Consider the following 72,089-nt stretch of genomic DNA (forward strand, 5'->3'; position numbering starts at 1 on the left):
TTTCCTTTTTCCATATGGGTATCCAATTAGCTCAGAATTAATTGTGAAAAAAAAGTACATCTTTTCCTCATTAAATTGCTGCAATACCTTAATCATAAATTAAATAACAATATATCTTCAGGTCTATTTCCTGGCTTCTGTTATTTTTGACTTGTAAAAGTTGTATATTTGGCAGTTGTTGGAAGCAGTAGTGTCCTACAAATATTGTTTTGGACAACGTTGATAGTATTGATCAGGTTATTTATATCTTTACAGTTTGTTTAAATTATATGTTTTTTTAATTGCTCAGAAAACAGAGTTAAACTATCTGTGAAGATTAGAATTATTCTATTTTTCCATTTATTTTTTGAAAATTTCTGCTTTCTATATTTTGATGTTATTTATTTTTCAAGTGTAAAAAATAATAAGTAAATTATCTGGGATTTTCTTCACAGGCAGGTATTGATTTGAGATTTTATTTTTAAAAATGAATACAGGACTATTTTTTCTTTTTATTTTGCAGTTTATTCTTGGGTGATTTTTTGTAACTTGTATACATTAAGATGACTGTTCATTTTATCTAAGTTGTCAAATTAATTGAAATTATTTCTTTTTATTATCATATTATGATTTTATCATCTTTAAGTTGATAATTAAGTTGTTTATAAATGCATTGCATAATTTTGCAAATTTGGGGATTTTCTAGGTTGTTTCAATGTGGTCAGAAACTATAATTTAAATTATTTCAAATCATTGCAATTGTTAAGGCTTATTTTATAAACCAGCATATTGTCAGTCTTGATGACTTTCTTATGTGCATTTGAATAAAATGTATTTTCTGTAATTGTTGGATGCAGTGTTCCATACATTCCAATTAGAACAAGTTCATTGATTTCAGTGCCCTCGTTTCACTTTTCTATTCTTACGTATTTTTTTTCTTTTGTTCACTTTCATCTATCAGCTACTGAAGGAGATATGTTAAAGTGTCAAACTATGAATGTTGACTATCTACCCCATTTGCTTCCACAAAATTTTGCTTTACATATTTTGAAGCTCTGTTATGGGGTACATGCAGGTTTTGAATCAAAACATGTTCCTCATGGGTTGATATCTTCATCTTCCTGAAATATTCATTTTTAGGTCTAGTGGTGTTGTTTGCATATAAGTTTGAGGTAACCAATAACACTCATAAGTATACACAGTTAGGGAGAGAATTAATGAATTGGAAATTAATATTGAGATATCATGCAGAGTGTTGCACAGAAGCACTGATACTAAATATAAAAGGCAATTAAGGCATATGGAGGTTGAGAGAATATTTTCTAACATAATTATCTTTTGTATGTTTTCCCCAATTCTCTATTTTTTTTTTTGTATATTTCTTTTCATTCATGGATTTATCAGCTACCATATTTTCCATGTATGTAATACCCATGCATAAAAAGTCACGTTTTTGTTTTTCTATAAGAGTCATATGTCACCCAAATTCATGTTATGTATGAAACACAAACATCTCTGAAATAACGACAAATGTGGCCCAAATTGTTAAAACCCGGGCAAGGCCTATCTCATGCTTTTAACCCCACCATTTCAGACTTCCTCTTTTTACACTGTCAATTTCTCTTGATTCTTATGGGTTTTGGTACGGTTTGTAAGTTCCTAGATTCCATCAACATGAAACTACAACAAAACCATTATTTTCTTAGCAAAACTGTGGACACTTCCAAGTATATACCATGCCCCCTCCCCGCCAGGAATCTACTCTATAACCTCAGCAACCTGACTTGTGTTAGATGATGACCAGTTTGGCAGCAAAAGCTATTTTAAAAAGGAGTTAGTGAAGAACAGTTGGTTGAAGTTTTACCTTTACCTGATTATTAGAAATCACACTTTGATTAGCTCATATGTAGTTACCTTTTTAAATGCAAGATGTACAACTCTTGTTTATATGTTATATAAACAGGGTATTTTTTTCCTTATCTGTCATACTTTTTGAAACTATGTCTTTATTCTTATACACACAAATAAAATTGAGTACAATAGTTGCCCTTTATCTGCAGTTTTACTTTCTAGTTTCAGTTGCCCACAGTTAACTGCAATTCAAAAACACCAAATGGAAAATTCCAGAAATAAACAATATATAAGTTTTAAATTGAAAGCTTTTCTGAGACGCATAAGGAAATCTCACATCAGTCCACACCACTTTGTCCCACCTGGAATGTAAGTCATCCCTTTGTTCAGCATATCCAGTTGTCACTTGTAGTAGCCTCAGTTATCAGATCAACTGTAATAGTGTCACAGTCCTTGTCTTCAAGTAACCCTTACTTTGCTTAATAACAGGCCCAAAACGTAGAATAAGTGATGTTAGCATAATGTTATGATTTTCGTATTTTATTACTATTGTTCTTAGTTTTGTACTATGCTTAATATATAAATTAAACTTTATCAAATGTATGTAAGTATAGGAAAAATATAGTATATGTAAGATTAAGTACTTTCCATGGTTTTAAGCATCTGTTGGGGTTGTTGGAATGTATTCTCCATGGATAAAGGGGGACTACCGTGTTTATCTAGCTCTGCTTCTTTCAAAGTGTTAACAAGTACAGAATTGTGTTATACATTTCAAACTTAGTTTTTTAATCACCTAGTAGCAATATGGGTTTCAGTTTAAAGAAATATCACCAAGATAAGAGACTTAGTGAAATTTTACTACTTATTGAAAGAGTGAAGAAGGCAATTTCAGGCAAAGCCAGATATCTGATAGTAAATCTCATTAGCCCCATATCAGCTCTTCTTTGCAAATCCAAGCACCATGCTGTTAGCAATAAACTGAGATTCTAATGCCTTTCCAGGACTCCCAATTACAATGTTAAATACAAGTGTAAATAATTAAATGTACATATATTTAACCTGAATTGCCCAATGGACATGCTGTTATCACTTTCTGCCTCCCACCAAACTTTGTCAGTTGTTGGTAAAATACTGACACGGTAATAAAGAAAAGGGGGAAACAAAGGTAGTCAGAACATGATAGCCCCCATAGTGCTTAATCCATAAAGCAGGAAACACAAATTGGTGAATTGGAGCGATGACATGGTTACACTGAACTACAGAAAAAGGCCCCTTAGGGGACTAGCAGGAAGTAAATTGGGTTCTATTTTGAGATGATGTTTCATCTACATTGTTGTAATTATTTAAATAATTAATTTCATAATGAGAGAAGCTTATAAAAGCCAAAGCCATGCTGAGTTGCAAATCTAAAATTCTCTGATGCTAAATCAGAGGCGTTTGTCTGCCATAATACATACTTTATTATTTTAAAAATGGCATAGTCTTTCAGTATTGCAGAGGCTGACTTGCTAGGCTTTCCTTCTAACCCAGACCAAGCAGAAAGAAGTTTTTTCCTTGCCAAGAAAACATGAAATGTTCATTCACATCCAGCTTAGGCAGCCAAAAGCCCTATAAAAAATATAAGGAGGATATGCAAGGTCAGGACCAAGGAGTCTGAAGGGGCAGAAAGTTGCTAGAATGCAGTGAATCTGGTCTGTAAGGCAACTGTCAGTCTACAATAAACAGGTCAAGACTAGGTGTGAGTCAGAGCATATTAAATAAAGGCAGTGAGTTAAACACCACAAGGTCAGGTTAGATGGATAACCCTAGAGTCTCAGGAGGTTTTGAAAAACAGAAGGTCAGCAAAGACTGAGAATGTGGGAGAGAAACACTACGAAATCAAACACATAGAAGGAAAATCAACTTGACTTTATGGCAGATTTATTTTTTGCTTGCCCTGTCAGAAGAAAAAAAACAAAACAAAACAAAAAACGAGTGTAATTCTAGGCGTGAGCACTTAAGTGAGACATATAAGGAGAAAGTTTGAAAATTCAATAAATAAGTAAAATTATTTTTCTAATCTCTTTTGTAGTCTCTCCTCATAGGGATATCCTTCCCTCCAATTCTTCACTGACATTAACACTGATATTATACTCTCTCTCCAAGTGACTCAGCATTTGCCCTGCTCTCAATTGTGTGCATGTAACAATAATAGCTTCATTGTTCTAGTTTTATCTCTACGCCGTTGACCTTCACTTTTATTCCACTTTAGCCATTTGCTTCCAATACTGCACCCTCAATTTTCTCATTTCCTGAACTGCTCTATCCCTGAAGTCTTAAACACATGCTATTCCACTTTCAAGCAACAACTGCCTATCCTTCACCTAATTTCAAACCTCGCCACTGTTCCTCAACCTTATCAAGATTTAGAGATACTTTATTCCTGCTTTTTCTAAATATTTGTAGTTTCTCTTCTTCCTTGCTTCCTTCTTTGGTTATTTCTGGGAAGCAGGACAACATAGGGGTTAACAGGATAACACAGTGATAAAGAATGCCTGAGTTTGAAATCCAGCTTCTTCACTCTTTAGAGTCAATCTAAATAACAAACAGAGGTTTTCTAAAACAGTATCTATTTGAAAGTAAGACATTGCAATGAGAGCATGCATACCATAGTAAACAATGTGTGTATTCATGGAAGGAAAAGAAGACAAAGGTTTTTGAAGGAAAAACATGAGGATTATATAATTATTTTGAGATAATTATTCTTGGCTATAAGGATCAGTAACAAGGGTGGCACCATTCTGGGGCTGGACAGGCAGTTGCTGGGAAAATGTCTTCCCAGAAGTGTTTTATTGTGTAAGGTTGTAATGACCTTTGTGAGAAGTTGTGGTTTTTGCAAAATATTTTCTGGTAGTTTTTGTTATCAAGCATTTATGCTTAAGAACCCTCTCTTGATGGCCTTTCCTGGCTCTATTTGTCAGGGTTTACGTTTTTGTTGTTGTTTAACATAAATAATTCCATTTTTATTCTCACAGAATTCACATTTCTCCCTTTTGACAAAGATCTTTCTCTAAAAGCCTCAATGATTAAGCATCCTGTAGTCAGATTTGGATTGTTCATCAGTGTCAGGATGGACCTGCCCCAAGTTTCTGGTCTGGTCCCACATGGGAAGAAGTAATTGGCAATGTCAAAACCCTTTCAGCAAGTAGGGAGGTTTGAAGGGAGTGACTTTCAGGTTAAGTTCACCTGGAGCCCATTATGAAGTTCAATTTTGTCTGTTCCATGGTCTTTTGCTATCATCTCAAAGTGCTGGGTTAGCACTATTCTTTTAGGAGTTGTACTTCTGCAAAAATGTAATAAGTAACAGACATAAAGCTTTAAAAGGGAAAATACAAAGTAAAACTAATAGTTATTGACAATCCCAGTTTGCCTAATGATTTTGAGCTGTGAACTTAGGTTTAAAGGCTAACAATTGAATAAATCAAGTGACCATTATCCTGTCAAGTGAAAAGATAGGCATTAAGAGAGGTAGTCCCATTATGACATGGAGCCTTATTCTGATGTTTTGGTAAAAGCTGTCTACAGTGTGAAAACATCAACTTCTTATTCTGGTTTGCAGTTTAAATGTTTCTGGCTAGGACAGGTGGCAATTTGGTGAACCTTTGTATGGCCCATACATTAAGCATGAAAGTTGTGTTTTAAAATTATAAAATGATTATCATCTACAAAATACTGATAGATGACAGTTCAAAATTAATTGTTTCCTAGGTTTTCATGAGAAAATGTTACTAAAAGTTAAAATTCTAACTAATATAATGTAATTATGTATATAAATTGTATCTAAAAAGTAAGATGTGTTTTAAAGAGAAAAACCATATGAAAGGCATAAATATGTGCTCTTTATTGAGGAAAAATCTTAATTTTGTCTAATTTAGATATTCTTTAAAGGTTATTACAAAAAATAAATTTAGGAAGGGAATAGAAACAAGATAGGACCCAGTAAGTAGGAAAGAGAAATGTGAAGAAAGTTATGAATATGAAAAAGCATTTTTGTTAAAAGTCAAAAATAAAAATAAATAATTTGTATAAAAAAGAAAATTGTGTGGTAAATTTTTGTCCTAAATTACAATGACTGTTTATCTAAGAAAGAGGAATTATAGGACAAAGCAAAAGTCCATGCATGTCACCAAAGATTCATGCAGGTTGCCAAAGGTTTGTGAAGGATGAATTTATAATATAAATTTTGTGTATGCCCTAGTTGGCTATAATTTGAAGGGACGTATTCATAATTATTTGTAAAGACTGATCTTTGATATTAAAAATACTTTGATGCAAAACTAAATATTTAGCATTTGTTTAACTTTTAAGTTCAGAGGTACATGTACAGTATGTATAGATTTGTTACTTAGGTAAATGTGTGTTATGGGAGTTTATTGTACATCACCCATAGTCATTTATTTAGAAACAATAAGACTTTTCTGAAATATTGATCTACTCTCAGAATATTTGCCAAAGTTTTTGATCTTGAATTTCTGTAGCTTTTTTCTGCTTTATGGACTTCATTTAATTTCCCTAGTTTCAGGTTTGTAATGCTTCTTTTTTATTTAGAATGATAATTTTATATCTGCAAATAGAATTTTTCTCTTGAAGCTTCTCAGATTCGTATCTCAGAAGTTCACGTGATTTGCAGTTCATGCATCATTGCCTTTTGCTCTTCCTCTTTCTCCCCTTGAGAAGGTCCGAGACAATAACTTTCTTCATCTTTTTCATTGCCTCTTGTAACATTTGCCCCCAGTTCTAACTCTGCTCTTATGGCCTGATGCTGAAATATTAATCTTAATACCTAAAAAAGCAATCTTTTCCTCTAGTAAAATTTGATTCTGTACTCTTAGCTTTTTTGACATGTCTAAATTGTTTCATCTAACGAGGAAATTTTACATGTTTTTACTTTTTCTAATATCTATGTATTCCCCTGCTCGAGGTACTAATTTCGTCATTTACATTCCTTAATAATGTGATTTACATTCATAACCTTGGACACACATTCTTCTGGTTAAATTCAAATATCTTTTCGTCAGGTTCAACTTCCAGGAGTCACTTACAGGGAAAAAAAAAAAAAAAAAAAAAAAATGTACACAAACAACAAAAAGCAACAAGAACAACAGCAATAAAAAATGACAAATAGAGCTAGGAAAGGTAATAAAGAGAAGATTATCATGCAAAAATGTCTGATAATAAAAAGTATCACAAAAGACCACAATCTTGCACAAACGCCATCACAACCTTACACTAAAAACAAAACAACTACTGGCCGGGCGCGGTGGCTCACGCCTGTAATCCCAGGACTTTGGGAGGCCGAGGTGGGTGTATCACGAGCTCAGGATATCGAGACCATCCTGGCTAACACGGTGAAACCCCGTCTCTACTAAAAATGCAAAAAAATTAGCCGCTGGTGGCAGCCGCCTGTAGTCTTAGTTACTCAAAAGGCTGAGGCAGGAGAATGACGTCAATCGGGAGGCGGAGCTTGCAGTAAGCCGAGATAGCGCCACTGCACTCCAGCCCGGGCTACGGAGCAAGACTCCATCTCAAAACTAAAACAAAACAAAACAAAAAAAAACACAACTACTTCTGCAATGACATCTGCCTAGCAACAGCCTGTTCAACCCCAGAATAGAACCACGCTTGTTCTTGTAGCCAAGGTAATAATTATCTCAAGGTAATTATGTAATCATCCTCACTTTTTTCTTAAATCTTTGTTGTCCTTTACCTTCCTAAATATGCACACATTTACCATGGCGTGCGTATTTCAATTTCCAAATAAATATCATTGTATTTTAGAGAGCAACTACCCCTTTGTTATTTAAGCTGACATAAATGGTGTCCAGAAGAAGAACTCAAGAAAGATCACTTCTGGTAGAAATCAGCCATTTCTAGAACTAGTGTGTAGTACCCATTTGAGCCCCTAGCGCTCTCTGCTTCTGCAGCTCACCTTTCCTTGCATGGGTGAGTCTTCTTTCAGGTTGAGCCATACTCTTTTTGCTTGAAGATTTTGACTTTATTCAGGATCTGATTTGGAGAAGGGAGTCTTACTAGACGACCTTACATCCCTCCTGGGATGGTGAAAGACTACCTTTTCTGGAAACTTTGTATCTGGTATAAATACAAATGTCTTTCTGGTGTGAGTGCTCTTATTTTTACAGAATTTATGTTCTGTCTGTAAAGCCTGTATTCTCTGACAAATTTATTTTGAGTTTTTTCTGAGACCAAAAATAAACATTTTAAATAATCGGTACAGAATGGCTAGTTAAAAGCCAGCAGGGCAGCAGCTGTCGCCATCTAAAACACTGGTCCAAAATCCTCTAACATCCCTTGATAAAACTTATGGGATTTCCTTTGCTCTCAAATGATTAATATAAAATGGAAAGGGATTCATAAACATTAACACATGCCAGGTTTTCTGGGACTCCAGGAGTCTACTTATTATGACTCATTCTCGTGTACATTTTTATACTGATGGGCAAATTAAATAAAAGAAAATTCAGAACCCAAATGATCATCATTAAAACCCTCTATGAAAATCTCCAACTACAGAATTAATATATGGAGCCTTTTAAGTTCTCTCTCTACTTTTTTTTTTTTTTTTTCTGCCTACTTTGAATCTGCTGACTCTTCCGCAGGTGTTGTGAGAAAACTCATTCTTATGGCATTTTAGCCAAGATAAAAAAGATTTTTTTTTTAAGTTTTAAAAGGCAGTCGAATTAATGATTTTAAAAAATTACAACAGTTCGATGGCAACCAACAACCTAGACACTTTTTGGAAATGGAAATTTAAGTTTGCCTGACTAACAATTGCTTAGAGTGATAGAACAGTTAATGATGAATTGATGGTCTAAAAGAAAAGAAGCAGATAAATATTTATAAAAGGAGCTCAGATCATGCAGGTTAAAATCTTGAGCTCGGTGAAAAAACATAAAGTATGCCTGTCAAGTATAAAAATTGCTTTGTCTACCAACTTTTGGCTAATAAATTTGACAATCTAATTGTCATTTGGATGAAACAGAAATAGTTCTAGAAAAATATGACTTATCAATACTGAACAGAAATAAAATAAATTTTGTTTGCCATATTTCTGGGGAAAGCATGGCTTTTTCTGCCACTCAGGGACCAGAAAAAGTGCTAAAGAAAATAAAATAAAAGTGCTAAAATGCTTTCTCTCTTGCATTGACTAATCCAGCAATCCAGACTGGCAAACAAAAGATAGGTTTGGTACTAAAAATTTCACACTAGTTAAAGATTTTATTTTTCTTGTGCAATTCAACTCATCATTGCTGAAATTGAAAATTTAACCCTAAACTCAATTGAAACTAAAAATAGGGGTGAATAAGAATAAAATATATTTTTTGAAAACAAACTGCTTTACCCAAAATTTTGGTACACAGCCCTCATTAGATTATCATTTCTCTTAGTCTTCAAATTCTCTTATCTTTTTACTTCTGCTTTGCTGCTTTTGGAGAGCCTCTCCCTATTTTTTATTTAGTTAACATAACTGTGACAGCTGCAAATGAAGTTTAGCCATGTGAACAGGTCCAATTTTGTCAGAAATATAACTTGAATCCAATAGTCTTTTATAAGTTGTTGAGTTTGTATTACTATCTCATGTTTAAAATTTTAAAATAAAAGCCACGAGATTTTTATCTCTATGTGTTTATGTGTTTGTGTATGTTTATGCATATGTACATATATTATGTCATGTGTTGTGCCTACATGGTAAAGATTTTGTATAGTCAACCAGAAATCCCTTAAGGAATTCCACTCAGATTGAGTGTGCGGTGGCTCACGCCTGTAATCCCAGCACTTTGGTAGGCCAAGGCAGGTGGATCGCGAGGTCAGGAGTTCGAGACCAGCCTGGCCAACATGGTGAAACCCCACCTATACTAAGAATACAAAAATTAGCCAGGTGTGTTGGTATGCGTCTATAATCCCAGCTAGTTGGGAGGCTGAGGCAGGAGAATCGTTGGAACCTAAGAGGTGGAGTTTGCAGTGAGCCGAGATCACTCCACTGCACTCCAGTCTAGGCAACAGAACAAGACTCTGTCTCAAAAAAAAAAAAATTTAATAAAATAAAATAAATTATTTCTGGGGTTCGCTATAGTCTTCAAGAAAAAACAAAACAAAACCCTTAGCATATATATGCACCCTTTTTTGCCTGTTTAGCAGTGTGGAGTTAAACTGCTAGGACTCTCTCAAATCCATGGTCATATGCACTTCTTAGCTCTGTGCCTCCTATAAATTACTTTACCTATATAATACATAATAATCTAATAATTTAACTCCTAACTACTTCTTGATGTGCCTTTATTTATCTTTCCTTGGGCTTAAAATTCTTTAATTCTGTTTCTCATCTATTTACTTTGGTAACACATGATAAATGATGAATGGGATGACTAATAACTTGTGTTAATTACTTTACAATTATCATTCATTAGATTCTCTCCATCAGTCTTTGTGGTAGGTGTTGTAATCTCGACTTGAACATGAGAGATACCATGAATTACAGAGGTGAAGGTATTTCTCAAAGTCAAATGTCTAATTAGTAAGGTAATTATGATTCAAGTCTAGATCTTTCATTCTCCAAATTCTCTGCCCTTTGTACTTCTGTTTTGCAGTCTCTTAGAGGAAAAACAGCTGACACAGTTATGGGTACCTCCATTTCTATTTCTAACTAAAACCCTAAACTTTAATGTGGGATTAAAAATAGTACAGCTGAATTTAGTTTTCAAGTGGGTGAGCACATGAGAATTTCATGCCACTTGATCAGTGTTCCTCAAAAGTTTCACTTATGGGCAATTTTTATTAGCCTCTGTAAGGGTAATTTAAAATACAAATCTTTAGGCCGGGCGCGGTGGCTCAAGCCTGTAATCCCAGCACTTTGGGAGGCCGAGACGGGCGGATCACGAGGTCAGGAGATCGAGACCATCCTGGCCTACACGGTGAAACCCTGTCTCTACTAAAAATACAAAAAACTAGCCGGACGAGGTGGTGGGCGCCTGTAGTCCCAGCTACTTGGGAGGCTGAGGCAGGAGAATGGCATAAACCCGGGAGGCAGAGCTTGCAGTGAGCTGAGATCCGGTCACTGCACTCCAACCTGGGAGACACAGAAAGACTCCATCTCAAAAAAAAAAATAAAAAAAAATACAAATCTTCAAACCTAGATCTTCCAAGAGGATTCTAATGGACATGAAGTGAACCACTGGCCAAAAATGAGAAATTAATATACAAGATGTAATCACAAATTGCCCAGTTCCTAAATGTGATGCTCATAGATAATATGCTTATTTCCACATGCTTTTATCAAGCTTATGACTGGAAAAGAATATCAAGAAAATGACTACAACAGTCATTGCATGGAGTCTCCCTAAACTGGAAAAAAAAGGAAGAAGAAGGAATTAAATTTCATTTTTTTATTGCTGAGCCTATGTGGTATATATTGCTAAAATTCATTGATATCCCTTTCCTTTCTATGTCCAAATAGGAGAATTGTCCCTTCCCACATATGAAGTAAGGCATGGATATATGACTTGCTCTGAGCACTTAAATATGAGCAGAATTGATGTTAGGCATTTCTCGATACATAGAGTCATTTAATTGGTTTTGCTTATCTTTCTAAGTATCTCTTCTCTGACTCCATGATCACAAGATCATATCTACATGTGGATGTACACAATAAGCCATCACATAAATAGCCACTGTTCTGAAGAGATGCTGAGGCTCACACTGAACATCCAAGAAGAACTAAACCTGTAAGATTTATTTTATATTTTTTGTCTCATTTTTTTGTCATTATAACAAAAACTGTATCAGTATCCTGACTGATATAGGATGTGTTCATATTACATTTAGTAAGTAAATTTTATTAAAACAAAACCACACACACACACACACACACACACATACACACACACCCTCAATTCACTGAAAATAGTCTTCCAATTAATTATTTAACTAAAGCAGACATCATTGGTCAGCTAATTCACTTTGAAGAGTAGATCCAGTTACACCTAGGAAATAAAAAATTTCTAACCTTATTTCAGAGAGTACAGTCTCCAAAGAAGTAAAGTGAAAACAATTAAGTGAAATAATCTTCAGTGCTGGAATTATCAAGTAATTAGATTAGCTTTAGGATGCGTGCCACTACACTAGGTGTTATGGGGTTTTCAAAGCTTAAAATTTATCTCCTCTGAACTCTTTGACTCAAAACAACCTTAATTACAATAGTATTTCCCAAGACTAAACCTTATAATGCTATTCAGGACCGAGTTGGTTATTAAAAGATTTCAAAGATTTTTATGGATATGCGTATTTTTTTTTTTTTTTTGAGACAGAATCTTATTGTGTCGCCCAGGCTGGAGTGCAGTGGCGCGATCTCAGCTCACTGCAACCTCCATCTCCTGGGTTCAAGAGTTCTCTTGCCTCAGCCTCCCAAGTAGTTGGGACTTCAGGTGCCAGCCACCACACCTGACTAATTTTTTTTTTTTGTATTTTTAGTAGAGATGGGGTTTCACTATGTTGACCAGGCTAGTCTTGAACTCCTGACCTCGTGATCCACCCACCTCTGCCACCCAAAGTGCTGGGATTACAGGCATGAACCGCCATGCCCGGCCAGTATTATCTTTTAAAAAGCTATTATATTAAAAAGCAAATGCAAACAATGTAACATAATACACATCGTTAGAAGGCATTCAATTTATTCTTACTTTTTATGTGTTGAAGTTCTTATTTTATGTTTGGAATATCTTTCACATGCAATCCATGAGGAATGGGTTTAAATGGGTTCTACTTAAAATTTGAAGGATCCAGAAATATGTTGTAGAGCAGCTCCCTTGAAATAACTTCCTGCATCATTTTAGTCTTGAAATAAATCATCTGGATTAACCTAAGTATTGACTATAAAAGTCAATGGAAAAGTTGATCTTTCAATACTTGTTCTAGGAATTGATAATATTAAGTCTATGTGTATTTGGTGGGGAGTGACATCTTGTTTTTCTTTCTCAGGAAGCATTTAATGTCAGTCTGTTCTGGAAGAATATGGATAACAAAGCCCAAACAGCAAAGACGACCTTTCTTCCACCTTGCTTCATGGTTGTATTAGCTTAATGAGGCAAGTTGTCTTGTTATTCCTTCCATAATTATTTACATTGAGTTTTTTTAATGTGCCAGGAAGTGTTGAGACACTAGGGAGTGTGTGGTACATCAAACAAGATAGAGTGTCTGACTCTGAAGATGTCTTCATGGTAGTGTCACAGATGAACGTTCATCAATCACACAAAGTCATTTAAATGTAAAACTGTTAAATGATTAACAAAGGCAAGATACAGAATATTATAAAAGCATATAGTAGAAAATTGTCTTAATCATGGATATCAGAAAAATCATTCTTATGTTACACACAGACTAATTAGGAATTAATTAAGCACAAGTTCACACACATTCATGTGTACACTTAGCGTTCCAGAAAGAGGAGATTGTAAGTGTAAAGGCCTTGTTTTGAGAGGGAGTTTGGCAATTATGACGCATTAAAGCATAACAGGTATGGCTGGCTGAAGTGGAGTAGTGTAGGGAAATGTAGCTTAAAAAGAGACCAGAGGGTTAAGTTGAGGCTGGGTACTACAGCATTTATTAAGATGTTAAGATATTTTATTCCTCTTTAATTTTTTCCAACCCAGATCTCCATGTTCATTCTCAGTTTTGCAAATAAAAATATCCATATAGCACTACCTGGTTCAGATATTGTTCTAATTTTTATTATCTGTAATACTTTACATAAGCATGAAGAATTGCAGAAAAATGGAGTGGGGAGAAAGAAGGGGGAAAAGCTACTCATACTTATGAGAATTGACTTTAAATATTCTAAGACTATACAGTCACTAATTATTTATTAGTAATGGGTAATTAAAATGCATTGTACATTTACTCTGTGACTTAGCTTTACGTACCCTGTCATTTGGCCAGGCAAATAATTCTATCAGTAACAATTTATTGGTGGGCAACTGAGGCACAATATACCTTAAGTTGTTTACCTAAGGTCACAGAGTTAATTAGTATAAGAGCCAAGATTTCGACTCTGCTCTCTTCAAGTTCAAAGTCCATACAGTTCCCCAATGTACATATTTAGCCCATTTGATAAAAAAATGTCATTACTGGGAGAAAGAGAAAAGAGCGAACTGCCTATGAAGAAAAATCAAGCATTTTTCAACATGTCTTGCCAATCTCTAAATTTATAATATATTCACATGTGTTTACCAAGAAGCTTCAGGGGCAAATACATCCCAGTTTACAAATAACGTTCTACTTTGTTGAATTCTTCCAAATTAGAATGACAAGCTCCTTTTCAATTTCCAGAAGTGCTTATTAAACATCTTAATGATTAAATAGACTAATAACATAGCATAAATACAATGTGGTTTCCTGAAACTTCATCTGATCCCACAAAAGTATTTATAATGAAAGTTGGGTTACTTTGGCATTATTTTATTTTGATCCGCTTACAACATTACTGGTGCTTGGAATGATGTCAATAATATTAATGTGCAAAATTTATCATTTGGTATAATAGTAAAAGCATCATTTTATGCCACATGCAATCCATATTTGTGATAGAAATGGGTTTTTATTATTTCTTCACAAATTTTTCAGAACTTATTCTTTTATAAAATAACTCCAATTAAAGTATTTCAGTAACAACAAAAATATTATGCGTCCTCTTATTGTCATCTCCAATAACAAAGTTTCCAAATTTGTGTAGCTGTGCCTGCTTAGGTATTAAACACAGTAATGCTGCTTATATCTTTTATAAATATTAGGCCAGATATTATCCGCCATGGGAAAACTTTCAAAAGTAAGTTATAAACTTTAAGTATCTATGTAAACTCTCCCAGGACAAAGAAAAAGGAATTAGAAATATTAAAATGAATGTTATAAATACTATTCAATATACTTTTTATTCATAGACTTTATCGTTTAGAGCAGTTTAAGATTTACAGAAAAACTGGGCAGACAATACAGAATCCCCATGTTATGCCCACACGCGCACACAGTTTTCCCTATTATTAGCATCTTATATTACGAGAATACATTTGTTACAATTAAGAACCAATATTTATACCATGTTTTCTTACTAAAGTACATAGTTAATTCAGGTTTTCTTCTTTTTTACTTCTTTTTTTTTTCTGTTTCAGTATCCCATCCAAACTACGATGATACATTTGACCATGTGTCTCCTTAGACTAATATTGGCTGTCAATTTTTTTCAAATTTTCCTTAATTTTTATGACCTTGATGATTTTTAAGAGTTCTGGTTAGGCATATTGCATAAGACATCTCTTTAATAGAATTGTTGATGTGCTTTTATGATCAGAGTGGGATTATAGATTTGAGGGGAGAAGATCACACTGAGGCAAAATGACATTTTCATCACATCATATCAAGGGTACATCTATCAACATGATTTATGACTTTTGATGTTGACCTTGATCACTTGGCTAAGTAGAGTTTGTAATGTTTCTCTACTGTAAAGTTATTCTTCCCTCCCATTCCTTTCCACAGTCAGCTTATTGGAAGGAAGTTACTATGCAAAGTCCACACCTAGGACTGGGGAGTTCAGTTCCCTGTCTTTCAGAGTGAGGTATCCACAAAATTTATTTGGAATTCTTCTGCAAAGGAGAGTTGTCTATTTAGGTTTTTTTTTTTTAATCATTTATTTGTATGGACTCATGAATATTTATAGAAATAAGCTATATTTCTATATATGGGCTATATAAATATATAAATATTTATACTTTGGGCTATAATCCAATATTTTATTTTGTTGCTTAAATTGGTCTATGTTTGGTTTGGGGGAGGTCTTTCAATTAGTTCCAGTGCTCCTTTAACATATTTCTATAAATGGATATTTTGTTTGTTTACAGCACTTTCTGGCATCATAAGCAAGAGTCTTTATGTTCATATGGTGTGTTTCCTGCCCCAGTCCTAGACCTAGGCATTTCTCCAGTAAGTCCTGATTTCTTTTAGTGGAGAATGATATTAGAAAGCAAGATCTGTTTGCTAGGTATGCTCATGGATACTGCTGGGTCATTTTTGTTAGGCTATCTCAGTTGAAAGAAAGGAAACATGCATGTCTCATTAACTGGTATATATAGAAATATTTGTAGGCATTTTTATATGTAACTATTTATATTTATATTAAGTAAGATATGTTTGTATTGTTGTCTCCAACTCTAATACACACCCACATTGATCACTCTAGCCTTCTCCCCTTTATTATCTGTAAATTTCCATGCTAAAAATAAGAAACCTGATCCCCACTATCCATTTACGCAATTTTTCAATTTAAATATACTTGGATAGCAGCGTAAGAGTTTTTAACCCACACTCATCAAAAACAACTTTACCAACTAGAATACAGTGCTTATGCACAGTTTATTTTGTCTTTAGTCATTTCCAAAGTCAGTTAGGTCAGCACCTTTTCATCTTCCCACTTTGGTGAGATTGGTTCATACATTTGTAATATGGTTAGATTACATCATCACAGTCTGCATTCTTTCCTGGGATTCCCCAACCTCCTAAGGATTTTTTAAAATTTACATATATTAAGGCTTACTCTTTATGTTGTAAAGTTGTACCAGTTTGAACAAATACATAACATCATGTATCCACCATTACAGTATCATACAGAATACTTTTATTACCATGTTATCTTTATTATTATTATTATTATTATTATTTGAGACAGAGTCTTGCTCTGTCTCCAGACCGGAGTGCAGTGGTGCAATCTCGGCTCACTGCAACCTCCGCTTCCCAGGTTCAAGCGATTCTTCTGCCTTAGCCTCCTGAGTAGCTGGGGCTACAGGTGCGTGCCACTATGCCCAGCTAATTTTTGTATTTTTAGTAGAGACAGGGTTTCACCATGTTGGCCAGGATGGTCTCCCTCTCTTGACCTTGTGATCTGCCCACCTCGGCCTCTCAAAGTGATGGGATTACAGGCATGAGTCACTGCGCCTGACCTACCATGTTATTTTTAATCAGTGGTAATAGTCATATTAGAACAAAAAATTATTGATATTTACGAGGACCCTTGAAAAATATAATATTCAAAATGAATTTTTTATTATTTATTAATCGTGATTGGGATCAATGCTAAACTTACTATTATTGATATTATTATCAAAATTATTATAATTATTAAGCCATATTCTACATAGGGGCTAATTAAAACTCTAGGCCCTTGCTGTGAACTTTTAGCCAATGATATCAGAACATTTACTAATTTTTAGTGCTCCAGTGAAGTGTTGTATTACAAGTCAAATTCATTACAACTTCAAGGAATAGTTTGTATATATTTTGTTGTCCCGGAACAATATTATTTTAAATGACTGCACAGTTTATAGCTTGAAGATATTTGAATACAATTTTTGTTTGAACAATACTTTTATTACTTTTGAGTAAGTCTTTCTTTTGACCATGAGTTCATGAGAACTGTGAACAGCAATATGCTTTGCAACAACTGAAGAAGCAAAGAACACTTATTTTATTGGATCTATGTAGTAAGTAATGAAATAATGGAACTGTAAAATAGTTTGGAGAGAAAGCAATTAAAATGATATCTCTAAATTTTGACATACTATTAAATAAACCTGATTAGTTCTATAACCCAGGATTCAAGACTTCATAATTCTTAGAATGTCAGGTTTGAAATACAAACAAAAAAACTATCTTCTTTTAAAACTGTTGTCACTCATAGAAAGCCTCTTCCACAACACCAATGTATTTCTGCATAAGTTACTATGTCTGCTTTCATGTCTTTTAATCTTAGATTTTATCTTGAAAATATTTGAGGCCTTACATGTATCAAAGAAGTGGTATAAACATGTATGTCATATGGCACATGACATTTTTGTTCTTTAATCAGTGATTCTAAATGTTGGTATCTTTGTATTAAAAAATAATTGCTTCTCCATATGCAAAAATGGAATTAGTTTCGTAATATGAGAAACATTTTCTAACACAAAGATTAAAAACACAGTGAATTGTCTTTGGAAACAATTACTCCATCACTGGATGAATTCATCAAACAAACAATTTATAACCACATATGAACATTTGTTAAACATCATGCTATGAGATCAGAATATAAAAAAAGAAAAGCATTGAGTACTGGTCCACAATGTGCATATTTTCTGAAAAAGTAGACAATATAAATAAGACATAAATAAAATGTTGTAATGAATGGTATAAGTTCAATTACACAAAAATGTACAGGTTGGTACTAGAGCCCAAAGTAGGAATAAGCCAAATTGGAATGTTAGTTGTTCTCCTTCCTTCCTTCTTTCCTTTTTGAACACTTTTAATATTTCATTTAGAACAGAGGTAGAAATGAAGTAGGAGCACATAGGTAAAAATTTTAAATGGAACTCTCTGTGAGCGTTTTAGATTTTTCACTGTAAAATATTTGGCTATGTATATACTTGGAGGAAAGACATAATTTTCCAGTGAATTTAATGAAAAATCAATTATAACAAACTAAAAATAAGGGGAAAAATTAATTATGGAACGGTCCCTGGTTGACTATGGCAAAGAAGAAACACATAGCATAAAAGAAAACATGTGCCAGGTGCGATGACTCATTCCTGTAATCCCAGGACTTTGGGAGGCTGAGGCGGGTGCACCACTTGGGGTCAGGAGTTTGAGACCAGCCTCGCCAACATGGTGAAACCCTCTCTCTACCAAAAATACAAAAATTAGCTGGGTATGGGGCTGAATGCCTGTAATCCCAGCTACTCAGGAGGCTGAGGCACAAGAATTGCTTGAACGTGGGAGGCGGAGGTTGCAGTAAGCTGAGAATGCTCCACTGAGCTTCAGCCTTGGTGACAGAATGAGACTCAGTCTCAAAAACAATAAACAAATAAAGAAAACATGCTATCTCTCAGAATTTATTGTCTATTATACTATACTCCTTTTTGCCCACTCTGTTCCAATCACATTTACACCTTTGCTCATCTTCATGAAAGCTGAATATAATTCTTTTTCTTTGTATTTGTTGTTCCTGTGTCCAGAAGAGTATTTTCCTCAAAGATCTGAATAGTATTCTTCAGTTCTCTGTTCAAATGTCCCTTTATCAGAAAGTCTCACAGAGCCAACCTCTGTTTTTAAATATGGGCATATTTTCTCTCCATCATTTTATCCTTCTTTGCTTCTCTTTGCAGCACATTTTACCACCATATATCTATTTACTTCACATGCATACTCACTTATTTTCTTATTGTCTCTCTTCCCCAACTAGAATCAAAGAGCAGAATCACTGTCTGATTCATTGCTCTATCATTTGTACCTACAATAGCACATGAGAAATAGTGAATGCTCATGATGTGTCTGTTGAATGAATGGACACAGTTCCTCTCAAGCTGGAAATAAAATCAATTCTGGAAAAAACTTCAGGGAACATATTTTGTATGATGAATCATTGCATTTAGACTGGCTACAGATAAAGCATGATGGATTGGGAAATTAGAGCTGATTTTGGGAACTATATGTCACAAAACAGATGAAGAAAGAAACAAAAGGTAAATTTAAGAATAGCTATGATTAAGGAAAATATAATCAGAGTTATGACCCAACTCTTGATAGTGGATAAGATTTTTGTAATAAAATATATAAAGTGACAACATGTATGAATACGGAGAATGTAAAAGAAGGTAATTCAAGTAGATAAGGAACTCAGAAACTTAGTGCCATTATTATTCATTTCATTGAAGCCTAGATCAATATTCCCATATAGCATCACAATAATGGTATTGAGAATGGATAAAAAAGGGGATTGGCACTTTGGGTGAATATTTGAAAGACAATAATTGAGAATTATGATAACAGAACAAAAATAGACAAATGGCAGTCAGAAATAACTCAAATTCTGATGTTCTTTTGAAATAAAAGTTGGAATGCTTTATCTCACTTATTTCAAGAGAAGGTATGTTTTAGAGGAAAGTAAAATTTTAGTAGTGATATGAAGAAATAACGATTTTAAAGATAAAAATGAGAGAATTTGAAAGTATTTATTCACAAAGGAAAGACAACTAGAAACAAGTTGTGTGTGTATGGGAATGGGCCTGGATTTGGGAAGGTTTCAAGTATAGAGGCAGAAAAAAAAAATGTGTAGCAATGTTCTTAGAATGCTAAGTAGGAGAAAATAAAACTACTGTGTGAAAAATTATTTTGTAATTTAAAATGCCTTATACAAATGCAATAGAATAAATTATACATAGGGATAAAAGCATGTTTTAAAAAACTTTTTTTTTTTTTTTTTTTTTTTTTGGCCAGTAAGCACGTCACCTCATATTCATCTTCTCTGCCTCATTTCCTGTTAACCACACTAGTTTACTGTTGCTTTGGAGAGACACCAAACTCCTACTTGACCTCAAAGTCTTTGCAGCTACTATATTTCTACTTGCTTTATTAAATTTCCTAATTTATCTACACAAATGACTCTTTATAAACTTACTCAAGTATCACCTAACCACTGTGATAAGATACAGGAAATACTACATCCAGTAAGATCCTTCATCTAGTGGAGTAGATTGGAGAGTAAATAAGTAACCAGATGCATGTTATAATATGGGTAGGAACTGAGAGCATATAGGAATTACATATTATCCAAGCTTTAAAAGTGAGAAAAGCTATCATCTAGGCTGCATCCTAGTGATGAGTTGATATTATAAGCAAATGATTCAAGAACATTCGACAGAATATAAGAAGATTGAAAGGTGGGAGACAATATAGTTCATGCAAAAACTACACAATAGCTGGAACATGGAAAATGTGCCTGTATTTACATGTAGAGAACACTCTGAAACTATTTCTGGCAAAAACAGGCATTAAAAATCAACTATTATCTGTTATTATATCACAACTGGTGTCTCTGTTTCCACTTTTTCTTCCCTAGTGTCTACGTTCCACTTGGCAGCCATAGTAATTATTCTAAAAAGTAGAATATATCATACCATTCCCTTCATTAAATACTCTGGTGAACACTCCAGCCACATTGGCCTCCACATCTTTTCCCTGAAACATCAAGCACACATCACACAGAGACTTGGCACCAGTTGTTTTCTTCTGAATATTATCATGAGTTTTTCCATGCGCTACACTTTAACTTCATTCTCTGTTTTAATTGTGACTCCTCAAAGTGGCCTCAGCTGACAACCCATCTAAAATGACTACTCTCTCCCATCCTCTTATCACTGCATCACCTGTGGCTGTCTCTGTATTCATTCTGATATGGTTTGGGTCTGTGTCCCCACCCAAATCTCATGTCAAATTCTAATTCCCAATGTTGGAGACGGGGCTGGTGGGAGATGATTGATTCATGGGGGGTGGATTTCCTCCTCAGTGCTGCTGTCATGATAGTGAATGAGTTTTCATGAGATTTGGTTATTTAAAGGCATGTATCACCTTCCCCCTCCCTTGCTTCCTTCTGCTCCAGCCATGTAAGATGTGCCTTCTTCCCCTTTATCTTCTGTCATAATTGTAAGTTTCATGAGGTCTCCCCAGCCATGCTTCCTGTACAGCCTACAGAACCATAGGCCAATTAAACCTCTTTGCTTTATAAATTACCCAGTCTCAGGTATTTCTTTATAGCAATGTGAAAAGGGACTAATACATAAAACTGGTATCCAGGAGTGGGTCATTGCTGTAAAGATGCCTAAAATTTGGAAGCAGTTTAGAAACTGGGTAATCAGCAGAGGTTGGCACACTTTGGAGGGTTCAGAAGAAGACAGAAAGATGAAAGTTTGGAACTTCCTAGAGACTTGTTGAATGGTTTTGACCAAAATGTTGATAGTGATATGGACAGAGATGGTCAGGCTGATGAGGTCTCACATGGAGATAAGGAACTTATTGGGAACTGGAGCAAAAGTCACTTTTGTTACACATTAGCAAAGAACCTGGCAGCATTTTCACGGAAGAAATTGAAGCAGACTGCAGAAACTTGCATAACTAAAAAGGGTAATTACAATAGTCAAGACAATGGTAAGAAAGAAAACCCTGGAGGCACTTCAGAGACTTTTGGGCCAGACACTCCCATCACAGACAGTCTCATCACAGGCTTTTGCCCAGAAGCATAGGAGGACAGAGTGGTTTCATGGGCCAGGCCCAGGGCCCTGCTGCCCTGCACAGTCTTGGGACACTGTTTCCTACATTACAGCTGCTCCAGCTGCAGCCTAGGCTTAAAGGGACCTGGAGAATTAGGCTGCTGCTTCAAAGGGTATAAGCCATAAGCCTTGGCAGCTTTAATGTCAAGCCTGCAGGTAGACAGAATACAAAAGTTTAAGCTTGGGAGCCTCCACTAGATTTCAGAAGATGTATAGACAAGTCTGGATGTACAGGTAAAAGTCTACTGCAAGGGCAGAGCCCCCATGGAGAACCACTACTAGGGCTGTGTGGAAGGAAAATGTGGGATTGGAGCCCCCACACAGGGTCCCTACTGGGGCACTACCTAGTGGAGCCGTGGGAACACAGCCATTGTCCTTCAGACTCCACAATGGCAGATTCATTGACAGCCTGCCCCGGGCACCTGGAAAAGTGACTGGCAATCAATGCCAGCCCGTGAGAGCAACCATGGGAACTGAGCCCTGCAGAGGCACAGGGTTGAACCTTCCCACGGCCTTGAGAGACCACCCCTTGTGTCAGAGTGGCCTGGAGGTGAACATGGAGTCAAAGGGGATTATTTTGGAGCTTTAAGATTTAATGACTGCTCTGCTGGGTTTTGGACTTGCATGGAACCTATAGTCCCTTTCTTTTGGTCAATTTCTCCCTTTCGGAGTGAAAGCATTTACCCAATGCCTATGGCCCCATTGTATCTCTAACTTTTGTTTAGAAGTAACTAACTTTTGTTTGTTTTGTTTTGTTTTAATTTTGTGGGCTCATAGGCAGAAGGGACTAGCTTTGTCTCAGATAAGACTTTGGACTTTTGAGTTAATGCCCGAATGAGTTAACACTTTGGGAGACTGTTGGGAAGGCATGATTGTATTTTGAAATGCACGAAGGACATAAGATTTGGAAGGGGCTACGGGCAGAATGATATGGTTGGGTCCGCATCCCCACCGAAATCTCATGTCAAATTGTTCCAAGACCCAACTGAGGGTCAGGCTGCTATTTCTCATGTCCCAGTAATGAGATGCAGATGAACTGGGGAGGAAGAGTTTTTATTTCTCCACCCAGTTAAAGGGAGAAGACCTGGAAATTATCACCAGACTGACTCAAAATTACAAAGTTTTCCAGAGCTTACGTATCTTCTAAGCTATATGTCTACATGTAAATTTGCATTCATCTAAAGACATAAGTGATTAACTTTGAAGACCTTCCTCTGGAGCCTTTGTAAATTTACTTTATGTAAATGGGTCTAGGTGCTGGGGTGATTACTCTTATCTTGTCTCATGCAAAATCATGGAGGTTTTAGGGGGTCCTTCAGACCCCCAATAAACTTGTTTGTGGAGGCCTGGGAAGTGTCTTCAGACCCACAATGAAACTTGTTTAATTCAAACTGGGTCCTCTTAAGAATTCCTTAGGTATTTTTTCATGCTTTAAGGACCAGGAAATGCCGAGGCAAAAGCCTTGATGGGCATTTGTTATATCCCAACCATTGTATAAGGGCACGGGCTTTTAGTATTTAACTTAACGACTCAGTCACTACTTAAACAGTTGTTAGTATGGCCTGGCTTGCCACAAAATTGTAATCCCCAGTGTTGGAGTTGGGGCCTGATGGGAGGCAATTGGATCATAGTGGTGGATTTCTGCTCAGGCCTACTCTGATGATAGTAAGTAAGTGGGTGCTCATGAGATTTGGTTTTTTAAAATTGTGTAGCACCTTCCCCCTTTATCTCTTCATCCTTCTCCAACCACGTAAGATGTGTCTGCTTTCCCTTTTCATTCTACCATGATTGTAAGTTTCCTGAGACTTCCCCAGCCATGCTTCCTATACAGCCTGCAGAACTTTGAGCCAATTAAACCTCTTTTCTTTATAAATTATCCAGTATCAGGTATTTCTTTGTAGCAGTGAGAGAATGGACTAGTATACCATCCTTGATATGATTGTCATAAGGGTAGAAACTTTGTCTATTTTTTTACAGTGCTATATCCTCAGTATATATAACAATGCCTAAAACATAATGCATGTCAAGACCACTTTGCTGAATTAATGAATAAACAAGCACATATTTGTTGAAATAATTAATAAACACATGTTTGTTGAAGAAATCAACAAATTATGGTGGAGATATAAGCAAGAGTTACGTATGTTAAATGATTTTGTGTTTTGAGTCAAGAAGTTTACCTTTTATTTTAAGGAAATGGGACACTAAAAAAATCTTTTGCAGGAGTGACTTGATCAGATTTTTATTTATAAAAGATGACGATGGCTAGAGAGTAAAATTACAGTCAGGGTCCGATATGGTTTGGCCGTGTCCCCACCCAGATCTTATCTTGAATTGCAGTTTTCATAATCCCCATGTGTTGTGGGAGGGCTCGGTGGGAGGTAATTGAATCGTGGAGTTGGTTATTCCCATGCTGTTCTCGTGATAGTGAGTGGGTTTTATAAGGGGCTTTTCCCCCTTTGATTGGCACTTCTCTCTCTTGCAGCCGTGTGAGGAAGGATGTGCCTGCTTCCCCTTCCACCATGATCATAAGTTTCCTGAGGCCTCCCAAGCCCTGCAGAACTGTGAGTCAAGTAAACCTTTTTCCTTTATAAGTTACCCAGTCTCGGGAAGTTCTTTATAGCAGTGTGAGAATGGACTAATACAGGGTGCCTAGGTAAAAAGACTGGGGAAATAATACAGGCAGGAGAGGAGGAAACCTAGATAAAGATAATGGCAGTGGCAAAGGAGTCATGTCTTGGAGACACTTAAAAATAATTAGTGATTGACTGGTCTGGAGTTAGCGTAGACACTGAACTAGAAAAGGTCATCAGTGTATACTCAGCATTTAGCTTAAGTAGTTGCACTGGTGGTGGGAATATTTTGCTAAGATCCAAAAACCAGGAGGCATTACTTCATTAGGGGAGGTTTGAGTGTTTGGGTCATACTGCATTTCAAGAGAGGCAGGAAATAACAACAAGCAGTTGGATAAATAAGACAGGAGTTTGGGAGGAAAATCTCAGACTAGAAATATATATTTGGGTATCATGAATGTGGAGCTAGTAACTGAAGTGATATCTTATCCCAAAGATAATAAGTAAAGAGAAAGGAGGGACCTAAAAGCAATATTCAAAAAAGCACAGACACATAAGGAATTGGGAAAGAACAAGAAGCCCACAAAAGACACCAAGAAAAAGAAAATTTAAAAAGAGACAATTTCAAGAAAGAATGAGTGGTCAACAGAATCAAAACAGGCAAAAAGTGAAAAAAAGGACGGCAACATATGTTTCATTCTTTTTAGCAGTTGAGAGGTCGCTATGGGGAGTAGATAGAAGTAGAACACAGATTTCAGAACATATCTTAGTAAATATTATGGAAGATCATGAAAAACACACATTTAGATTACTTAACCATAAAGAGGAAGGGAGATACAGGGCCTTAGAGAAGAAGCGATGTCAAGTAGAAAGGGTATTTTATAATGGAAGACACTCAAGTCTGTTTAAACAAAGACTGAAAGTAAATAACAGACAAAAAAAAATGTAGCTAATACATGAAAGTAAGTGTAAATGTAAAAGAATTGGGAAAAGGAGGTGCCATTCAGGACACAGCTGGAGTGTTGACTTTGGATTTGACAAAAGAAATCTATTTGTTTTTCTAAAATGTTAGGAAGAAAGGATGAATGGGCTTCAATTCGAGGACATGTTTACAGAGGGCATTTCACTAAGTAAGTGTAAGCCACTGTATGAAGAGAAAGATAAGTTGTTAGCAGGCTGAAGGGAAAAGGTTTAAAACAGTTGCTGGTGGGAAGGACTTACTGAAGAAATTTAAATAATTTTATAGCAGAAACTGATAACCCGATTGAGGGGAGAAACAAGTAGTGACACCAACCTGAGAGAATACATGAATTATTTCAGCACAACACCCAGGTGTAGAAGCAGAGAAAACAATCGATTGTTGTGTTAGCATTTTCACCACAAAAAGAAAAGAAAGGAAAAGGCGGGAAGGCAGAAAAAATGTGAGATATCCGCAAAAGTGCATTAAAATGGTAAACATTGGGATTAGGACTTAAATACAAGAGGGAGTTGACGGACACAAAGAACGAAAGACATCGAATAAGTCAAAGTTTAACCAAGTTAATCATACAGAATCTGGAAATTACATGATAGCATTTTTTTTTCTTCAGGCTAAAATTGAATCAGAATTCTGAAATAAAATATGGTGATTAGGGGTGGGAATAAAAGTAATCATTTGTATTTGTCCCAGCTTCATAAACTTGGCCCCTGAAGGTAGTGGGACGTTTCTTCATTTTAAATTAATACTGGAAGTATTGGTTTTATGGCAAATCTATTTTGCTATACCTGATATTAATAGGTCGCTGAAAATTATAATAATTCTATTTAACATTACACAGTCTCACCTTATCAAGCTACTCCCTGGAATACAAAGTGCTCATGACAGCCCCCAGTTTTCTTTTTGGCATTGTCAGACTCATAGAAAAATATTTTGCATTCTTACTGGTATCTCAACCTTGGCAGAATGCCCACTTCTTACATCTGCTTTCCTTCTACCAATGTCTGTTTCCAACTGAGAGTCTCAGATTTTGATATATAACGCTTTTGCTATGTCAGGAAAAATAGGAAAAAGTTGTCTTAGTTAAGAAAAATGTTATCTTGGTTACAGATATAAGAACGCATGCCTCACTTAAATTATAAATCACAAATTTTATTTAGTAGATGCTCCTTAGTCTCCATACTGGGCCCAGCCAATGTAATTTTCTAACATTCTAATGTAAACTTGGGAAAAAATGGGAAAAGAAAAGAAATTCAAAATAGGAATTAGATATTTTTTCCTTACAAAAGCATATAAGTTCTTTTATAAAAGCAGTAACTATGAAATGTATGAAATATTTGAACTTGACCCTAGTTAACTCATAATTGGTCTGCGTGTGTGTGTGTATGTATGATTGTGAGTGTATACATGTATGGCACACACATTATACATATATGTCTATTTGTAAATATATATGTACATATACACCTATGTGTTTATATGTAGATGTTATATATATTGTGGATACTGTATTATATATACTATTTACATGCTATTGTTTAAATTTACATATATACATACAGGTTTTAATTATAAAATCCTTTTAATTTTTTTCATCTCCCATCTTGGTGACAGCCCAAATTGAACATATCATTAATATTTCTTAGTTGCATGCAACAGAAGCTAATTAGTATATTTAACTGCCCCCCTACCTTCAAATAAGAAAAAAAGAACACATTACAAAAATACTGGGTTACTGGTGGAATATGCAGGAGAAACAACTCAAATTATACCATGGCACTGATTCTGAAGACTAATACTGCAGCTACTGACACCCACATTGCCACTAAACTGAAAGCCCTAGACACTATACTGTCTATTGATTTGCAAAGTTGGCTCTCTTTGGAAATAAAAAGATTGACGACTGCTCTGACACTTAATTTGATAGTTTCCGTGTAGTTCCTGCTGCTTTGTATCATTGACTTATGTTCAAAGTGTGCCAGCAGATGCATCAGTTCTGTAGCGCCTCAGGCACTATACCACACACTAAATAAAAAGAGCCTAGGAAAAAAGAGATTATTTTTATAGAATAAAATTTCACTTTGGGAATTTCTATTTCATCAGGGAAAGGAAACAAATGTCATGAAAACTTATTCTGCTAATAGTCTTTTTTTATTATACTTTAAGTTCTGGGATACATGTGCAGAACATCTAGGTTTGTTACATAGGCATACACATGACATGGTGGTGCATTGCACCCATCAACCTGTCATCTACATTAGGTAGCTGAACCAGCCTTGCATCCCATGGATGAAGCCGACTTGATTGTGGTGGACAAGCTTTTGGATGTCCTGCTGGATTTGGTTTGCCAGTATTGTATTGAGGATTTTTGCATGGATGTTCATCAGGGATATTAGCCTGAAATTTTCTTCTTTTTGTTTTTTTCTCTTCCTAGTTTTGGTATCAGGATGATGCTGGCCTCATAAAATGAGTTAGGGAAAATTTCCTCTTTTTCTATTGTTTGAAATAGTTTGAGAAGGCATGGTACCAACTCCTCTTTGTATCACTGATAGAATTACTCTGTGAATCCGTCTGGTCCTGGGCTTTTTTCAGTTGGTAGGCTATTAGTTATTGCCTCAATTTCAGAATTTGCTATTGGTCTATTCAGGGATTTAATTTGTTGCTGGTTTAGTCTTGGGAGGGTATATTTGTCCAGTGATTTCTGCATTTCTTCTAGATTTTCTAGTTTATTTGTTATTTAGAGTTAGAGTACTCTCTGATGGTTGGTTGTAGTTCTGTGAGATCAGTGGTGATATTCCCTTTATCAAATGTTATTGTGCCTATTTGATTCTTCTCTCTTTTCTTCTTTATTAATCTGGCTAGTGGTCTATCTATTTTTTTAATCTTTTCAAAAAACCAGCTCCTGGATTCATTGATTTTTTTACCAGTGTTTTGTGTCTCTATCTCCTTCAGTTCTGCTCTGATCTTAGTTATTTCTTGTCTTCTGCTAGCTTTTGAATTTGATTGCTCTTGCTTCTCTAGTTCTTTTGATTGTGATGTTAGGGTGTTGATTTTAGATCTTTCCCACTTTCTCCTGTGGTCATTTAGTGCTATAAATTTCCCTCTAAACACTGCTTTAGCTGTATCCCAGAGATTCTGGTACCTTATGTCATTGTTCTCGTTGGTTTCAAAGAACTTATTTATTTCTGCCATAATTCCGTTACTTACCCAGTAGTCATTCAGGAGCAGGTTGTTCAGTTTCCATGTAGTTGTGTGGTTTTGAGTGAGTTTCTTTATCCTGAGTTCTAATTTTATTGCACTGTGGTCTGAGAGGCTGATTTTTACAGTTTCCATTCTTCTGCATTTGTTGAGGAGTGTTTTACTTCCAATTATGTGCTCAATTTTAGAATAAGTGCAATGTGTTTATGAGAATAATGTATATTTTGGTGACATGGGGTGGAGAGTTCTGTAGATGTCTATTAGGTCCACTTGATCCACAGCTGAGTTCAAGTCCTGAATAACCTTGTTAATTTTCTGCCCATTGATCTGTCTAATATTGACAGTGGGGTGTCAAAGTCTCCCACTATTGCTGTGTGGGAGTCTAAATCTCTTTGTAGGTCTCTAAGAATTTGCTTTATGAATCTGTGTGCTCCTGTATTGGGTGCATATATATTTAGAATAGTAGTTCTTGTTGCATTGATCCCTTTACCATTATGTAATGCTTTTCTTTGCCTTTTTTGACCTTTGTTAGTTTAAAGTCTATTTTATCAGGGACTAGGATTGCAACCCCTGCTTTTTTGCCTTCCCTTTGCTTGGTAAATATTCCTCCATCCTTTTATATTGAGTCTATGTGTGTCTTTGTACATGAGATGGGTCTCCTGAATACAGCACATCAATGGGTCTTGATGCTTTATCAAATTTGCCAGTCTGTGTCTTTTAATTGGGGCATTTAGCCCATTTACATTTACGGTTAATATTGTTATATGGGAATCTGATCCTGTCATTATGGTGCTAGCTGGTTATTTTGCCCATTAGTTGATGCAGTTTCTTTGTAGTGTCTATGGCCTCTACAATTTGATATGTTCTTACAGTGGCTCCTACTTGTTTTTCCATTACATATTTAGTGCTTCCTTCAGGAATTCTTATAAGGCATGCCTGGTGGTGACAAAGTCTCTCAGCATTTGCTTGTCTGTAAAATATTTTATTTACTCTTTGCTTAAGAAGCTTAGTTTGTCTGAATATGAAATTCTGGGTTGAAAATTATTTTCTTTAAGAATGTTGAAAACTGGCCCCCACTCTTTTCTGGCTTGTAGGATTTCTGGAGAGAGATCCACTGTTAGTCTGATGGGCTTCGCTTTGTGGGTAACCTGACCTTTCTCTCTGGCTGCCCTTAACATTTTTTCCTTCATTTCAACCTTGGTGAATGTGATGATTATGTGTCTTGGGGTTGCTATTCTCGAGGAATATCTTTGTGGTGTTCTCTGTATTTTCTGAATTTGAATGTTGGCCTGTGTTGCTAGGTTGGGGAAGTTCTCCTGGATAATAGCTTGAACAGTGTTTTCTAACTTGGTTCCATTCTCCTCATCAATTTCAGGTACACCAATCAAACACAGGTTTGGTCTTTTCACATTGTCCCATATTTCTTCGAGGCTTTGTTCGTTCCTTATTCTTTTTTCTCTAATCTTGTCTTCATGCTTTATTTCATTAAGTTGTTTTTCAATCTTTAATATCCTTTCTTCCACTTGATTGATTCAGCTATTGATACTTGTGTATGCTTCATGAAGTTCTCGTGCTGTGTTTTTCAGCTCCATCAGGTCATTTATATTCTTCTCTAAATTGGTTATTCTAGTTAGAAGTTCCTCTAACCTTTTTTCAAGGTTCTTAGCGTCTTTTCATTGGGTTAGAACATGGTTCTTTAGCCCAGAGGAGTTTGTTATTACCGACATTCTGAAGCCTACTTCTGTCAATTCGTCAAACTCATTCTCGGTCCAGTTTTGTTCCCTTGCTAGCAAGGAGTTGTGATCCTTTGGAGGAGAAGAGGCGTTCTGTTTTCTGGAATTTTCAGTCTTTTTGCACTGGGTTTTCCTCATCTTCATGGATTTACCTACCTTTGGTCTTTGATATTGGTGACCTTCAAATGAGGTTTCTGTGTGGACATACTTTTTGTTGATGCTGATGGTATTCCTTTCTTTTTGTTAGTTTTCCTTCTAACAGGTCCCTCTGCTGCCAGTCTTCTGGAGTTTGCTGGAGGTCTGCTCCAGACCCCGTTTTCCTGGGTATCACCAGCACAAGCTGCCGAACAGCAAAGATTACTACCTGTTCCTTCCTCTGGAAACTTTGTCCCGCAGGGACTCCTGCTAGATGCCAGCCAGAGCTCTCCCGTATGAGGTGTCTGTCAATCCCTGCTGGGAGGTTTCTCCCAGTCAGGAGGCATGGGGGTCAGGGACCCATTTGAGGAGGCAGTCTATTTCTTTTTCTTTTTTTTTTTTTTTTTTTTTTTTTGACAGTCTAGCTCTGTCACCCAGGGTGGAGTGCAGTTGTGCAATTTTGGCTCACTGCAACTCTGCCTCCTGGGTTCAAGCAATTCTCCTGCCTCAGCTTCCCAAGTACCTGGGATTACAGGTGCCCACCACCACACCCAGCTAATTTTTGTATTTTCAGTAGAGACAGGGTTTCACTGTGTTGGCCAGGCTGGTCTCAAACTCCTGACCTCATGATCCATCTACCGTGGCCTCCCAAAGTACTGGAAAGCATGAGACACCATGCCCAGCTGGCAATCTGTTTCTTGGCAGAGCTTGAGCACTGTGCTGGAAGATTGGCTGCTCTCTTCAGAGCTGGCAGGCAGGAAGGTTTAAGTCTCATAAAACTGTGTCCATTTGTGGTGGATTTGTGGTCTTGCTGACTTCAAGAATGAAGCCATAGACCTTCACGGTGAGTGTTACAGCTCTTAAAGATGGCCCGGACCCAAAGAGTAAGTGGTAGCAATAATTATTGTGAAGAGCGAAAGAACAAAGCTTCCACAGCATGGAAGGGGAGCTGAGGGGGTTGCTGCTGCTGGTTGGGGTGGCCAGCATTTATTCCCTTATTTGTCCCCTCCTATGTCCTGTTTCTGTCCTATCAGAATGCCCTCTTCTCAATCCTCCCCATGATTGGCTACTTTTAGAATCCTGCTGATTGGTCCATTTTACAGAGTGCTGATTGTTCTGTTTTACAGAGTGCTGATTGGTGCATTTTACAAACTTCTTGCTAGCTACAGAATGCTGATTGGTTCATTTTTACAGAGCACTGATTGGTGCATTTTACAATCCCCTTGTAAGACAGAAAAGTTCTCCAAGTTCCCAGTTGACCCAGGAAGTCCCACTGGCTTCACCTCTCAATCCCTCCTCTAAACAGGACACCCCAACTGCTGTTGGGAATTGGGTGATGACCTCTCTAGCTACTTCCTGCTGGATAGGGGTGAAGAAGGGGCCCTGCAGTTGTTGTGTCCTTCAGAGGGGAACTCTCTAGGCCAGTCAGAGGGCCAGTGGGTCAGTTCAGGGGTCCTCAGAAGAAGTTGTGAGTAGAGCTCATTTGGGGTTCCACTTGTAAGACCATCTGTAGCTTGATGGCCTCAATCTTGGAGGAAACAAGTTTGATGAGGAGGTTAAAAATACAGGGCCCAAAGGTGTGTAATAGCAAGATGGCTGTCATGGGACCTAGAAAGGGGAGAAGCCATGTCACCCAACTCCAGAGGTTCGTATCAGAATTTGAAAGGCATTGTCTGATTTCAGAAGCCTTTTCCTGTAAATGCCAGGTGGCATCTCATACCATCCCTGATTGGTTAGTGTAAAAACAACACTCTTTCCCTGAGAAGGTGCAAAGTCCTTCTTTCTCTGCAGTGAGGAGGTCTAGGCCTCAGCGGTTTTGGAGAGTCACTGCTGCCAAAGAGTCTATCTGGGATGCCGTGATTGGTGCATTTTACAATACCATTGTAAGACAGAAAAGTTCTCCAAGTCCCCCCCTTGCCCCCAGGAAGTCCAGCTGGCTTCACCTCTCACCCACAGCTGCCCTTCTCCCCGGTGCTCTGTCCCAGGGAGTTGGGAGTTTTATCTATTAGCTCCTTACTGGGGTTGCTGCCTTTCTTTTAGAAATACGCTGCCCAGAGGGGAAGAATCTAGCAAGGCAGTCTGACTACAGCGGATTTGCTGAGCTGCAGTGGGCTCCACCCAGTTTGAAGTTACCAGAGGTTTTGTTTAAACTGTGAGGGGAAAACAGCTTACTCAAGCCTCAGTAATGGTGGACACCCCTCCCCCCGACCAAGCTGGATCATCCCCGGTCAACTTCATACTGCTATGCTGGCAGCAAGAATTCAAGCCTGTGGACCTTAGCTTTCTGGGCTCCATGGGGGTAGGGTCTGCACCTGACTTCAGCCCCCTTTCCAGGGGAGTGAACGGTTCTGTCTCGCCGGCATTCCAGGTGACACTGGGGTATGAAAAACAAAAAACAAAACAAAACAAAAAACTCCTGCAGCTAGCTCAGTGTCTGCCCATATGGCCACCCAGTTTTGTGCTTGAAACCCAGGACCCTAGTGGCGTAGGTATCCGAGGGAATCTCCTAGTCTGTGGGTTGTGATGACCATGGGAAAAGTGTAATATCTGGGCTGGAGTGCACCATCCCTCACGACAAGATCCCTCCTGGTTCCCTTGGCTAGGGGAGGGAGTTCCCCAACCCCTTTAGTTTCCCAGGTGAGGTGACTCCCCACCCTGCTTCGGCTCACCCTCCGTGGGCTGCACCTACTGTCTTACCAGTCCCAATGAGATGAGCCAGGTACCTAATTTGGAAATGCAGAAATCACCTGCCTTCTGTGTTGATCTCACTGGGAATGCAGACCAGAGTTGTTCCTATTCTGCCATCTTGCCAGCCCCTCCTCATAGTAATTTTTTCATTTTACTAATTCATAGGATTCAGGAGCAAATAGAAGTAAGAAAAAGTTTTCACTCTTTCCAAGAGAGAGGAATTTTAAAATTTTCCTTTTAATATATAAAATCAACAAATCAGGACTTGAAAACAAATGAGCATGGCAGAATTATAGGTATGTTTACATATTTCTGAACACATAAGAAGAGAGTCATCCTGCAAATTTTTATCATTTTATCAATCCATTAATTAATATGCTGCAATACTATTTTCTCTTCTTTTTCAACTACATTCCCTCTTCTAACTTAACAATCAGGCAGAGACCAGTTAATCAAATAAAAACCATATCTGTTATTTTATTCACAATCGTTAAATATAAGAAATGAATTAAATAAGTTTTAAAGAATATTTTTTAAGTAACACTGAGGTAATAAAAATCTTCTAAGTTCAGAAAGCATTTACCATCACCCAAGGGGTGGGGGAAAAAAGGGAAAGAATTGGTGTTGTTAGAACCAAGTAGTCTGGAAGACGATCAGAGGATCCACAAATCTGGGATGTAGACCCTTGAAAAGGGGCATTGCCTGGCTTGTGCTGTTACCTTTGAAGCGTACACAATGAGGCTAGTTCTGGGAGTGTGAAAGTGAGGGAGCAATAAGGGAACTCACTGCTGCTGCCAAGAGGCAAGGTCATTACTAGCTTTCCAGTTTCCCTTTAGCTAGAACCCTTATTGATAGAATGTAACAGGAAGTCAGTTGGGAAAGAGAAAACATAATTGCCAAAAAGCATAGCCCCTGTATTTCAAAGCATAGAATAAAATGAGGGTCTGTATATGTGAGATAATAGCTGAGTAACTAACAAACTCTTTTCCCAATTGAACATGGCAAAATATGGCTGATATAAATATATATATATATATAATTCCAAGCAAAATGATACTTGTCTAAACCTTTAACAAACTTTAACGACTTATAGGTCTGAATATAGCCTAAATATAGATACATAATTTGCAATTACTTTCAAAATCTGGTCAAATGTCAATCATTTCCCATGACTAATGTAAATGTATAGTGGACTTACTTTTATACCTGGCTTTGTTATATATAAATTTTACCATTTAGATCACTCATAAATTTTTTGGCCTGAAAGTTTTCTTATAGGGAAAACGTGATTTACAAATGCCTTCCATGTTTTTATACAGGTATCATTGGACCAAATCAGAAAATATATACTAAAAAGTTTTGCTATTTAGAAAATGTACGTTAAAAAGTGTGCAAATGTTACTAAATTTAAAATCTATACAAATGTTTAGGCAGAAAATAGCAATGTAAACAAAGGCATTTGACTTTCTTACCATTCTGTTCCTTGATTTCATTCAGAGAAATCTCTTGTGCAAAAGGTCTATAATCTCAGTGCTAAAACTTACCAACGATGTCTGCTGGGTCCACTGTAGGTGGGAAACTGCCGAGGGGTGATCTACAAGCATACAGCTGGAGAAAGTACAGCATCCATGATGGTACAACTCATTAATTCTCACCATTTTAGAGGAAAAGACACTTTAAGCAAAGCAAATATGTTGGGTAGAGAGAAACAACTAATTTACCACTTTATCTGCTAAGGATCAGTAGAAATTGAAAGCGGTAGCAAAAGATGCTTTGAGACTGGTTTCACAGTTAGAGCCAAGAGAATATCCACAGTGTGGAAAGAACTTAGAATGTAGGTCAGTGCCAACTTGCATCTGGTGGTTAGGCTGGGCAGAAAGGAAATGGTATCCGTAAAGCTGGCTTTTTGTTCAAGAGCTTCATGGAACCTATAGAAAACCTGATGCAGAAATTAAGTTACCCTGAGGTGTAGCTTCTGATGACATCAAAAATCTAGTTCTAGACATTTTTCTCCCAGGAAGTTGAATTACTGAAGTAATAAAGTAGTTATTTTTTAAAATAGCTTCTCTTTTGATTAAAATATGAGAAGACAGCACTTTAGGAGGCCGAGGCAGGCAGATCATGAGGTCAGGAGATCGAGACCATCCTGGCCAACGTGGTGAAACTCCATCTCTACTAAAAATACAAAAATTAGCTGGACATGGTGGCACATGCCTGTAATCTCAACTACTCGGGAGGCTGAGACAGAAGGATTACTTGAACCAGGGAGGCAAAGGTGGCAGCACGCTGAAATCACACTACTGCACTCCAGCCTGGCAACAGAGTGAGACTGTGTCTCAAAAACAAAATAAATAAATAAATATGAGAAGAAGGTAGTGAAAGAATAATTTGTATAATGAACAAAACCATGATATAAAGGTATAATGAACCATCATTTTTGCTTGTTTGCTGACAGAGATGACTGGGAAATTATCCTCATTCCCAGAGTGAAGGAATTATGTTCAAAACTCCCAATCTAAAATCCAAGACCAAGCAATAACAATAACAACAACTACCATCACAACAAAAATGTGGGACTATAAAATTATAAGTAACTTAGTCTCAAGATTCAATAAATTTATATTTTGAAAAAGATACACGAAGAAAATTTAAAATCTATAAATGACAATATTAAAAATAGATATTAAAAATAAAGAGAATTTTTCTTTCTGATGAAGATGAAGTAACAAGGACTGAAATCACCTTTCCACTAGACACAAAAAACCTCCCTTAACTCTCCTTCACCTTATTCAGATAAGCTTTTCAAAGCCAAGACAGGTTAAAAAGGTTTAAAGAGGAAAGACTCTAAAAATTGAAAGGGGGAAATTGTAGGATACAATAAATTCCTCTTCAAAGGTTTTAGCCTGTTAATTTCCTTTAAAATTCAAGAGGGGGAAAATTGTTAAGTACAATGAGTTCTGAGCTCCTCCTCAGAGAACACATATGTCAGTATGTTCTTTGTTCTCCATTTTAAAATTTAACTTCCTCATTCTTTTTTTTTTTTTTTTTGGTTGAGACGGAGTCTCTCTCTGTCTCCCAGGCTGGAGAGCAGTGGTGTAATCCTGGCTCACTGCAAGCTCTGCCTTTTATTAAGCAAATAAGTTCTGCCTCCCAGGTTCATACCATTCTCCTGCTTCAGCCTCCTGAATAGCTGGGACTAGAGGTGCCCGCCACCACGCCTTTCTAATATTTTGTATTTTGTACTTTTAGTAGAGATGGGGTTTCACCATGTTAGCCAGGATGGTCTCTATCTCCTGATCTCGTGATCCACCTGCCTCGGCCTCCCAAAGTGCTGGGATTACAGGTGTGAGCCACTGTGCCTGGCCCCTTGTTCTTTATGTCTCCTTGCCCCTGGTTTTAGTAAACAACCCCCTCCTAGCTTCTATCACCTGCTCTGTCCTTAGTCATCCGTAGTCACCAGCTCTGTAACCATCCTTCCCACCAAAACTACTCACTCCACCACTCTGGCTTGTACCCCTACTCTCTTTAAAATAGTCAATCAGAATTATCTTAGACTGTGCAGTCCAACCATAGCTAATAGGGGAAAGACACAGCAGTAGGAACTAGCTGCATCAGGAATAAGAACCCCATCCCCTCCCTTGTCTGGTGTGCTCTCACCATTGCTCCATCTGTGAGACGCACCCTTCTATAAAAGAAAATTGCCTTGCTGAGAAAACTTTGCCTCAGTGCCATTTTCACTTTATGGCATCAAGCATTTACTTCCAATGTCAATTCTACCCAAATTGACGTATAGATGTAACATATCCCAATAAAAATGCCACCAGGAGTTTTGCAGAAATTTATAATCTGATTTTAAAATTCACATGCAAATGCAAAGGAACTGGAATAGACAAATGACTTTGAAAAAGAATAAAGTTAGTAGTCTAACGCTGCCTGATTTTTACTTATTATAAAGCTACCATTACTAAAACAATGTGGCAATGGCATAAAGCTAGTGACCTAGAACAATGAACAAAATAGAGTCCAGAAATAGACGCACTTATATGTGGGCAATTTATTTTTCACAAAAGTGCAGGGAAAAGTCAATGGAGAAATAATGGTTGTTTCAACCAATTATTATAAAATAATTGGATATCTCCATACCAAAAAGAAAAGAAAATGAAAATGAAAATTGTGAAGAGGCTAACACAAAATAGAACATGAACCCTAGAAATATAGAATGACTAGAAGACAACATAAGAGAGTATCTTTATAACCTTAGGTCTAGTGAAGACTTCTTAAATAGAACAGCACAAAATAAAAAATGACATATTTTATTGCATCATCAAAATTAGAAACATCTGTTCACAAAAGACACTGAAAAATAATAGACTATCATAGACTGGGTAAGAAAATTTTTGTGAAATGTATCTGATAGAGGACTTGAACCACATATAAAGAACTCAAAAATTAAAAAGATTATCCAACAAAAATGAGAAAAACATTTGTTTGGATACTTTACAAAAGAGAACATATGAATAGCAAATAAGCAATTAAAAGATATTACAAATTATTTAAAATGATCATTAATCTTATGTTACTGTGTGAAATAATGTGGTTAGATTTTGTAGCAAATCATTAAGCATTAGCAATTCAGTGGAGAGATAAGCTTAGAACCAGAAGTGAATAGAAATTTCCAAAAATCCCAGAAACTGAACTTTCAGAGGGTAAAGAAGGAAGAGATTTGAGCCAATCGTATTTAATCTTTTCTATGTCTTAAAGAGTCAGTAGAACCCAGCTGTAAACTAGATTACGTGGTTTAGATACAGAAAAAAATATGTAAGAATGATTGGCTGTGGTTAGCTCTATAGGATGTGATTAGGATTGATTTATATATACCATCGTATTTGCACTTATCTGTATATCTCATTTATCACAATCAAACTATATTTAATAATTAAAGATAATAAATTTAATATATTAAGATGCCTTTTAAATATCCCTAATTATAAAAATACATTCCTATCAAACCAAAAAAAGCATATTACATTATCTAACCCCATTTTGGAGACTGAAGTCACTGATTTTAAGATCTTAAAATATGTATGAACACACATAAAAACCTGAGGGCAATTTTATTTTCTACCTTGTCACTAGACATAAAGAAAGTAGCACCATTCAAACAATACCACTAATTACTTTGTCTTTTATTAACAATAAGAGCTTATGAGATTGATAGAATGCCAAACCACAGGTGCAGGGCGCAATCAGTCTCAGTAGACATTTATCAGGAGTACATTGCAAAGCAATTAAGATTGCTATTTAAATTGGTGCATTTCGTCTCCTTGGAATGAAAGGGCACATTGAGAATACAAGGGCCACACCCAGTTTGTAAGTTTTCTTAAGGCAAGTCAGAACTAGTACACATTGAAGGGATGATTAGTAAATTGACAAGCTACTCAGCAATACCTGATGAAGAAAGACTGAATGAAAAACAGTATTAGGGCTATTTGAAAATCAAATTTACATAAATTTTAAAAATATAATCTTTGCACTACAAAGAACAGGTTTATTTAAAAACTTTTCATATATTTTCCTTTGATTTGATTAATTGAATATATTTAAAAGAGTTCACATAGACAAAGTAGGGATTTTGATTGTAATTCAATAAATAAAAAGAGTCATCATTTCAAATGTGCAGACTCCTGGTATGCAGAAGATCTGCCAAGACTTCTTGATAAAATGACATCATAGTTCAGTCACAAAAGAAGAAGAAGTACTAAGCAGAGCAAGCTTCATAGGTATGTTACCTGTGCAGTTATACAGAATCCTGAGCTTAGCAGGACCCACACTTGTTTTAATGCTATGCTATAGTTGTCTTGAAATTCTTAATATTTTTTGTATAAGGCCTATATTTTTATTTGTACTGGGCCCCTAAAATTATCTATCCCATTCTTAGAGTCATGGTAACTAAATAAAAATGAGGAGATGAGGAGGAAAAGGATTCCAAGAAGAACAGAAAATGGGCTAAACTCAGAAATCCCCATAGCACATGACTTCATAAAAAAAGAAAATAGCACTGTATTCTTAGAGATCAAAAAGAAAAAATTGCATTTGGCAAGGCCTGTGCACTAATGAAAAAGTCAAATTATTAAGTTCCTTTTTAGGCCAAATTACAGATACTGTTTTTTCAAGAACTCCAGAAAGCAGATGCCAAGATATAATTAGAAGTGTAAGTGTAAAAGATTTATTGCCAAAAATGCCAGCAAAATTTTATAGTATTTAGGGAAAACCTTCATACCATAATGCAAGTCTGACATTTGAGGGAAGAAAGGGGGATTGTTTAGGAAGAGTTGAAGAGTGTTGTGCAGCACCAATGCAGTCTTACCCAGGCTGCCTACTACAGGAGTCCTGTATTGGTTACTAACAGTCCAGTTCTAGAATTTCTGCACTATGCTCAGTCATTGACTGGCAGCAGCTTGGAGAGAGACTCATCTTGATGTGGGCCCTGAGGAAAATCCTACAAATACATACTGACAGCTAATGCTTCTCCTGACAAGTTCTCTCCTGAAAAGAGATTTGAGTACAGTTTTAGAGGTTTCAAATCGGCCTTATTAAATCAAGTTTAGCCTAAAGCTGTCTCCTTTTATATTTTAAGTTTGGCCTGAAGGTTTTGTTACAGGCAGGTCTTTGTTGTTAGAGCTCCCAAGATGGCGGCAAGCCTTTTGTTCCCTGACCTGGGGTTCTTGGCCTCACGGATTTCAAGGAATGGAACCATGGGCCTTGCAGTGAGTGTTACAGCTCTAATAGAACCTGTGGGTCATGGAAGAGAACCGTGGAACCCAGTGACCAGTGTTCAGCTCAATTAGGACGAACCCAAGCACTTAGCCATTCAGGAACAATGGTGAGCCTTTACCCTGATTGGGAGCGGCAATGGGTGCCTGGCTGGATCAGAAATGCAGCAGATACTCTGCGGTATCTAGAGGGGTGGAAGTCAGAGGCGGGTCTGTGATGGCGGCAAACAGCAGTCGTGGATGACGAGCGAAATTTCAACTCAAGCTGTAACAAACATGGACCAGAAGAGTGTGCAGTTGCAAGATTTAATAGAGTGAAAACAGAGCTCCCATACAATGGGAGGGGACCCAAATGGGGTGCCCACTCCTGGCTCCAATGCCTGGGGTTTATATCCCAATCATTGTCTCTCCCCCTGTGCTCTCAGGTGATATATGATTTGACTATTTCTTTGCCTCCTGCTTTTAGCCTAATTTGTATGTTAGTGAACCCTTTTTGCTACCTGATTGGTCGGGTGTGAGCTGAGTTACAAGCCCCATGTTTACAGGTGGGTGCGGTCACCTTCCCAGCTAGGCTGAGGAATTCTTAGTCGGCCTAGGAAATCCAGCTAGTCCTGTCTCTCAGTTTCTTTGTACATAGTGAACTATAACCTAAATGGAGGTGTAAAGAGACTATATAACCTACTTTTGTGCAATCACCAAGTTTTGGCCAATCAAAGGAGACCGACTATTCAAACCATGTTCAAATAAGGCAAATGGAAGCTGTAACTGATCCAGCTGTTTCTGTAGCACACTTCCATTTTCTGTACATTACTTTTCTTCTTCTGTCCATAAATCTTCTTCCACAACATGGCTGTGCTGGAGTCTCTCTGAATCCACTCTGGTTGGAGAGACTGCCCAATTTGTGAATAGTTCTTCACTCAACTAAACTCAGTTAAATTTGGCTAAGGATTTTCTTTCAACAGATGGTGTCAGAAGTGGGATTTGAAATAGAGCTTCCAGCAACTTCCAGGAGCCCTGAGTGACCAGGCAAGGTATCTGCCAGGCCCATTGTGTGGATTGCGCTGTTGCAGCAACTGGGGATTATGGTAAGTGCTTGCTCATATTTTAAAGCTCCACAGATTTTTGTTTTGAGTTCTCTGAGTTTGTTTGAGAAAATTTCTGATCCAAACTGGGTATGAAAGTTGCAACAGGGACGGTTCTGGGTCCAGGATTGGAGTGGATCCAACAGTTAATTGGCTTCGGTCCAGTTAGATGCCTTTTATTTCTGACTGAGTCAGAGACAACCAAAAAACAATAGTAAATGGCAATATTGCAGTGGGTATAAACTTCAGCTTCTGGAAATTTGCAGGGATTATTGTGTTCTATCCCCATTTTTTTTCTTGCATATTAATGTAGGGGAAAAAAATCATTGACTAAGTTGATCTGAGAGCTAAAGCCAATATTTGAGGTAAAAATGGGGTCCTTGATTTCTGAAAAACTGAGTAACTTCTGGCTTGTACTTGCATAAATATCAGGTCCCAGAAATAGCAAAGGCTTACAGAAATGGTAAAATCTTACTAAAGATCATTTAAAGTTAAAGTAGAACATTCCAAATGAACAACATTGTGCTTGAGGAAGTGTACTTGAAAATTAGGACTCCTGAATTAATTTCATCTAGCGATGCCTGTTGAAGCTCCTGAAACAATTTCAGTATTTTTATTTAAAGACTCTTTATAAAAGGCAAATAAAAACTTAAGTGACTAATTGATAAGAAAAATTAAATCTGCTAATCTTTTGACTTAGTTGCTATTCCAGCCTAAAGGTGAAAAGAAAAACCTCTTCTAAATAAAGTGTTTATAAAACATAGGCCCTCAAGTAAATTGCTTCTTTTTCAGATCTATCCATGAAGAGGCCAGGCATGAAGAATGCTTTCTTTGTCTCATTCTTTAAAGGGCTCCACCCTGAACTCAATAATTTTAGTAATTTTAACTAAGAAACAGTAACTAAGTTAAAAAGAACACCTATCAAACTAAAATACACCTTTTTGTAATTTAATTGGCTATCTTGAAACCATTCTAAGTCAAACCTTTGTATAAGGTGCTTTTCTGACCATCTTGTCTTATTATCTTGATGAAACTTTTACTTGACACCACTTTTTCCCTTGGTTTAAGCAAATGACACTATTTAGGCCTAAAATCTTAGCTCTGTATTTATGAAATATAAATTTTTTGTTTCACTTAAGAGTTGTCCCTTCAGGAATGCCTTTTTTCCCTTAGTTAACAATTGCTTAGAGCAATGAAATGGGTAATTGGAGGATTAATAGTCTGAATGCAGAAAAGAAAAACTAACAGCTGGCTAATGATAAATCTTTATGAAAGCTATGAGATTTGCTTCTGTGTGTTCGTATGTCTATATATATTATGTGTATGTGACTATTGATGAAAAAAGTTAAATTCTGTAAAATACTGTAAGAGATTTATTCTGAGCCAAATGTGAGTGACCATGACCTATGACACAGCTCTCCGGAGGTCCTGAGAACATGTGCCGATGGCAGTTGGGGTACAGGTTGGTTTTATATATTTTTGGAAGGCATGAGACATCAATCAAGTACATTTAAGAAATACAGCTGGACGTGGTGGCTCACGCCTGTAATCCCAGCACTTTGGGAGGCCAAGGTGGGCAGATCACGAGGTCAGGAGTCTGAGACCAGCCTGGCCAACATGGTGAAACGCCGTCTGTATTAAAAGTACAAAAAATAGCTGGGTGTGGTGGCAGACGCCTGTAATCCCAGCTACTCAGGAGGCTGAGGTAGGAGAATCTCGCTTGAACATGGGAGACGGAGGTTGCAGTAAGCTGAGATCACACCATTGCACTCCAACCTGGGTGACAGAGTGAGACTCTGTTCAAAAAAAAAGAAAGAAAGAGGAGTGGAGGGGGGGAGAAAGAGAGAGAGAGAGAGAGAGGGACGGAGGGAGGGAGGGAGAGGGAGGGAGGGAGGGAGAGAGAGAGAGAGAGACAAGAAAGAAAGGAAGGAAGAGAGGGAGGGAGGGAGGGAGAGAAAGAAGAAATAAAGAAAGAAAGAGACATTGGTTCGGTTCAGAAAGGCAGGACAACTCAAAGCAGGGGCTTCCAGGCTACAGGTAAATTTAAACATTTTCTTATTGACAATTGGTTGAGCTTATCTGAAGACCTGGGATCAATAAAAAGGCATGTTTAGATTAAGGTAAAGGATTGTAGAGACCGAGTTTTATTGTGCAGAGGAATCTCTCAGATAGCAGGTTGTAAAATGGTTCTTATCAGACCTAAAAGGGTACCTGACCCTTAGTTGATTATCTCCTGGGTTTGAGAAAGAAAGAAGAAAGGAAAACAAAGGGGAAAAGGGATATGGAATGTGGGTTTTTCCCACAAGAGACTTTGCAGGGCAATTTCAAGGTATGGCAAAGAAATATAATTTGGGGTAAAACATTTTGATTTCCTCCCTTGTTGTGCCAGAGTCAGATTGGAAAGTAAGTCATGACATACAGGGTCAATTGAAACCCATCTGATGAGAATTTATGATTTTGTAGGGTATGACTCTCCAGACCCCTCACATAGGAATTTGGGCAAGATAAAAAATCAGAGTTTAGTCCTCACCAATATGGCCCCTTCTTTCCTGCTTTTCCTGTTTTGTCTCCTGGCTGTTTTGAGAGAGTTAGATAGGCCCTAACCTTCATAGATGTGGTAACTGTTCTAAATTGCTGAAATAGTTTATGGCCAAGGTTTGGTTTGTCAAACCCATAGTCTTGGAAAGATGATCAAACTTCAGGTACATTTCTGCTACCCAATATGCCACTTAAACATTTATAGAGGGATTTGAATTGAACCTTTGTCATATTCATTGCATGTTTTCTGGTTGTAAGAAAGCTTTCCCATGCAAAAGAGCTTATGTTATAACAGTAGCTCATATACCAAAGTGTACTTTCACCAGGTTAAGAAAGCTTTTTATGGTCCCCTGACTGAGAACAGTCAACTTCCTCACAACCTAGAACCCAAAGATTCAGTCTTCTGAGAACATCATAGAAAGATTGCCCTTGCCATCCACACTGAAGCAAAACTTGGGAACCTTGAACCTTGGGTTCATAATCTTACAACTCAGAAGGTTCCCTCCATACTCTGGAATGTATAGCCATTGGAAACCTTAAGGTAAAGCTAACCAGGGAAGTTTATCCCCAGTATCCCCAGAAGCAGACGGTATGCGTGTCATGGACGTTTTTCCCAAGACCATGAATCAAGATATGTTTGCTCTCGTGAGATACTTATCTTTCCATTTTTTTTTTTTTTAAATTTAAGCCTCTATGAACTACAGAAATGAAAAATAAGTATTTCATTTGCATTTGTGAGGTATATTTTTGAGAAAAATTTTGTAGCTAGCCTTATACATGACAATCTTTTGCCCTGATAGGTAGAAGACAAAAGGTCAATGTAGGTGAAAATTTTTAATAATATATTTGTTGCCTCATAATCAGTCTGAAACAGAATATTGGTTCACTCATCTTAACTTGCATCGTGGGTTAAAGCAAAGGTTCCAAGAGGTCTTCATTCTTCTAGATGGACGTGATTTATTAGGTCCTTATGTTCATGGTTTGGAGTAAATGAGGCAAGGATTAAAAATTTATTCCTCATCATAAGCTCTGTAGAAGATTTTAATGTAAAGGCTATGGTTACACAGCAGACTTCAAATTATCCTATGAAAGTTATACTAAATAATAGAGTTCTAGATTACTTACTGGCTAAACAGAGAAGTATCTGTGTAGTTGTTGGCATGTCTCATTGCACATGGAGAAATATATCAGGTATTATATTCAATTGTAGAGAATTAGCAAACAGGCTGCTTGGTTAAAGCATGTTGACTCTTTATCTAACTTATTGTTTGATCTACTTGACTTTAGTATGTTGGATTCATGGGTACCCTGGCTAAGGAGCATACTCCAAACTCAATAGTCATAATAGTAGTCTCTCTGGTACACTGCATTCTCTCAAAAGTCTGTAATGTTTGCATGCAGCCATCTACAGAATGTCAAATTGTGTATCTTCAACTGGAATGGAAAGACCTAAAAGAAATGCGTGACCATGTGGTCACCATAACCTATTAATGATATGCTGAGATCAGAAACCCAAAATGGTGGTAACTGAGATTGCTACTAAGGTCCTAAGTTTTGGTCGTACTCTCACCAAAGGGAGAAGTTGACCAAAAGGGGGGAATTTTTAAGCAGAATTATAGAAGTCCATTGTTTCTGACTGATCTGATGCACTAGACTCCAACAGACCAGAACAAACTAAAATGGGATCATTTATGCTAATGTGACGTAGTCAAACTAAGACTTTAAGGAAGCAGATAGATCTTAGAAAGACCAGGTTTTGCTTTTGTTCTGTAAATAGTATATTCCAGCACAAAAAGGGATGCTCTACAATAATCATTAAAAAAGAATAACCTGCAGTCTTTGTTTCCACCTTACAAACCCCACTGTTCTGCTATTTTCTAGAGCGTTTTGAGACCAAATAAGTACATTTATAATGGTGACAGTAACATCAATAACTAAAGTTTTGGTCAATCTCAAAATTTAGAGGATGACCAAGATCAGGGAAGTGTTAAGTTTAACCTAAAGCTGCCTCATATATTTTAAGTTTGACCTTAAGGTTTCTTCTACATAGTGAACTATAACCTAAATATAGTTGTAAACAGACTGTAATCTACTCTTCTGCTAATCACCAAGTTTTGGCCAATCAAAGGGGACCAACTGTTCAAACCCTAACCAAATAAGGCAAATGCCAAGCTTTAACCCATCTGGCTGTTTGTGTACCTCACTTCCATTTTCTGTAAATCAGTTTCCTTCTCTCCATACATCTTCTGCCACATGGCTGCACTGGAGTCTCTCTCAGCCTACACTGGTTGGAGAGACTGCCCAATTCATGAACTATTCTTTGCTCATTTAAACTCAGCTAAATTTAATTTGTCCAAGGATTTATTTTTTTAATATCCTTCCAGAGTTTGGTCATTCCTACCTGAGAAGCCAAGCATCCAACATGGTGGTTATCCGATAACCAAGTATGTCATTCCAATTTTAGAATTGGAAATTGGCAAAATAATCAATTGTTGGATCTCTTGACACTGTAGAGATGGTCTAAGCTGAATTTTAGCTAGGAATCCGTTTACAACATGGCTGTCATATGTCACCAATCAATCAGGAGGTTATGATTATGCTTTTTATCTTCAAGTATTAATGTCAACCAGCAACCTGGGTCTTATTGTCTTTCAAATGTTGTGATACTTCTCTTTCCCCAGTGTTCACTCAACAAAGTAAATGACCATATATTCCTCTGGGGAAGTACTAGGGGAATCTTTGTAGTATGTACTTGCTGTGGTATTATAGGATCTTTCCTCCTGTAAACTTAGATATCTCCTTTTTCAGTGGATACAGACTTTAAAATTGACTCACGCATGAAAACTGAGCAAGAGATTGAGAGTTTATATCTGGGTTATTGTCCTCAACCTTCACTTTTGGCTTCTCATTGTAGATACTAAGTAGAAAACTGGGTAATTGCCCTATTTGTCCCTAGGGATACCACATTCCATTAACTATCTTCACAACCACCTGTGGGTCAAGACTCCTTGACTATCCCTTGACATTGACAGTAATTATAAAAATTATCACCCCTCTACCTTTGGATGGTTAGATACTACCACTAATAGCAATTGCTTTTGGGCCCCATCATCCCCATTGTGCCATTTAATAAGCCAATTTTGGGTTCTAAGGCTGTCTTTCCTACTGGCAGATTTGACTTACCTATGAAAGCAACCCTGAACTTTGTGATATAATTGCTAGTACCTTTTGCACCAGCAAGTTTTTGGTGATCTTGGTGAAAGTTGTGTCCTCTGGGTCTTCTTCTGGAGCATAATGCTATGGCAACTCATATAATATAATTATTTCAACTAGCCCATATTTCTAAACCATATTATGATTTATTCTACTATCTGACATTGCAACCCAAACATCTTACAGTTTTGCTCAGCATTAGCCTCCACTTACTCCATTCTTCTAACATCTACTCTAGTCATAAATTTTCTGTATCACATGGAATATCTGCCAAGGTGTTAAAGCCTATGTCCCAGATATGTTCCTCTAAGTTAATTTATTCTTGTTGATCCACTCTTATATTCCAGTTTACCTAAAAATTTGATGATCTATTTAGCTTGTCTTTACTGATGCCTATTTTCTCCTCTGGTAGTCGTAATGAATAGAGTTTAAGTTTCTCAGTATGTCTATCTTTGTCTGTCTTCTCTCTCTCTCTCTCTCTCTCTCTCTCTCTCTCTCTCGCACCCTTTTTTTTTTTTTTTTTTTTTTTTTTTTTTTTTTTTTTTTTTTGGAGACGGAGTCTCGCTCTGCCGCCCAGGCTGGAGTGCAGTGGCCGGATCTCAGCTCACTGCAAGCTCCGCCTCCCGGGTTTACGCCATTCTCCTGCCTCAGCCTCCCCAGTAGCTGGGACTACAGGCGCCCGCCACCTCGCCCGGCTAGTTTTTTGTATTTTTTAGTAGAGACGGGGTTTCACCATGTTAGCCAGGATGGTCTCGATCTCCCGACCTCGTGATCCGCCCGTCTCGGCCTCCCAAAGTGCTGGGATTACAGGCTTGAGCCACCGCGCCCGGCCTCGCACCCTTTTCTCTAACAATACCTAAGAAAAAAAAATTGTTAGCTTTCTCAGCTTAAGGTGATTCTCTGCCTCTTTAGATTTGCTATGTAGGAGACAAACCCATTTCCAATCACTGTGGGCACATAAACTCTCTAATAGCCATTTTCAAGTTCACTTTTCTCAGTTTGAGATAAAGAAGTAGGAAACTTACTACTCTCTTTTTAATGGGGGCAGAGAGCATTAATCACATCAATGTGGCAATTATCTCCAAATAAATCATTTACTTCAGATCCTCTCTAATCTTCAACTTTAGACCCTTTCATAATACCCATGTGTTTGATGGCTTTAAGAGTCATCTAAGCCCTTCTCTTATACTTATTTTTTCAAAGTTAACATTAGGTTAGTACCTCACTTCAGGTTATCCATATGCATTATATCTTGATGTTTCAAGGTACTTCAAATTTAACATCAGTTACAATTGCATGGAATAATTTTAGCAGTTTCAGTTAAGTGACAGATTGCAATGAGTATGAGGTAAAAAATGGAGAAAGCAAGAGTAGCCTACTTTGTCAAGAGTGCTTGCTGTTGCTAGAAGGGGATAGACAGATGAGTGAATGAAGGAGTAATGGAGTTTCTCAAGGGAGATTGTTTTGCTTTATTTTTAAAATGTAGGCAATTAAAGTATGTTACATTATTTTGAGAAAGAGCAAGTTGAAAGAAAAAGATTGCTGATAAAATAGAGAAGATAATGGATAGTCCATAATCCTTACATATATAGAATCAGTAGGATTCAGAGTACTGACGATGAAAAGGAAAAGCTAAGGAGAAAAAAGACAGGTCTCATATATATATATAAAAGCAAGTTAGTAAGATTGATAATCATTCCTCTTTTATTTCTTCTCCTTTCACTCTACAGTTGAAGTTGAAAGCATCTCAAATGATTGAGAGATAATTTTAAAAAGAAATTGAAATAAGTTTCCTAGAGTTTGGGAATTTATCAGTCATCAACTGTCTGATGTTTTCTTCTTCCCAGAAAAAAAAAATTAAAACACACATAAGAAGCTGCCTGAAGCTATCAGCGGTTATATGGTGTGGAGTCAGGATGGAAACCATTGTACAAGCTGCACTTCCATTTGACACTATAATAATGTGTGAGCTCCTTAAGAGGTAGAAAGCAGAAAAGTATGTAGCTAGGTGATACAGGAGAATTAAATCTAAAAAAGCTGCACTTCTGAAAAAGGGGAATGGGTAAGTCCTATGAGTGATGGTAGATGGGAGATGGGGTGCAGTCATTAAAGACAGCCAGAGTATTGGTGTTTTATTGAGTTTAGCATGGGAGAGTGTCTCTGCAAAACTCACTAATATGCTAAATAATTTTGATGCTTGTCACAATGGAGAGCATAAGGGCCAACAAGAATTGGCCAAAAAGTAGTTAAAATCAGCATAACAACATAAAAATATCTAATACAGACATTTCCCTCTCTTCAAACTTGCAGTACAGAGAATATTGAGATAGGGGAAGAAAATGGAGCCAGAAGAGAGAACAAACAATAGCTAATATCCTTCCCCATTGTTTAGCCTCTGGTTTTAATAAAGATAAACAGGAGAAGACTTGAATGGAATATACTCCATGTAATTATATTTATATTTACATTTTGTAACTTAAAATTTTTTAACACTAAAATTTAAAACTAATCATCTATGTTTTCCTTACTTCATTCATTCATGCATGTAATCAATACATATTTAAGCTCTACTATGTGGCAGATACTGGGATATGCATTAATGGCATAAAGATAAATAAGAAACATGTTGGTTCTTGAGAAAACTATAGAGGGATATGTTTAACAAACTCAGTTGTTGGTCAGTTCTACCTAAAAAAAAGGTATTAAGAACAGGTTTCTAAAAGAAAGAAAGCATGAGTAAAATCTTAAAAGATAAGTAGAATTTCAGCAAGGAAACATAAATGATTTGTTCAAAGAAAAATGGGGGAAAATTTCAAGCAAGGTGTTCAATGTGAATAAATAATAATTGACATATATAACCTATATAACCTGGCTCTAGTTTGTTTAAAGCAAGCTTGTCCAACCCATCGCCTGTCGGCTGCGTGCAGCCCAGGACAACTTTGAATGTTGCCTAACACAAATTTGTAAACTTTCTTAAAACATTATGAGATTTATGCACCACCAATTTTTTTTTTTTTTTTCCTCATCAGCTATTGTTAGTGTGAGTATATTTTATGTGTGGCCCAAGACAATTTTTCTCCAATGTGGCCCAGGGAAGCCAGAAGATTGAACACCCTTGTTTAGAGCAAGAGTCAGCAAACTTTTCTGTGAAAAGCCAGAAAGTATTTTAGGCTTTGCAAGTAAAATGGTTTTTGGTGCAACTGCCCAACTCTGCCAATGTAGGCAAAAAGCAGCCATAGAAAATACATAGATAAATTAGATATAGCTGCATTTCATAAGACTTCATGTATAAGAACAGTTGGTAGCATGGGTTTGGTCCACAGACTGTAGACTACTGATCCCTCTTCTAGAGCATAGAAGCATCCTTTTAATTATAGAGTTTGAGGTGCACTTTTGAAATCACTTTTACAAAAATCATGACTGTGATACAGATTTAACATCGCTAACTCCATCTTGCCTCTAACTTCACCTGTTAACTGCTTTTGTTAACTTTAAAAGACAAATGATAGTAGTACCTTCCTGAAACTAACTTCCTTCTTGTTGTGTACTGAAATCACCTCTGTAAGACTAATGAAAGTGTTATTGGAAAGGGGTCCTGATCCAGATGCTAAGAGAGGGTTCTTGAATTTCATGCAAGAAAGAATTCTGGGTTGGTCCGCAGTACAAAGCGAAAGCAAGTTTATTAAGAAAGTAGAGGGGTGAAAGAATAGCTACTCCTTAGACAGAGCAGGGCTTTCCCGAAAGAGGAGGCATGCACCCACCCTAGGTACAATGCTTGTTTATATACAGGATAACAAAAAACAAGCATAGGGAGATGTGCTCTACTATACAGGTTTGTGATAAAAGATTAATTTTATAATTACTATGTTTTGCAAAAATCGATATTATCTTTAAAGCAAAATTAGGAATGTTTTTGTTCTCAAGATATTGGGGTATCAGGACTTTCTTGGGACTGGGTCTGTTTAGTAAAAATTATTGCTCTGTTCCCTTAACCATAAACATCTAGAGGCCTAACATCCTGGTAACCCCGCCCAGCAACTTCCAGCCTTCTATTTCCTAGCCGTCATTCAACATGGAGTCTCTTTGGCTTGAATGCCTCTGACAAAAGGTCAAAGGTTAAGATTATGGGAGAAGCCTGAATTCTACTAAAATGTAGGCATAGTTAAACAATAACCAGCCATTGTTCCCCAGCTTGCCTTTCTATTATTGCCCAAGCCTCATGTAGCCGGGGGTCACAAGATTAAGCATTCCCCTAATTGCTTCTATAGATAACATCACTGTTGTCAAAGCCTAAGATTGATCTTTGAGATATTTTTCAGGCTTTTTCATTTGGGCAAAAGACCTGACTCCAGCCAGACTTGCGACTCATACCAAGGAACTGACTCAACTGGTCATGTGACCCTCACCCAGAAACTGACTCAGCACATGAAGACAGTTTGAATATTCCTATAATTTCATCTCCAACCAATCAGCAGCACCTGTCCTCTAGCCCCCTGCCCTCCAAATTATCCTTAAAAACCCTAGCCTCCAAGCTCTCAGAGAGGCAGAATTGAAAAAAGTCTCCCATCCTTTCACTCACCTTGCGATAATTGAACTCCTTCTCGTATATGAAACACTGTCTCAATGAATTGACTTTATTTGTTCAGGGAGCAATAAAAACCCCCTGGGCTGTAACATTTTGGTGACAAACTGGATGTGTTGATAGGCATTATGAAAATTGGAAGGTGAATGCTCTATGGAATATTTCTCTCTAATTGGATATTTGTATCCTAAAACAACTAATTACGCCTTCAAACCTTCTATTTCCCATATCAATCAATGACATCCCCTTATATTAGAGAATTTCAGAAGTACTTTTTCTTCTACACTTTATAGCTTGTCTTACTTTCATACCTTAGCAGCATCATTAATATAACAGAGGAAACTCAGGAAAGAATATTTGATATGAAGGAATATTAAGGACTATATATAGCTTTTGTGGTCTAAGAAATTTAAATACATAATGTAAAAATTCCTTGATCTGGAAGGCCTTGGTACTGCCTTAGGAAGTTTGAGAAAGGAAAACTCAAGAAATGTTAGGAATGGTTGTCCTCCCCACCCCTATGTGTTTAGTGACCTGCTGTATTGTGAAATGGACAGAGAGGGTGGTTGGGAGGAAAAATGTAGACATTGCTATAAAGATGTGGACATTGCTTATTCAGAGAAGGTGTGCGAGGTAGCTCTTCAACATATTAAAAAAAAAATCCCTAAACTAGCATAAATGAAAACATAAAATGCTTATCTTTTCCACAGGGTAAGAGTACTACAAAAATGTCAAAATCTTGCCCTTGTAGGAATGGAAAGGGAGTATGTCTTTTATCATAAAGGGTCACAGTCAACATTTCTATAACAGAAGATCAGTTAACAAGAGAAAAGAATCACGGATTTATTTGATAATAGCTTTATAAGATATGAAAGTCTTCAGAATAGTGACCAAAAAGACACAGGGAAAACTGTTCAGTTTTTATGCTTTAGGTTTTATGAAGTAGGGACAACTGTGCAGATATGTGATTGAACAAAAGAGTCTGAGCTAATCAGATTGAGTGGGAAAATTCAGCAAGATCTGTCTACCCAGTAATGTTCTTCTTTGATTCTCCCTTAAAGGAAAAAAAAATAAAAATAAAAATCAGAATCCCTCTAACCTATTATGCAAAAGAGAAGATTATTGCTGGACACTGAACCATTTCAACACCCTCTTCCAAATGAAGAGCTGTTGCTAACGTTATGCATCAGCCATCAGCCAGATCTCCACAGAAAGATAAAAAGATCTTGGCTATCTGCAAAGGACTGCCCCAAAAGATCATTTATAGGCAAATTCCTTGTTGGTCTCCCATAAACAAGGACATTTCAACTGTTAATTTTAGGTCTAGAATCTAAGTCTAGCTCCTAAAACTAAAATCTGTTCGATTCCACACTGAAAATGTCCATTACAAGCTTACCTTCCCAGGTACAGAACAAAGTCAAGACTTATTCCTTCACTTCCCCAGAGATGTCTGCATAATTGACTCTTCCTTTACTCCCTTTTTCTCTTAAGACACTTCCTTTATCTCATGTAAAATGTGTATTTACTGGGGACTAAATAAAGTCTGCCAGAAAAAACTATTTGTTTTACCACCTACCTGCTCCTCTACCTCTATGCCTTCCCCCACTTTAAGAAAACACGCAAACACTAAACTTCCTGAAAAATATCTTTAGAAAAACAGTCACACGTGTGTCTATGGCATGTGTTTTCTGAGACATACCTTAAAGATGGCTTAAAAAACCTTGATGATGAAACGTATGCCCTAGTCACTTATTTTGGTTGTCACTTTGTATAGCATTTCTTTCTCCTAGGTAGAGGACAGGACTCCTCCGGAATAAAGGTCTTGATTTATTTAAGGGCAGCTGTTACCTAGAAGAGCAAGGGAAGGTTAGAATAATATTTTTAGGTTTTACAGTTGGCTTTGGGGAAAAGGGAGTCTGGTTTCTATGACCCATCTTGGTGAAGAGGAATTCTAGTTTCTATGGCTTGACCCAGGAAGGAATGAGGGGCAAGAGAGAGGAGGGCAAGAGAAGGTCAGAAAGAAACTGTTTCTGAGACCTCCAATTTGCAGTATCATTTTCTGAGCCCCAACACCCACTCTAATTATCAAGAGCTCAGTAGCATTACAGGACCCCACCACTCTGCACTGTAGTTGCTTCTTTGTCACCAGAAAGATGTTATGGGACCCCACTACTCACCCAAAGGTAGCCATTGGTCAGGGTTTCTGCACTACAGTTCCTTCTGTGGTCACCAGAAATATGTTACAGGGCCCCAACACTTACCCAAAGTTGCTGGTTTCCTCACTATAGTCCCTTTGTGGTCGCCAGAAATATGTTACAGGAAGGGGTTCTCAATCTAGATCCCAAGAGAGATCCCAAGAGATCCCTTGGATCTCGCACAAGAAAGAATTTAGGGTGAGTCCATAGTGCAAAGTAAAAGTAAGTCTATTAAGAAAGTAAAATGGTGAAAGAACAGCTACTCTATAGATAGAGTAGGACATTCCTGAAAGTAAGAGGTGGAATGCGTTCACCCTAGGTACAATACTCATATAAAGGGGAGATGTGCTCAGCTACAAGGGTTTGTGATAAAGGATTAATTTTCTTAATTACTATATTTTGCAAGAATCAATATTATCTTTAAAGCAAAATTAGGAATGCCTTTATTCTCCAGATATTGGGATATCTGGAAACTTCCAAGTCTGGGTCTGTTTAGTAAACATTGTTAATTTCTTCCTTTAACTGTAAACATCTAGAGGTTAGGAACACCTAATTTTCTGAGAATGCAGTCCATCATTTTCAGAAATGCTGAGAATGAGTCTCAGCCTCATTTTCCTAGCCCTCACTCAAAATGGAGTCGCTTTGGTTCAAACGACCCTGACAGTAACAGTACCAGTAATTGTGAATCTTAAAAAAAAAAAAAAAAAAAAAAAAAAAAAAAAATTGTCAGGAGTGGAGAAGAAATTTTAGGAGAGAAAAGAGACGCTGAATTGGCTTAGCAAAAACTACAGTCTGTAATTGTTTTTCTTTTCTTTTTTTTAGAGACAAGGTCTTGCTCTGTTACCCAAGATGGAATACAATGAAATGGCATGATCACAGCTCTCTGTAGCCTCAAATTCCTGGCCTCAAGCAATTCTCCTGCCCCAGCCTCCAAGTAGCTGGGACTACAGGTGTGTGCCACCATGCCAGGCTACTTTGTTTGTTTCTTTTGTAGAAACAGGGTCTTGCTATGTTGCCCAGGCTGGTCTCAAACTCCTGGCCTCAAGTGATCCTGCTGCCTTGGCCTTCTAAAGTGCTAAGATTATAGACATGAGTCATCACACCTGGCCCGAAGACTTTTATATTTTATGAATTGTCTTAACTTTAAAGGTTTTGTTTTGTTGTTATAGTTTTTGAGGCAGGGTCTCTCTCCATTGCCCACACTGGAGTGCAGTGGCACAATAACAGCTCAGTGCAGCCTCAAACTCCTGGGTTCAAGCAATCCTCCTGCTTTAGCCTTCTGAGCATCTAGGACTATAGACATTCACCACAATATCCAGCTAATTTTTCTCTTCGTCCAGACAAGTTCTCACTATGTTTCTCAGGTTGGTCTTGAATTCCTGGTCTCAAATGATCCTTCCACCTCAGCCTCTTGAGGACCTGAGCTTACAGGTGTGAGTCATCGTGCCTGGCCCTATAATCTCCTGAGCTGCGCAAATTCAGTGCCAAACTAGGGGCCTATGTGAGCATGAGCCACTGCTTTCTAATGCTTCCTACATCAATTGAGATGTTGGCCAGGGTGGAAAACTTGATAACTTCCTGTGAAAAGACAAGACTGAGTCCTAGCTGGATGACCCAACGACTACCAGAATCTTGCCCTGTTAATGAGTCAGAGGAGGGAGAGGATATAAGAATGATTTACTAAGGAGGAAATGCTTGGCAAGAAGGAAAATTTAACCATAGAAACCTAGAATAAAAGAGAAGTTGTTATATTTGCACATAAATAGTCTTGAACATGTGCTGCTACTAGACCCTCACACCAAGGATTTAAAGGAAATATATGAAACTCTTTTAAGCCAAGTCCTAAGGAGAAGATTCAAGTATGAATTGTTTTGCCATAAACACATTTAAACTCTTTGTAAATGTGTGAGTTGATTTGTGTCCCTCAAAAAAGATATGTTGTGAAGTCCTAACCCCTGGTACCGGTGAATGTGGTGTTATTTGGAAATAGGGCATTTGCATCTGTAATTAAGATGTTATCATACTGAATTAGGATGGGCTTGAATCCAATGACTGATGTCTTTATAAGACATTAGGCTCCTACCTGCTCACAGACCTCACAGATACCTGGAAATAGGGGCACTATGTTCTTTGATGATTATATTTCAAAGGAATGGCTCCCAGTTTCTTGAGAAGAACATTCGCAGGTTGTAAAATTAATGAAAAGCTTTTAAAAAGATTTGCATCTCAAAGTGGCAGAGAAAGAATTTACAATTACATATTTTCTTAAAATAAATGTTCTAAGAAAAGAAAAGTCTTGGGCCTTAAGGCAGGAAGAAACTTGACTAAAGTTAGCCAAGTTAAGGGAATGTGATGGGTTTCTTGGCCAGCTTCCAGAAAGAAGCAACCCTGCTTCTAGCCAATACCTTTTTTTTTTTTTTTTGAGACAGAGTCTCGCTCTGTCGCCCGGGCTGGAGTGCAGTGGCCGGATCTCAGCTCACTGCAAGCTCCGCCTCCCGGGTTCACGCCATTCTCCTGCCTCAGCCTCCCGAATAGCTGGGACTACAGGCGCCCGCCACCTCGCCCGGCTAGTTTTTTGTATTTTTTTTAGTAGAGACGGGGTTTCACCGTGTTAGCCAGGATGGTCTCGATCTCCTGACCTCGTGATCCGCCCGCCTCGGCCTCCCAGAGTGCTGGGATTACAGGCTTGAGCCACCGCGCCCGGCCCTAGCCAATACCTTGATCTCAGACTTCTAGCCTCCAAATTTTGAGAAAATAGGATTCTGTAGTTTTAAGCCCCTCAGTTGGAGGTAATTTGTTGCAGCAGGCCTAGTAAATGAGTCAACAGTGATGTGCAATGAAGATATTTTTGGGGTAGTGATGGTGATGTATTGTCACTGAGTTCCAGGAAGAAACATAAAGTTTGATTAATAAAAGCATCCTACCCAGAAAAAAACACCACTATGATGAAGTAACATAAGACATTATTTCAAGAGACTAAAGTAGTCTTTAAATTTAAATAGAATGGATAGTCATGCCTGACTGTTTATGATCTCCTTAAACATCCCTCTTCCTTAGACGGTTTGTATCTGCCTTTCCCTCCAAGGCATGACAAAAATAGGTCTTATTCAGCTCTATTTTCAGAACCTGGTGTATGATTTTACTCAAAAGATATTTATTGAATAAATGAATGTAAGAATTGAGATAACCAGTCACAAAAGATCACGACTACTATTTCTTTACCATCCAAAATGCAAACATCTGATTAGTAACTGAAGTTTTCTGTCTTTATTTTCTATATGTCAGTAAATCTCCCTTTGACATCTATTTAGCTACTGCTTTAATTGAGATAGTATTCAAGATCTTGTTTCTACACTATTTCTATAATTTTCTTGTCTTTATGTTTTACTCTCATTCGTTCATTATAGTGCTTTCAGTTATGTACCTAAAAGTATGATTATACTAATCCTTTGATTAACATATTTATGCACCCTCTCAATTGTAGTGTAAACCCAAAAACTTATCTCTAATGTGCTATATAAAACTCCATGCTTCAGGAGAGTATCTGTGCCTTTTCACACTTTCTTCTCTTTACCTGGATTGCCCATTCTCACTTTCTCTACTCAGTGAACTCATTTACCATCCCGAAGTCCAAGTTTAAACATCACTTTGTCCATGAAGCCTGCCCAACATTGCCTCACTAGTCTCTCTTTTCCACCTATCTATTTTATCCTTCTCTTGTAATATTTTAATGATTTTGTTAAAAGATTATTTCTCCTACTTGGATTATGTCTCACTTATATTAGCGTAACTTCCGTCTCCTCAGACCTGGCCTTGTCAATGTGGACCCTGGTGCAAGAATTATTGAATGAATTTATTTATTAATTCATTAAAAATGTAAGTATACCTAGTGAGATTAATTATAGATACTACAGTATTAAAATATAAGCAACTAGAGGTCTAGGACAAAGTAACATAAGATAGTGGAGTCCCATGAAAGCATTATTCAGTAACTTTCATGTGTACTTACCAAGCTGTGTAACATCTTAGTGTAGTATTTATAGGAAATGATGAATTCTCCAGAGAGATATCATGGAAGATAGTACCCATAAACTAATTTTTATCAAATTATAGACTTGAGCATCTCTATTTTCTATTATTTTCTTTGAAGTCTATGAATTCTTTGTATTCTTAAATACCCAACTAGATTTTATACTGCTTAAAAGATCTGGATGGTTTTAATGAATATATTAATTTTTAATTTTTCATAAACATTATTTCCTAGTTATGTTAAATAAATAGAGACCCCATGATATACCGACAATACAAAATTCCTGGAGGGTAAAATTTTTGCCAGAAAAAAAAAAAACACTTTTGTTTGCATTGTGACTCTGGGACTTTTAACACTGCCTAGAAGATCATGGCCTCTTTGGACATTTCATACAATGCAATTCATTTTAGCCATAGGTAAAATACCACAAAATTCACCAGGATATGAGATTAAAGCTAAAATTTACTTTGAAAAACTATTTCAACCAAAAGTTAAAGGTAACAGTGCTAGTATGAGTTATAGCTATTATGGTTATAGATATAGGGAAAAAAGTATCTGTTGCCATTCATTAAGTACAACTAATTAGTTTGCTAATTACAAATTATTTTTTATCCTTATATTAAAATGAGTCCTCTGGGTAAAGATCACTCTCATTAGTAGTCCTGTGGACTAGACTGGATTATCTTATATCTCTTGTGGCAGAAAGAGTGTTGACTTTGGTATCAGACAAGTCTGGGTTTGAATCTTGGCTACACATGTAGAAACAGTACACCTGAAAGCATATTGCTTACTCTTCCTGAGGTTCAAAGATTTTCCAATATTTCCTATGGAGGAAGTTCTGAATCAAATACAGCAAAATGCCATTATTTGATATGTAAACCTTACCCCTATTTAAAAAAGGTTGATTATTTTATAAAACTACCATTTGTGCATTAAAATTATGTGTGTGTGTGTGTGTGTAATATATATAATCAATTAACTAGAAAATTTAATTACTTATTCCACATGGCATGTATAGGAAGAAGTGGGATACCTGGGACCATGTTTGTTTGCTTGTATTAAGTGTGGGTATATAAGAGCATGCATGCAGGTGTTTGTATGTGTACTAAAATCCAGAGTGAGAAAGTGCCCACACTCCAAAATAATATTTCTAGTTGGGGAAAAATATTTTAGCATTGTTAGGATTTATTGTCACTTGATATTCCTCTAATGTAAGACATGTCTCTTTTGCTTATTATTTATTTAATTGCTTTTAATTAAAGCACGGGACTTGTTCCTCAAAGAGTAATGAACTTTGACTTTGCCTGTCCCCTTCCACAAAAAGTACTCTTCTCCTGAACATGCTAAGGTATTGAGTGATAGTACACAGAACAAAGGTTTGGGTGGCTGGTTTTTTGGTTTTTTTTGTTTTTGTTTTTTTTCCTTTTTTCTTTTTTTTTGCATTTGACCAATTGAGATACAATGTAAGGCAATTGAAATTGTTGGTTGTACAGAATGCCAACCTGCTTTCTCTATGAGCTTATGAACTTTAAAATTTAATTGGCTTCTTTCTACACCACTATTCAAATGGTGACATCTCTCCTACTTAAGTTACCTGAGGCTAAAGAGGAAAGATATTTGGCAGCAGAACATGAAGCGTCCTTGCCAAAAGCTGTCCTTTTGTTTATGGATGACTGAGATTTATTGAGGTCACACACTATGTTTCTAATATAGAGCATTATGCAACTTTGGGGAAATTCTTCTTAAGTGTAAATTAAGTATCCTGTAATAGAGATATAGCAAGAGAAAATAAAAGACCAATTCTTCAATATATATAGTCAACATTAACTAGCATCACTGAATCCTCATGAAAATTTAAGGAATTTTAGTAATAAAAAATGCAGCTGAGAAATATAGCTTTAGCTTCTCATTAAAAACACAGTTCAAATGCTTTCTCTTTGACGTCTTTCTGTCGTGCAAAGTTAGTTCCTATTTTCTTTCTGTGTTCCTGTACATTTTGTATATTTTTTTTTTCCTGTATTACAGCCACAACCTTTTCCCTGCATGCCTCCATCCTTCATTCTTCAAAAGCAGGAATCCTATATAATTCATTTTAGTATATTTAGCACCTCATGAAGAACCAGACATTTAATTCTTAGCAGGAGCTCAAAAATGTTTGACGAATGAATGAATAAAGCACTACATAGACCCACAAAGTGTGTGTTGTCATAGAATTAAATAGGGTCATTCAAGTTAAAAGTGACAGAAACTTATCTCAGGTTAACCTAAGCATGAATAATTACATTGGTTTATGTAACTGGGATGTTGAAGAATAAAGCAGGGCTCACTTTAGTAAGTAGAAGAAAAATTATTTTCTTACAGTCCTGGAAGAAAACTACTGTTCAAAACTGTGATAATAAGCTTGAACTTTTGGTTGATCTACCTGGGACCATGTACCTAGTCCTAAAGCTAGCTAGAGTTTAAGTAGGCTAATCCTAATTTAAAATGTACTCAAGGTTATATAAAAATTCCATGAAGTCTCTATCAAATACTCAAAGACACTCTTCATGGAAATATTTTTTAAAATTCTAAAATGTATATGGAACCACAAAGACACTGAATAGACAAAGCAATCTTGAACAAGAAGAACAAAACTGGAGACATTGCACTACCTGATTTCAAAGAATATTACAAAGCTATAGCAATCAAAACTGTATGGTACTGGCATAAGAAGAGACACATAGATCAATGGAAAAGAATTGAGAGACTGGAAATAAATCCATGCATATATGGTCAACTGATCTTTGACAAAGATGCCAAGAATACAAAGTAAGGAAAAGATAGTCTCTTCAATAAATGGTATTGAAAAAATTGGATATTCACATTCAGAAGAGAGAAATTGGACCCTTATACCATTCACAAAAATAAACTCAAAATGGATTAAAGATTTAAACTTAAGGCCTGAAACTATAAAGAATCCTAAAAGAAAACCTGGAGGGAAAGCTTTTTGACATTGGTCTTGCCAAAAGTTTTATAACTAAGATTTCAAAAGTACAGGCAACAAAAGCAAAGATAAAGAAGTGAGATTATATCAAGCTAAAAAGTTTCTGCTGAGTAAAGGAAATAACAAAATAAAAAGACAGCCTACAGAATGGAAAAATAATTGCAAATCGTGTTTCCAATAGAGGGCTAATATCCAAAATATATTAGGAACTTATACAACTCAATAGTGAGAAAATGAATAAACTGAATAGAAATGGACAAAGCACCTGAATAGACATTTTTCCCAAGGAAGACATATAAATGACTAATAGGTAAATGAAATATCACTACTCCTCAGGAAAATACAACTAAAAACCACAATGAAATATTTCACACCTATTAGGATGGCTATTACCAAAAAGCCTAATGATAACAAGTATTGGCAAGGATGTTAAAAAAAGGAAACTCTTTTTCTGTTGGTGTTATTGTAAATTGGTACAGCCATTATAAAAAGCATTATGAATGTCCTCAAAAAACTAAAACTACCTTGTTACCCAGTAATCCCACTTCTGGGTATATACCCAAAGTAATTGAAATCAGTATCTCAAGGAGATATCTGCAGTCCTTTGACCATTGCAGCATTATTTACAACAGCGAAGATATGGATACAACTTAAGTGTTCATTGATGGATGAATGAAGAAAATGTAATTTATATAATAGAATTGTACAGACAGACACACACAGAGGCACACTGATATGATTTGTCTGTGTCCCCACCCACATCTCATCTTTATTCCCATGTGTTGTGGGAGAAACTTGGTGGGAAGTAATTGAATCATGGAGGTAGGTCTTTCCTGTGCTGTTCTCAGGATAGTGAATAAGTCTTATGAGGTCTAATTAGATCTGGTTAAAATACCTTTTATAAGCCTCATACTTTCATTTATTGGTTTATGTGTTTCCAAGGTAAAAAGCAAATTGCAGAGACACTACTCTGATGAAGTAGTTGGCTACATAAAAAGTAATGCCCTAGACATAGTCTATATGTGCTAATCAAGTTGTACTTGAGGATTACCTACATCAGAATCACTAGGGACATTTCCTGATAAATGCTGATATTTTGGCTCCCAACTGTTATTTTGTTTGTTGTTTGTTTCTGGAGTTTGAGCCTAAGAATCTGTTATATAAGTGTCCCCCACATGATCTTCATGCATGTAAATATTTGAAATATATGACTATATGTTACATTCTATATTGAAGTTAGTAATAATAACCAATAATCAAAATAGCTTCACTTTGCCTAACAAATTATATATATGATTTGACACAATCAGATATAGAAAGTGTTTTCATGTCTTGAATAACCTGTGTTATTCTCAAGAAGAAAGACTCAGATTCATTCATTTGGCAGACTTGAATTAGTCATTCATTCTAGAGAAATTCTAACCAGTATTTTAACAAACTATTAATCTAATGAATAATAAGAATAAAAGGAAAGAAACACTAATAAATAAAAATAAGAAAAAATATAAATCTAAGAAAGATTTAAAATGCATGTGATGGGATATGAACTGTTGTAGCTCTGGGGACATAGAAATCTTTTTCCCCGTTTTTCTAGCTACAGAAAACAGGCATTCAACAACTATTTATATAAATATTTACTATAAGGCAAAAATATGCAGACTAATGAGCGAGTAAAATAAGGGTATAAGAGTGCATTATAGGTGAGGTGATCATAAATGTTATTCTGGAAAAGGACTCTGAGAAGAGACATGAATGAGATGAGGGAGAAAATCAAATTAAATCTGGATATTAGCATACCAGGCAGAGTAAATAGGATGTTCAAAGACCTTACACTGAAAATAGGTTTGTCATGCTCGAGGAAAAAATAACACCAGTGGGGTTCTAAAAGAGAAAGTAAGTAGGAAATTGGCAGAAACTGATATAGAAGAATTAGGCAGGAGTCAGATTATTTTTATTCTTATAACCATGGTAGCAATTTAGGATGTTATTCTCTGTATTAGTCCATTCTCACACTGCTATAAAAAACTTGCCAAGAGTGGGTGACTTATAAAGGAAAGAGGTTTAATTGGCTCACAGTTCCATATGACTGGGAAGGCCTCAGAAAACTTACAGTCCAATTATGGCAGAAGACATAGGGAAGGCAGGCAATTTCTTCACAAGGTGGCAGGAGAGAGAATGACAGAAGGAGGATCTTGCCAAACAGTGATATCAAATCTCATGAGATTTCATTCACTATCACGAGAAGAACATGCGAGAAACCACCCCCATGATTCAATTGCCTCCACCTGGTCTCCCCCTTAACACGTGGTGATTGTAGCAAAATGAGATTTTGGGTGGGACACAGCCAAACCATATCGTTCTACCCTTGGCCCCTCCCAAATCTCATGTCCTCATATTTCAAAATACAACCATGCCTTTACAACAGTCCCCCAAAGTCTTAACTCAATCCACCATTAACTCAAAAGTCATAGTTGAAAGTCTCATCTGAGACAAAGCAAGTTCCTTCTGGCTAGGAGCCTGTAAAATCAAAATCAAGTTGGCTACTTCCTAGGTACAGTGGGGGTATAACCACTGGATAAATAAATACACCCATTCCACTACCCACTCCATGGGAGGGATCTAATTTACCTGCCCTTTCCTCTCAAGAATAGTGGTATAGGGTCAAAAGGAATGTCCCTTTCACCCTCTGAAGGTTTGATAATTTGAGCCTATAAAATAAACAGAGAGTAAACAAATTAATAGGAGAAAAACACTTTTAATTATGTGCATGCATACAAGATTCGTATAAAATATGAGACTCACAGAAAGGTCAGATTAAAGTTCTTATAGCATCAGAATAGGAGCTGAGAGCTTCTGGTGTGAGAGGGTGACAACGTATGGGAGAGTGAAGGGAGAAAATGCATGGTGAACACATGTTGTTTTGTTAGGCATATAAAGTCTCTCAGGTAATGAAAGTTACCTCAAAGAGGAACTGTCAGAAGAATCTGGGTGGGAAATTACCTTTTAGTCAGTCACTTCTTGTCTCTTCTCCTGTGATATGGTTAATCTTCCCTGCTTGGTTAGATTCCAGGGAAGCAGGGTGGGAACAAATGAGGTTCTTTCGGATAAGGGGACTTCAGTGGAGGTCCTTGTCTGAATTAGCTGTTTCCTAAATTCTCTGTTTGAAGTAATCAGCATGCCAAAGGAGCATATTTTGGGGTGATATTTCCTAGACTCCTTCCACTGAGCTACACTGATCATAATAGGTGTTATTTCTACTTTTAGAAAAAGAACAGTAGGCTAGAATCTCAGTCCTGTCTGAGGACTCTGGAGGGCAACAGAAATGAACTTGCAAATTACTTTGAAAAGACACTAAAATTGAGCTACTGTTGCTTTAGAATCAGCTTTCGCTCCTAGTGTTGATTTTTCATGAACAAGATAGGAGTTATATCAGATAGACAGAGATGGCAAGGTGGTCAACTTAGACCATGTCCAATAGGACCAACCTAGCACAAAAGCAAAACAAACAAACAAACAAAAATCAGAGATGTACTGCTGCTTTTATGAAGGTTGCAGAGGGAATTGCAACTGATTAGCAATGTTGAGTGTCTATGAGGAGCCAATAAAACTGGTTATCAAAAGACCATGCAATATTTAAATATCTTCCAGGCCCAGAGAGGGCAAGGACAACTTGTGAATGTACCAATTCAAGACTATTCTTGTTGCCCTTACTTCTGTTTTCTCCCTAAGACTCAACCAAAGAAATGTCAGAAGAATACATTAGTTGGTGTGTTGAGGGAGGAGCAGGAAAAAAGAGAGAATGACCATGCCATCTTATCCTCCTTGAATTGGCCTATCAATACTATTGTGATGGTTAATTTTATGTTTCAACTTGACTGGGCCAATGAGTGCCCAGACATTTAGTCAAACATTATTCTAGGTATGCCCATAAGGGTGTTTCTGGATGAGATTAACATCTGGATTAGCAGACTAAGTACAGTAGATTGCCTTCCTTAATATGGTTGAGTTTCATCTAATCAATGGGAGATCTAAATAGAACAGAAAGATTGAGTAATAGGGAGTTTCTCCTGCCTGACTGCCTTAAGCCGAAACATTAGTTTTTTGTTTGTTTGTTTGTTTGTTTGTTTGTTTTCCCCTATCTTTGAACACTTCTTTGAACTGAAACAAATTCCTCTCTTAGGTATCAAGGCTTTTAGAGTAGAGTTACACCACTGGCTCTCCTGGACCTCCAGCTTGCCAACTCACCCTGAAGATCTTGGGAACTCTCAAACTCTATACTCAATTGAATTGATTTTTTGTAATACATATGACTAACACAACTGTAGAGGAGATTTATTGTTGAGTATAAGATTTGTACTATTATTGGGACTGTTAATTGTGATTCCGAATTTGAGCTGGTATTGGTGTAACCGAGCCTATGTTATAAAAATCATAAGGTGTTTGTTTTACTTATTTTCCTTCTCATCCTTTTCATACTCTGGGCATGATTGCTTGCACTTAGTCATTTTAGTAGAGGGTAGTCACTATTAATTGATCAACATCACACCCTGACCCCCATGGGCTGCCCACAAGATTAGTGGGTTTTTCTTTCAAAGAATAATGATACTTAAGTCATGCAAACTTCTTTGATAACATCCTGATGTTTAATTGGCCAAGTAACAAAAGAAGCTTTGATCATTAGTGATCCCACCTCCTGCATACCTACCTTACTCATAAAAGCTCTCAGTTATGTTGAAAGGCAAATTGGATCAAGAGTTTGCCTTTACTACTCTCACACTTGGACCAAATGGAATAAGCATTTCTCTGCTCTTAAGCACTGATGTGTCAATATTTGACTAACTGCATATCAGGTATTTCAACCTAGCTTTTGAAGTTCTACAGCTTTGGGACCTAAAATAACCACAGGTCTGTATAGGACATTCTAGTTCCTAACACTAAAATGAAAATTCATGGAAGTGGACCTCATTTCCGTTCAAGGCTAGAGAAGACTCTTAAAGGAACATTACAGGACAAAACCAAAGTTGCCTTATAATTATATCCTATAAATTGAACTAACACTTACAAAGAGATTAATTTTAGTAATAGTATTTCAGTGAAATTAATCTGCTTATGAGTAGAATGAAAACTGAAGTAGGGCAAGTGTCAATGAAAGATGAGTAGAGCCAGCGTAATTTTTAAAACATGAAGAGTGATACTACTAGCAGAAGTGAGATGAAAAGAAAAAGGTAAGAATCATTTAGTGTATAACTTGAAATCAAGATTTGGGAGGCAGTACAATTCCCATTAGAAATAAAGGCTAGCATGAAATGTTTGTAGGATAGCTAAGATGAAGTGGAAGAAATGATCATGTGAATGAGGAAGCTGAGCAACTAAGAGACAAGGTTTCTGGGCTGACTGCTGATATAGATGCTAATAAAGAATGATGATGTTAGTGTTGTTGCAGAGAGAGAACTTGAGCCAGGTGTTAAAATCCTCAGTGAATGACAGAGAAGGAGCAGAATTAGGGAGATGATTACAACAAAGAAAGGTAGATGGTAATACAGTATGATCACTCACTTTTGAAAAGCTAATTCTAACTTTGGGTTCCATAATTTTTATTTCAGAAGTGATTTAATAAACCCTGCATTAGTTTTCCAGGACCACTGTGTAATATACCACAGACTGGGTTGATAAAAATAATGGAAATGTATTCTTCCACACTATTGGAGACTAGAAAAGCAAAATCAAGGTGTTTTCAGGGCCATACTCTCTCCAAAGCCTCCAAGGGAGGATCCTTCCTTGCCTCGTCTAGCTTCTGGTAGCTCCACGCATTCCTTCACTTGTGGCAGTACAACTTAAATCTCTCCCTCCATCCTAACATGGACATCTTTACAGGCCGTTTTCCCTGTGTGGATCTGTCCAAATTTCCATCTTATAAGGACAACAGTATTATCGGATTAGGGCCCATCCTGATCATCTCATCTTAACTAGATTTCATCTGTAAAAAAAGCTATTTCCAAATAAGTTCACATTCACAGTCACAAAGGGTTAGGGCTTCAACATATTATTTTTGAGAAACACTGCTTTGGTCCAAATGTTTGTGTCCCCTCAAAATTTATATGTTGAAATTGTAACCCCCAAGATGATGTTAAGAGGTGGGACCTTTGGGAGTTGAACAGGTCATGAGGGTAGTCACCATTCACTTCCTTATAAAAGATGCCCAAGGGAGCCATTTGTCCCGGCCACCATGTGATGAAAGTGAGAAGGAGCCATCTATGAACCAGAAAGTGAACCTAACCAGACATGGAATCTCCCAGTACCTTGATCTTATAACCCCAGCCTTCAAAACCATGAAAAATAAATCGTTTATAAACTATCTAGTCTATGGTATTCTGCTATAGCAGCCCAAAATAACTGAGACAGGCACAATTCAATCAATAACAATCCCCAAGCCTCATATACGTTACATTTTTTTTAAGAAATTAGCATTCAAGATGAACCATATGTAGAATGGATTAAGCATCAAGTGCCCTAAATATAATGGCAGAAAATGTGTCTCTTTTGTTTTTCAGATAATGTCATTAGGTAAGAGTAATAAGAGGATATTTGTGTTCAATTTAGTTGTTTTATTTGCTGTTATTTGGGATAATTCCTATTTCTTCAAGTCAGAATGCTATGAAAATCCATTGTTCCTCATGAGAAAATGTAATTATCTCTCAAGATACAGGAGATAATGTCTTAGAAAACCTCCTAGTTTCATATTTCCTCCTCTCATTATATAAGTATACTAAATTTAATAAAGCAGTATTAAAAAAGGAAAAAATACAATAAAGAAGAGCCAGTGTTTGTCACTCAGGAAGAAAATTATGAACACAATAGCTTGGTAATGTCTTAGAAAATATTTGGATGTTACAATTTAATAAAAGAACTATAAATGTCAGTTTGAACTGTAAGTTCCCCATACAATACTATTTCTCAAGAGCAATGAAACCAAATCTGTCTTCATTTGCATCATACCAAGTATGCTATTGCATACTACTGCTTATATAGTTGGCACAACAGTTGCTTGATTTTTTCAGTAGCAGCATGTTCTGCAACAGCAATGGCATGGTTGAGTTTTAAATACAGAACAAGTACAGAATCCAATTTATTAGCATATAATTAAAAATAAACATGCACCCATAAGATCTAACTCATGCTAGTACTAGATAAGTCGGGTTCAAACTCTGCATCCTATTTAGAAATATAATTTGAACTTAGAAAGCTTAAAATTGCCCTATTTTCTGACTTTTGGTGATATGGTCCATGATTTGATACTCTGTCATTCTGTACTGACATTTAGACCACTGGATTTAAATACACAGAATGACAAAGGCATTTTTGCCTTGTTCTTTCAATTTGAGATAGGATCATTCTGCTGAACTTTACGTTTGAGATTCAAGTTAAAACCTTTCATCTACTCGTATTATAGAAAAAAGCTTGATAGCTTAATGGATAAAAGTTCTGACCTTTTCAAGTCTACATTTTAAGCACTAACTTCTAGTGAAAAGTAATCCACATTTCAAACACAATAAACAGTTCCAGTCAGTCCACTTGGTTAGAGAAACCCCAAGAAATAGTTTGGACCTATTTTTCCACATCTTCACCTGTGTATATTTACTCCCAAGAACGAAAAGGAACAACCAACGTAATAAATGTAGACTTTTGTTAAGCAGGAAGACTTCACTGAATAAAAGAAATTGTTTTTCACCAGCACATAGTGATTATTTTCACCTATTAAAAATAACTTGCAACGCTGTTTCATCCTGGGGCAAACTAATAGCTGGAGTTGTCTCAAAAGCAGTGACAAGAAAGTTCTCATAAGGTAATGCCCCAAACTGTTCAGAGATGGGGCTGACTTGGATTTCAGAGAAAGAAGCATTTAAACACTCAGGTGATCAGTCCAAAGCATTTATTAGGGGAACTTAGTGAAGGGACAGAAGTAATCCTTAGGATGGACAACAAGAGAAAGAGATGTTCTACCTAGGTAGGTCTGCAAGAGGGATTTGGATATGGGGTTTACATGAGGGTTTAAGGAATTTTGCTCAGAGCCAGGACTACTTTCTTTTAGTGTTTTGAGCAACAACATAAACGTCTATCAGTGCCTAGGAATGTTCAAGGTCCATGCTTGGGTGCAAGCCTGTAGTGAAAAATATGCGGCTGGCTGTGTCACAGAAAAGTAAAATCATTCTGTATTTCTCAGTTAGGACAGAGAAAAAAACAGAGGAAACTGGGAGACCCTACAAGCCCAGTTTTAATAATAAGACAAATTTTAAAGTTGCTTACATATATTTGTTAGGTTTTTATTTTTATTTTTATTTTAGCTGTGATGATATATCAACCTCCAAGCAAATAAATGATTTAAACCAAAACTTTCAAGCAAAAATTCCACTTTGGTCTCTTCCTATGGCTAATTCTCTTATATGAAAATTCCCAAAACTCTAAAATAAAAATCTATATGTTGGAGTCAAGCTCAAGCTTCTCAAACAACTCATTTCTTAGTCTTAGCAACTGCACCTGGACAGCCCACAGAATGCTGAACTTACTTATGGCCTCTAAACCAAACCTTACTATATTTTTTTCTGAAATGTCTTTGCTTTCTAATTTTCGTGCACATTTGCCCAGAAGAAGCTTCATCTTAATTTCCACTTTCTCCCCTTATATACACATTTAACAAGGGACTAAAGTCTATTTATTTTAATTCTTAACATATTTTACAGTCAAGCGCACCTCTCCATGCCCACTGCCATTGGTTTTGTTGTATCCCTTAGGTCCCGTAAATCTCTTTCCTCTTGTTTCCCTCTTTCAGGTGTTACAAGTCAAGCCAGACCAACCAATTTTTAATTTCTGATCCCAAATGATTTAATTGTTTCTTTCTGTGCCTAGAAACTCTTTTAGTGTTTGTGGCAAATATTCTAGACGCAGATAAAACAAATGACACCCTTTCTGATATTTCCCCTCTTTTTCACACACAAAATTAATAAATACATATAGAGAAAATATTTTAAAATACTTAAAATTAATGTACTTGTATTAACGTCTTTCACAATAGAAATGGAAGAACCTATGATTCAGAGTCGAGAGCAAATAAATTCCATGAATTCCCCAGAGTGCCACAGGTTGGGTTGAATCTACCAGTGGAAAACTTAGTTGAGACTATGGAAGTACAACAAGAAATATTTTCAACAACAATTAGATATTGAGTGATAATTAGGTACAATTTGGTTGCTTCCTTTGGATTATTTGCCTAAAGGATGGGGTAAATAGACCTAAAATAAAATTTTAAAATGTCAAATGTGGAAATGTAACTTTTCACTTGTCGTTTCACAAGGATATTAAAGCTTTTTTTTTTTTTTTTTCTCTCCACCCCTCTGTTTTCAAGCTGGAGATACTAATTTTTTTCTGTTAGACAAAAGAAACTGACTTTAGCTTTAATTTTTGTAAGCCACAAAATCTAGAGCTTCATATTTATGTTTCTCTCACTAGTTTTTAAAACATAAGAATGTAAAAACCAAAACTTTTCATTCACTTTTTGACATCTAACATCATACAGTTCTAATAAAATTTAATAATATTTTTCAATACATGTCATTTCCTATGAATTTCTGAAGTATTCTGTTTTCTGTGCGATGTGTTGAATGGAGATTTAATTTCCTCTGCAGGCATATTATTCTTAGCGTAACAAAGGACAGCTTTAATTTTGTCTTTTCATAAGAATTTCTTGAAATGTATTCATATTCTAATTGACTGGATAGAAACTTAATAGTTGGAAAATTACAACATTTCTAGGATAATATATAATTGAGAGAAATCAATATAATTCAACAAATATTTATTGAACGCTTTTTGTAAATTCTGAGATTTCAAGCAACTTGAGAGAGACAAATAATGCACATAAATAACTGGCTCAGGAGCATATGAAGTTTTTTCTCTTTGATATTTTTTAAATAATTTGTGTATACTGTGAGAAGTGTCATCATATAGGCCTAGAATTAAACATAGTATGCACTGAGAATATCTGTCAGGCACTTAGATAAATATTTTTTGTTATTTTAATTATTACATGAATAAAAAGGGTTCACGACTTTTCACTTTTTGATCAATAGGAGTTTTATTACTTGGCACAAGTAAGGACAGTGAGAGTCATCTCCAAAGCAGTGTCTCCCCAAAGGAAAGCAATGGGAGAGTTTTACAGGGTGATGGAGAGGGTAGAGGTGCATCATTGCATGTAGAAGATGGGTCCCAATTGTGCAGACACAGTGAGTCATTATTCCAGCACATAGGTCATATGTTATGGTAATGAAGCTATGCCTCCTCCCATGGTGGAGGTGTTAGCATGATAATAAGGAAAGTTCACTTGGGTTCATCTGTAAGTTGGGGGGTCAGTCAGAAGCTGGTTCCAACCAACAAGATGACTACATTCCACACAGTGTTTTGGGAAAGACCAGAATGGATATAGGGCAGGAGGCTGTAAAACAGGCTGATTGCTCAAGTTGACTAAATTTCTATAATCCCTGTAGACCCTCCCTGTCTGCTTATACTTTCAGAAGCTATGATTACTCACTTTGTAAATCAAGAGTTTGAGGAATAAGAAGGATGACTAATTAAAGTTATACTGCTGAATTTTAATTCGGGCTTCTTTGATTTTAAATCCGTGTTTAACATTTAAATATAAATACAAATGTACATATTTTGTGTGTCAGGACTGTCTTAATAAAGGAAAATATAAGTCATAAATAATGATAAAGTGTTTTTCAATTAAATTTGGAATGGGAAGAGAAGTTGGTAGGCAAGGATGAGTAAAGAGGAGTGAGGATATTCAAGGCAAAATATTTGATATTTGTTGATAGCTGAGGTTTCGAATTGAACACTTTTGAAAGAGAGGAAAAACTAATTTTCTCTCTCCACTTTAAGTTCTCACTGGAGCCACTGTAACAAAAGACAGATTAACAAGAGAAAAACAGAAGTTTATTAGCATGTATATCTCATATATATGGAAAATACACAGAGAAATAATTCTCAAAGAAGTGGTTTAGATTCTGGCTAGAATATCATTTCAGCCAAAAACAAATAAAAAAGAGTATGCCACAAGTAAGTTATGGGGGTGATCAGGAAAAAAACACGGTTTTTTAATGCAGATTTCAGTGGTTTCCTTCTTTACTGATGAGTCTTTTGTGAGTAGAGTCATTCTTCTATTCCTAGTATAGAGAGGGAGACACTCTTATGGAGATTTTCTTTATAATTTATCTTACAAAGGGTAACTTCTTTCTTCATAGCTTCTGTTGTATCTGTTCTTTCTCAAAATAATTAGTTCAAAATAATCCTTCAGCCAAAGAAGCATTTTGTGGTCGCATATTCTGGTCTC

At 36.6% G+C, this 72,089-nt stretch overlaps 1 long non-coding RNA gene across 1 annotated transcript; it reads left to right on the forward strand.

The window, feature by feature from the left end:
• Positions 1-24,476: 24,476 nt before the first annotated feature.
• LOC135966109 (uncharacterized) lies at positions 24,477-55,559 on the forward strand. Its single transcript, XR_010579212.1, has 3 exons — positions 24,477-24,571; positions 41,046-41,168; positions 54,516-55,559. It is a non-coding gene; the product is annotated as an uncharacterized lncRNA (long non-coding RNA).
• The last annotated feature ends 16,530 nt before the right edge of the window (positions 55,560-72,089 follow it).

The sequence above is a fragment of the Macaca fascicularis genome, chromosome 11 (genome assembly GCF_037993035.2).
Source record: "Macaca fascicularis isolate 582-1 chromosome 11, T2T-MFA8v1.1".
Taxonomy (NCBI): Eukaryota; Metazoa; Chordata; class Mammalia; order Primates; family Cercopithecidae; genus Macaca; species Macaca fascicularis.